This window comes from Gopherus flavomarginatus, chromosome 1 (genome assembly GCF_025201925.1).
Source record: "Gopherus flavomarginatus isolate rGopFla2 chromosome 1, rGopFla2.mat.asm, whole genome shotgun sequence".
NCBI lineage: Eukaryota > Metazoa > Chordata > Testudines > Testudinidae > Gopherus > Gopherus flavomarginatus.
This window is the reverse complement of record NC_066617.1, coordinates 369005261-369077349: the sequence shown is the minus strand read 5'-3', so window position 1 is coordinate 369077349 and position 72089 is coordinate 369005261. Positions and strand designations below refer to the sequence as shown.

The 72089-nt window shown below is 46.4% G+C and overlaps 1 protein-coding gene and 2 pseudogenes across 1 annotated transcript; 2 read left to right on the top strand and 1 right to left on the bottom strand.

The window, feature by feature from the left end:
• The first annotated feature begins 43786 nt into the window (after positions 1-43786).
• LOC127039205 (olfactory receptor 51G2-like) lies at positions 43787-44725 on the top strand. The gene has a single exon (XM_050932560.1). The coding sequence runs from the start codon at positions 43790-43792 to the stop codon at positions 44723-44725; it is 936 nt and encodes a 311-aa protein (XP_050788517.1). The 5' UTR covers positions 43787-43789.
• Positions 44726-50962: 6237 nt separating this feature from the next.
• Positions 50963-61835, bottom strand: LOC127032462 (olfactory receptor 51G2-like; annotated as a pseudogene).
• A 3070-nt stretch (positions 61836-64905) lies between these two features.
• On the top strand, positions 64906-70138 carry LOC127044070 (olfactory receptor 51G2-like; annotated as a pseudogene).
• The last annotated feature ends 1951 nt before the right edge of the window (positions 70139-72089 follow it).

Genomic DNA, 72089 nt, shown 5'->3' with positions numbered 1-72089 from the left:
TTTGGGAAATGACACCTCTGGTTTCCACTTTTGGGTTCTGAAGCGCCGACGGGCATGATCTGGGGTTATCCCCATCCTGTATCTGGCCTTGGTTAGAAAAAGTTTGTAGTCATTCATTTGGTGCTTAGGCATTTCAGCTGCCACCTCTGCTAAAGGTCCACTGAGCTGTGACCTCAATTCTACCATGTACTGGTCTTCGGGAATGCTGTACCCAAGACAGGCTCTTTCAAAATTTTCCAAGAAGGCCTCGGTGTCATCACCTGCCTTGTAGGTGGGAAATTTCCTGTGCTGTGGAGCAATAATTGGCGCCGGGTTGTTAGGGTTGGCTGGCATATGCAGCCCAGCTTTTGCCAACTCCAGTTCATGTTTTCTCTGTTTTTCCTTCTCTTCATTCTCTTTTTGTTGTTTTTCCATTTCTTTTTGGTGCTTTTCCATTTCTCGGCGGTGGGCCAACTCTTCTTCTGCTTGTTTCCTTCGGTAGGCCACCTCTTCTTCTTCTAGTTTTCTTTTGTGTGCTGCCTCCTTGGCTGCCTCTTTGGCTGCCTGTTCTCTTTGGTAGGCTGCCTCTTTGATCTGTTCTTCTCTTTCTTTCATCTCCATCTCTTTTTGTTTTATTTCCAGTTGTCGCCTGTGTTCAGCTTCTTTGATTTGTTCTTCGGCGTCAATTTTTGCCTTAGAAGTCATGGTTCCTGTTTTCTTGTGTTGGGGTGCCCTCCGGTGTTTATCTTCTGAACTGCAGGTTCTCTGTTGCCTCCTGAAGTCTGCCTAGCAACAGTGCCTTTAGCTAATTTTCCTTTTCTCTCTCTAGCTAATGTTCAATGAAGGGAAACCAGAAAAACCACTTTATTTGCATGCCTATAAGTGCTGGTACTTGCCTCCTAATGGGAGGGCTATTGCATGACAAAAGACCCTTAACATGCAAGCCACAAACTGCGAGAGAGAGCAGAAAAAAAAATTCTCTCTGGTTCCCTTTTAAAACCAACTGCTTCTCTCTGCTAAAAAGCCCTTAGCAGAGAAAAGAAAAATATAATATTTCTACTGGCTTCTGGATTCTGTCTATCTCCCACCAGCTGCCACTCATGTAATAACCTTAGTCCCAGATTTGGACCTTAGCGTCCAAGATATGGGGGTTAGCATGAAAACCTCCAAGCTTAGTTACCAGCTTGGACCTGGTACCTGCTGCCACCACCCAAAAAATTAGAGTGTTTTGGGGCACTCTGGTCCCCCTGAAAAACCTTCCCTGGGGACCCCAAGACCCAAATCCCTTGAGTCTCACAACAAAGGGAAATAATCCTTTTTCCCTTCCCCCCTCCAGGTGCTCCTGGAGAGATACACAGACACAAGCTCTGTGAACCCAAACAGAGTGAATCTCCCTCTCTGCTCCCAATCCTGGAAAAAAAAAGTACTTTCCTATTCCCCCAGAGGGAATGCAAAAATCAGGCTAGCAATCCAACACACAGATCTCCCCGATTCCTTCCTCCCACCAATTCCCTGGTGAGTACAGACTCAATTTCCCTGAAGTAAAGAAAAACTCCCACAGGTCTTAAAAGAAAGCTTTATATAAAAAGAAAGAATAATAAGTACAAATGTTCTCTCTGTATTAAGATGATACAACACAGGGTCAATTGCTTAAAAGAATATTGAATAAACAGCCTTATTCCAAAAGAATACAAATCAAAGCACTCCAGCACTTATATTCATGCAAATACCAAAGAAAAGAAACCATAGAACTTACTATCTGATCTCTTTGTCCTTACACTTAGAAACAGAAGACTAGAAAGTAGAACTACTTCTCCAAAGCTCAGAGAAAGCAGGCAGCCAGAAAACAAAGACTTAGACACTCAATTCCCTCCACCCAAAGTTGAGAAAATCCGGTTTCCTGATTGGTCCTCTGGTCAGGTGCTTCAGGTGAAAGAGACATTAACCCTTAGCTATCTGTTTATGACACTAGCTCCCTATTGCAGGGATTCCTCCATCTTTCCCTGCTGCATGCGTAACTGGTTACTAAGTCAGAAGGACTGCAGGTCAGATCCAGTCTGGCAGTGCCTATCTTCCTGTTGGCATATCCTATTGGGGGTGTAAATCCAAATCTATATTTTTTCTGATCTTCCTTGAGCTTCTAGGAATCCTAGATTTGCACTCAGAGCAGAAAGATGTCCCGTTAAATACCATCTACTTTCCTCTTCTCTTTCAAGAAGGAAAGTTCTAAACTTCTTGGACCTGCCCAGTACGGTATGTGAACTGTCAATGTCACCAAATTCACACCTGCAGTGTTCCTTCTCACTGGGATACTTGAGCAGGAAGACATCCATCTCTGGGTCTCTGTCTTCTTCTGCTTCATGTATGCTATTTCCATAGTAGGAAATTCAGTCATTCTGTTCATTATAAAAACAGATCCAATCCTCCATGAGCCCACGTACATTTTCCTTTCCATGTTGGCCATCACAGACCTTGGCTTATAGATAGCCACCATACCGAGGGTACTGGGACTATTCTTGTTTAAACTCTAGAGAGATCAGCCTTGATGCTTGTTTTCCCCAGATGTTCTTCATCCAGTCTCTGCAATCATTGAATCCTCTGTGCTCTTGTTGATGGCATTTGACCGCTTCATCGCAATCTATAACCTGCTGAGATATGCCTCCATGTTAACCCTGCTGAGAATAGCCAAGATGGGATTGGTGTTTGTGCTAAGAGCAGTGGCAGTAATATTTCCACTCCTCTTTCTCCTGAAACGGTCCTAATTCTTTCGAGCCAATGTCCTCTCCCATTCCTACTGCCTGCACCAGGACGTCATGAAGCTGGTTTGTTCGGACATCACAGTCAACAACATCTATGGCTTGTTTTTTACAGTCATAACGGTGAGGTTGGACTCGCTGCTCATTTTCCTCTCTTATGCGATGATCCTCAAAGCAGTGCTGAGCATCACGTCCCCAATAAAATGCCTGAGGGCCCTGAACACCTGTGTCTCCCACCTCTGTGCCATCCTGCTCTTCTACATGCCAGAGTTCAGCCTGACTGTAATGCACGGATTCCGGAAGAGCTCTTCTCCTTTGCTTCAAATTATCTTGGACTACATCTACCTGCTGGTTCCTCCTTTAATGAATCCAATTGTGTACAACATGAAAAGCAACCATCCTCGTGCGAGGATAATCAGGGTGTTTGTCAAGTAAAGAGTCAGTTCATCATCCGGTTCCAGAGCTGGTGACACAGGTCATGACCATCTATTCCACCTTGGACCCGTATATACGAGGAAACAAGAGCTAATGATCTCCACTCTGTCGAGAAAGGCTCATACAGGGTCTAAGACCTGAAGTTTAGGGGGGGCCAACCCCACCCGCAGTTCAGGGAGGATAGCACTCCGGGGAAAAGAGACCAAGCCAGGCAGCAGCATTTATAAAGTCAATCTGTTCGTAGAGAGCCAGGGGAACGGTGTGATGTTGGCCCCTAAAGAGTCATATCTTGGAATCTGGGGTTAAACGTCATACACCAAGGACAGTTTCTTATCATCAGTCTCTGTGTCCTAGGATAACAAGCAATTGTTCTTAGCCAATTTGGCTCATGCTTACAAGGCCCGCTGGTTGCTAGGGAGATGGTGGTATTAGTGGATCCCTTCTGTTAATGGGCATGTCGGCAGGGTGGGATTCAGTAGTATGGAAACCAGAAATAGTATAAGGGACCTACCATCAATCAAACCCTAACCCCTCCTCTTGGCCGCTTAAACTCTGCGACTTGACACCGTAAGCCCTGACCACCTGTCACTGGAAGTCCCACCCATGGGGAATATTACTTCCAGGGTTAAAGAGGACACACAGCCGGAAGGAAAGTGTGCCATGTGACCCCTGTAAGAACTCCTGCCACTGCCCTCTACCAATCAGGAGGGGTTTCTCCCCCATAGGCCCACTCTGAGAGGAGATTTGTCCAATCAGGGGAGTTCCTGGGCATGGTGAGCCCTCCGGCAGTGGTTCGTGTGACCCCTCCAAGAACTCCTCCACTGCCCTCTGTGAATCACGATGGGTTTCTGCCACACAGCACCGCCCTGAGAGCAGATTTGACCAATCAGTGGTGCTTCAGGGTGGGGTGACCTGCCCAGAAGTGGGTCGTGTTACCCCTCTAAGAACTCGTCCCAGCGCCCTCTGCCAATCAGAGCGCAGCACTATCACCCCATAAGTCCCAGCCATCGGGGCAGAAGAGGTCATCTTTTACCAAGAACACGTGCTTTAGAAATCATGGAAACATGGACTCCTTCACCACCCTGGTGAGAACTTCGGACTTTGTGTGAGCCCCGAGGGCCTTTGGACTTGTATGGAGAAAGCGCTACATGAGCGACAGTTCCAGCGAGGGCCCTTTGACTCAGCTGTTGGTGGATACACCAGAACCTGAGACCGAAACGCTCGTGAGGAACCCGATGAGAGTGAAGGCCTCTCGTTGTTCGCTCCCCAGAGGTGGAAGACGAACGCAGCTCAGGGGAGTCAGCAGAGGAAAAGGTGAATGGAAAAGATGTCGCTCAGGTAAATGAATGATTAAAAAGTGATGGTTGATGATGGGGTGCAATTAAATTAGGAACCAGGAGGTTGTGTAAATCTAAAAAGAAGCAGTGGGGTGCTTACGCTGTTGCTTTTGTGAAAATCTCTCAACAGCTCGACGATCTCTTTCTAGAGGTCTTTGAGAACTGACATCAGTAGCCTTGTGGGAGCAGTGATGAGCTGTTAGAAAATTAATAACAGGTTCCCTCCTCCTCACCCCACGAGGGGGTCATGCCCCCTCAGGGGTCATACCTTATCCAACACGTCATGTTCTTGATGCCTCCCGGGACCCCTGCCCTGTCCACCCCCTTCCCTCCCTCCTGACTGTCCCCTGCAACCCCATTCAACTCCTCCTCTCATTCCTGATCACCACCCGGGACCCCTGCCCCATCCAACCACACCTTCTCTTTGTTCCTGCCCCCCCACACTCTATCCAACCCTTGCTATGTCCTGACTGCCCCTCGAATCCTTGCCCCCTTTCAATTGCTCTGTTCCCTGCCCTTTGACCTCCCTGACCCCTATCCACTCCCCGACAACCCACCAAACTCCTCTGCCCTCTTCCAACACCCCATCCCTGCTTCTTGCCCCCTCATGGCGCTGTCTGGAGCCATTTGGCTTCAGCCGGGTCCATTTGGCCGTGACCAGAACGGGCGCTGCAGGGGCCCAAGCCGAGCCGGAAAGAACAGCTCGGCCGGGACCTGGACCAGTGCCGGTGCCGTGAGGTCAGGGCAGGGGCTGCTCAGCCAGTACCGGGACCGGTGCCACGGGGCTCGAGCTACGCTGGACCAGGCTGGAGCTGCTCGGCCGGGACTGGGACCAGCACCGTGGGGCCCAAGCTGGGCTGGGGAGTCGGGGACCATGCTGGGCCGGAGCAGCTCAGCTGTGACCGGCACCACCTGGCCCGGGGTCCGAGCTGAGCCAGAGCTGTTCAGCCGTGACCGGCACCAGCGCTGCGGGGCCGGAGCCGGGCCGGGTCAGAGCCTCTCGGCTGGAACCGGCACTGGTGCTGTGGGACCCGAGCCGGGCCGATGCCACTGAGGCCAGAGCATGGGCGCTCAGCCAGGGCCAGGCAAGGGGCCAGGCCGGAGGGAGACGCTCAGCCTGAGCCGGACTGGACTGCGCCATGCCTCTCTGAAGCCCTCCTCACGCCTGCCCCCCAGCTTACCTGCCTGCTGCTTGTTTCAGGCTTCTCGCAAACATCTGATTCGCCAGAAGCAGGGGAGGAGAAGGAGGCTGGAGTGTTCAGGGGAGGAGAGGGCAGAGAGTTGGGGCCGGGGGCCAGGTAGATAGCTGCCCGAGCTTTAGTTACATTTAAAAGCTGTTTTAGAACCGGTTGTCCTGTAACAACTGGTTCTAAAAGAGTTTCTAAATTTAACAACCGGTTCCTGCAAACTGGTGGGACTGGCTCCAGCTCACCACTACATGGGAGTAAATATATCATGCATCAGCTGTTTTTGCTCATGTCTCAGACACAGACCTCAAGAGGAAAATCCGGAAAAGGACAAAATGGAAGAATGAACCAACTCAGACTCCCTTATGGTAGCGGTCACGGTGTCCATTTTGACAGGTGGCTGTAAAAGGTCGTGTTAAACCAGGTAATGAATAAAACTTATTTATTTAAATGTGTCAATGTGAATGTGTCCCCCTTCATATTTGTGTTAGTAAAAGACGGTACCAGTAAGTCATTTCTACACAGGCAGCTCTCTTAAATAAAATATATTACATCCCCGGGGAAGCTGGGAGCTTCGGCGGGGTGAACCTTCTTTCTCAAGTGGCCAGAAAGCATAGTAAAACTTTAAATAGAAGACAGGTAACAGTTTGGATTTCAGAGAGGGACACTTACACTTTACACATTTCCACCCCACCATCTACTTCAGCCTGGACCATTCCACACAAGAGATCCACTTCCTAGACTCTACAGCACTAATAAACGATGGCCATGTAAACACCACGCTATACCGGAAACCTACTGACCACTATACTTACCTACATGCCTCCAGCTTTCATCCAGACCACACCACTCATCCCATTGTCTACAGCCAAGCTCTACGATACAGTCATATTTGCTCCAACCCCTCAGATAGAGAGAAACACCTACAAGATCTCTATCAAGCATTCTTACAACTACAATATCCACCTGCAGAAGTGAAAAAACAGATTGACAGCACCCGAAGAGTACCCAGAAGTCACCTACTACAGGACAGGCTGAAAAAAGAAAGTAAAAGAACACCACTAGCCATCACCAACCAGCTCCCAACCAGTGGCGTATTACCGCCTAGGCCAACAAGGCCTAGGTTTAGGGTGGCAAATTTCCTCACGTCCCCTCCCCATCTCTGCCCCTTCTCCAAATCCCTGCCCTGCCTCCTCCCCCAGGCACACTGCGCTTCCCTCCTTCCATCTCCCTCCCTAGCTTGCCACGAGAAAATGCTGGGAGGGAGACAGAAGCGAGTAGTGGCGCACTCAGAGGAGGCGGAGCAGAGGTGAGCTGCGACCCACGGGTGCTGGGAGTAACCCAGGAGAGGGGGCAGGAACCGTTTCCCACCCGAGCTCATCTCGGCTCCACAGCCGCCATTCCCTGAGCGCGTCACAAGTCCCTTTCTCCTCCCTCCTTCCCAGGCTTGCCGTGGGGGAGAGGAGGTGAGCTAGCGCGTGGGGGGTGCACGGCAATTTTCTGAGGGCCTAGGGGTGGCAAATTTGTTAATCCACCACAGCACCCAACTAAAACCTCGCCAGCACATCATCAAGGATCTACAACCTATCCTGAAGGACAATCCCTCACTCTCACAGATCTTGGGAGAGAGGCCAGTCCGCTCTTACAAACAGCCCGCAAACCTACAGCAACCACACAACAAAAACACTAACCCAGGAACCTATCTTTGCAGCAAAGCCTCTTGCTAACTCTGTTCACATATCTATTGAGGGGATACCATCATAGGACCTAATCACATCAGCCACACTATCAGAGACTCATTCACCTGCACGTCTACCAATGTGATATATCTCATCATGTGCCAGGAATGCCCCTCTGCCATGTACTTTGGCCAGACTGGACAGTCTCTATGTAAAAGAATAAATGGACACAAATCAGACGTCAAGAATTATAACATTAAAAAACCAGTGGGAGAACAATTCAATCTCCCTGGCCACTTGATTACAGACCTAAAAGTCACAATATTACAACAAAAAAACTTGCAAATTGGACACCATTAAATTAGGCTTCAATAAAGACTGGGAGTGGATGAGCCCCACTACAGTTCCTCACATCTTCTTGTCAATTGCTGGAAATGGGCCATTTTCATTACCACAACAAACAGTTCTTTTTCTCTCTTGCTGATAACAGCTCACCTTAACTGATCACTCTCCTTATAGTGTGTATGGTAACAACCATTGGTTCATGTTCTCTGTGTATCTATCTATCTATCTATCTATCTATCTATCTATCTTCCTACTATATTTTCCACTGCATGCATCTGATGAAGTGGGCTGTAGCCCACCAAAGCTTATGCTCAAATAAATTTGTTACTCTCTAAAGTGCCACAAGTACTCCTGTTCCTCTTTCCCTTTACACAAACCGGCTTGAATACATTTTAAAGAAATAAGACCGTTGTGTTAGATGCGGATGTGCAATGGCAGGCAAATTTGGTGGATATGCACCGGTTCTCCAAATGCAGCAGCGGTTTTAAGTACATCCTAACAATGATAGACATTCTGTCCAAATATGCCTGGGAATTAGGCCTAAAAGACAAGACAAGTGTTGAGGTATCCAAGGCCTTTCAAGCTATTTTTAGCAAAGGTTGCGTGCCTCAAAAATTACAAACCGATCAGGGGAAAGAATTTTTAAACAAACCTTTAAGCAGATTATTAAAGTGGCATGGAGTTCACCATCTTCTTACTAATTATGAAGTCAAAGCAGGGGTTGTAGAGCGATTTAACAGAACTTTAAAACCTAGGATGTGGAGATATTTTACAGCCCATAACACCTTTTGCTACACTGATGTGTTACCTGACTTTAAAGAGTTACAACCAGAGATTCACAGAACTATATGTACCAGACCCGCTGATGTTAGCCCTTCAAATTCTTTGAAGGTAAGGAAAATCATTTATGGAGATGGTTTAAAATAACACTAGTTGTTGCCCCTAATTAAAACCCCAGGGGGGGATTCCACTCAGTCTCCCTTTTCACAAATATGACCCAGACAGTGTCGTGGTACAGGCACCACTCTTGCAACTTCTCTAGGAGGTTGTATAGTTCTAAGCGGGCATAAGCGGTGGTGAAACAGGCTATGAAGACATTGGTATTGCCAGAGACAGAGTACCGGTCTTTTGCGTGCTTCCAAAACACACACATGGTTTCATCGTCGATAAACTCACAGGATGAAACCTTGTAACTGAGGGAAAAGAGGTACTGAAAGAGTGGAGAAATTGGAGAGGGTCCAGAGGAGAGCAACAAGAATGATTAAAGGTCTTGAGAACATGACCTATGAAGGAAGGCTGAAAGAATAGGGTTTGTTTAGTTTAGAAAAGAAAAGACAGAGAGGGGACATGATAGCAGTTTTCAGGTATATAAAAAGGTGTCATAAGGAGGAGGGAGAAAACTTGTACACCTTAGTTAGCCTCTAAGAATAAATAAGAAGCAATGGGCTTAAACTGCAGCAAGAGAGGTTTAGACTGGACATTAGGAAAAAGTTCCTAACTGTCAAGGTGGTTCAACACTGGAATAAATTGCCTAGGGAAGTTGTGAAATCTCCATCTCCAGAGATATTTAAGAGTAGGTTAGATAAATGGCTATCAGGGCTGGTCTAGACAGTATTTGGTTCAGACATGAGGGCAGAGGACTGGACACGATGACCTCTTGAGGTCCCTGCGAGTCCTAGAATCTATGAATCTATGAATTTATAAAATCTAAAGGTTTATTCATAAAAGGAAAAAGATACAGATGAGAGCTAGAATTGGTTCAATGGAATCAATTACATACAGTCATGGCAAAGTTCTTGGTTCAGGCTTGTAGCAGTGAGAGAATAAAGTGCAGGTCTAAATTAAGTCTCTGGAGTACATCCCCAGCTGCGATGGGTCATCAGTTCTTTGTTCAGAGCTTCAGTTTGTTGCAAAGTCCCTCCAGAGGTGAGAAGCAGGATTGAAGACAAGATGGAGATGAGACATCAGCCTTTTATATTTGTATCCAGGTGTAAGAACATCTTTTTGTCCTTACTGTAGAAAATTACAAGCAAAATGGAGTTTGGAGTCATATGGACAAGTTCCTGCATACTTTGCTGACTCACAAGGTGTATCTGCCTTCTCTCAATGGGTCAGTTGTGTAGCTGATGGTCCTTAATGGGCCATCAAGCAGGCTAGGCAGAGCTGACACCAACTCGCCTGGGATGTCACCCAGAAGCATAGCATAAGTTTGAAATACAGACAGGATAGAGCTGTCATAAACAGATAGCTAAGGGTTAATGTCTCTTTCACCTGAAGCACCTGACCAGAGGACCAATCAGGAAACTGGATTTTTTCAACTTTGGGTGGAGGGAATTGAGTGTCTGTGTCTTTGTCTTTTTTCTTTTGTCTGCCTGCCTGCTTGCTCTGAGCTTTGGAGAAGTAGCTCTACTTTCTTATTTTCTGTTTCTAAGTGTAAGGACAAAGAGATCAGATAGTAAGTTATATGGTTTCTTTTCTTTGGTATTTGCATGAATATAAGTGCTGGAGTGCTTTGATTTATATTCTTTTTGAATAAGGCTGTTTATTCAATATTCTTTTAAGCAATTGACCCTGTGCTGTATCATCTAATACAGAGAGAACATTCTTTTTATATAAAGCTTTCTTTTAAGACCTGTTGGAGTTTTTCTTTACTTCAGAGAAATTGAGTCTGTACTCACCAGGGAATTGGTGGGAGGAAAAAAGTCAAGGGGAGATCTGTGTGTTGGATTGCTAGCCTAATTTTGCATTCCCTCTGGGGGAATAGGAAAGTTCTTTTTGTTTCCAGGATTGGGAACAGAGAGGGGGATCACTCTGTGTAGTTTCACAGAGCTTGTGTCTGTGTATCTCTCCAGGAGCACCTGGAGGGGGGAAGGGAAAAAGGATTATTTCCCTTTGTTGTAAGACTCAAGGGATTTGGGTCTTGGGGTCCCCAGGAAAGGTTTTTCAGGGGGACCAGAGTGCCCCAAAACACTCTAATTTTTTGGGTGGTGGCAGCAGGTACCAGGTCCAAGCTGGTAACTAAGCTTGGAGGTTTTCATGCTAACCCCCATATTTTGGACGCTAAGGTCCAAATCTGGGACTAAGGTTATTACATGGTGTGCAGCTGGTGGGACTAGAATCCAGAAGCCAGTAGGAATATTATATTTTTCTTTTCTCTGCTAAGGGCTTTTTAGCAGAGAGAAACAGTTGGTTTTAAAAGGGAACCAGAGAGAAATTTTTTTTTCTGCTCTCTCTGGCAGTTTGTGGCTTGCATGTTAAGCAGAAGTCATTAAGGACTATTAACAGTCTTTTGTCACACAATAGCACTCCCATTGAGAGTCATACCAGCACTATATGAATGCAAATAAAGTGGTTTTTCTGGTTTCCCTTCATTGAACATTAGCTAGAGAGAGAAAAGGAACATTAGCTAAAAGCACTGTTGCTAGGCAGACTTCAGGAGGTAACAGAGAACCTGCAGTTCAGAAGATAAACACCGGAGGGCACCCCAACACAAGAAAACAGGAATCATGACTTCTAAGGCAAAAATTAAGGCCGAAGAGCAATTCAAAGAAGCTGAACACAGGCGACAAATGGAGATGAAAGAAAGAGAAGAACAAATCAAAGAGGCAGCACACAAAAGAAAAATAGAAGAAGAAGAGGTGGCCCACCGAAGGAAGCAAGCAGAAGAAGAGGCAGCCCACAGAAGACAGATAGAACTCCAGAGGGAAGCCCACCAACAGGCCATGGAATTAGAAAAGGCTAAGCAACAGACTCCAGCCAACCCTAACAACCCGGCGCCAAATATTGCTCCACAGCACAGGAAATGACCCACCTACAAGGCAGGTGATGACACCGAGGCCTTCTTGGAAAATTTTGAAAGAGCCTGTCTTGGGTACAGCATTCCCGAAGACCAGTACATGGTAGAATTGAGGTCACAGCTCAGTGGACCTTTAGCAGAGGTGGCAGCTGAAATGCCTAAGCACCAAATGAATGACTATAAACTTTTTCAAACCAAGGCCAGATACAGGATGGGGATAACCCCAGATCATGCCCGTCGGCGCTTCAGAACCCAAAAGTGGAAACCAGAGGTGTCATTTCCCAAACACGCCTACTACATTGCAAAAAACTATGAGGCCTGGCTAACAGGAAACAACATTCAAACCTTGGAAGAACTGAACCTCCTCATACAAATGGAGCAGTTCTTGGATGGTGTTCCTGAAGACATCACACGGTACATACAAGATGGAAATCCCAAAGATATCGCTGAGGCGGGGGAGATTGGAGCCAAATGGATGGAACTGGCAGAAAGCAAGAAAGCTACTGTCAAGGGGAACGATTACCCCAGGGGGCACACAGACCATAAACCCTACAACCGAGGACAGCCAAAGACCCCACATACCACCCAAGTAAAGCCACAGATACCCTACCCTTCAACCTCACCAGTCTCCAGTAACTCACCTCGGCCCAGTGACCCATCAGATGGAAGATGCTTTAAGTGTAATGAACTGGGACATATCAAGGCCAAGTGTCCCAAGAACACCATGCGAGTGCAATTCATTACACCACCATCACACCAAAGATCCCCAGGCCCGGATGCCTCTCAAATACCCTTGGAGCGAAGGGAAAATTTGAGAGTGGGCGGAAAGAAGGTTACTGCGTGGAGAGACACGGGAGCACAAGTGTCAGCTATCCACCAATCCTTCGTTGACCCCAAATTCATCAACCCAAAGGCCAAAGTTACAATTTACCCCTTCATGTCACAAGCTGTAGACTTGCCTACAGCTCAACTGCCTGTCCAGTACAAAGGCTGGTCAGGAATGTGGACTTTTGCAGTCTATGACAATTATCCTATCCCCATGCTACTGGGGGAAGACTTGGCCAACCAGGTGAGGCGGGCCAAGAGAGTGGGAATGGTTACACGTAGCCAAACCAGGCAAGCTTCCAGACCCATTCCTGTTCCTGAGCCGTCCACAGAGGCCCCGTCTGTGTTACCAGAGACCCAGACAGAGGTAGTGGACCCGGATTCCATGCCAACCACTGAAACAGCCACAGCAACTCCAGTCCCAGGCCCGGAACTGGAACAGCAACCAGCACCAGCAAGTGCAACCCCATCTTCAAACTCAACGCCAGAGGGCGCCAGCAAGCCAGAACTGGCAGAAGCACAAGACAGCCATACCCAAAAGGCTCAGCCAGAGCCTGAAATACCCTCAGGTGCACCAGCGGAGAGCGGTACACCAGCAACGGAAACAACCCCATCACCTACATCGCTTCCAGAGGGACCAAGCCCAAGTCCACAGTCTGAGGAAGAACTGGTGACCCCAGACTCAAGGGAACAGTTCCAGACTGAGCAGGAAGCAGATGACAGCCTTCAGAAAGCTTGGGCGGCGGCACGGAGCACCCCACCGCCTCTCAGCTCTTCTAATCGATCCCGGTTTGTTATAGACCAAGGACTTTTATACAAGGAAATTCTTTCTGGTGGACACCGGGAAGAATGGCAGCCGCAAAAACAGTTGGTGGTTCCAACTAAGTACCGGGAGAAGCTCTTAAGCTTAGCCCATGATCATCCCAGTGGCCATGCTGGGGTGAACAGAACCAAGGACCGGTTGGGGAAGTCCTTCCACTGGGAGGGGATGGGCAAGGACGTTGCCAAGTATGTCCGGTCTTGTGAGGTATGCCAAAGAGTGGGAAAGCCTCAAGACCAGGTCAAGGCCCCTCTCCAGTCACTCCCCATAATTGAGGTCCCATTTCAGCGAGTAGCTGTGGATATTCTGGGCCCTTTCCCAAAAAAGACGCCCAGAGGAAAGCAGTACGTACTGACTTTAGTGGACTTTGCTACCCGATGGCCAGAAGCAGTCGCTCTAGGCAACACCAGGGCTAACACTGTGTGCCTGGCCCTAACAGACATCTTTGCCAGGGTGGGTTGGCCCTCTGACATCCTTACAGATTCAGGGTCTAATTTCCTGGCAGGGACCATGGAAAAACTGTGGGAAACTCATGGGGTGAATCACTTGGTTGCCACCCCATACCACCATCAAACCAATGGCCTGGTGGAAAGGTTCAATGGAACTTTGGGGGCCATGATACGAAAATTCATCAACGAATTCTCCAATAATTGGGACCTAGTGTTGCAGCAGTTGCTGTTTGCCTACAGGGCTGTACCACATCCCAGTTTAGGGTTTTCACCATTTGAACTTGTGTATGGTCACGAGGTTAAGGGGCCATTACAGTTGGTGAAGCAGCAATGGGAGGGGTTTACGCCTTCTCCAGGAACTAACATTCTGGACTTTGTAAGCAACCTACAAAGCACCCTCCGACACTCTTTAGCCCTTGCTAGAGAGAACCTAAAGGATGCTCAAGAAGAGCAAAAGGCCTGGTATGACAGACATGCCAGAGAACGTTCCTTCAAGGTAGGAGACCAGGTTATGGTCTTGAAGGCGCAACAGGCCCATAAGATGGAAGCATCATGGGAAGGGCCCTTCACGGTCCAAGAGCGCCTGGGAGCTGTAAACTACCTCATAGCATTTCCCAATTCCTCACTAAAGCCTAAAGTGTACCATGTTAATTCTCTCAAGCCTTTCTATTCCAGAGACTTACAGGTTTGTCAGTTTACAGTCCAGGGAGATGATGCTGAGTGGCCTGACGGTGTCTACTACGACGGGAAAAAAGACGGTGGCGTGGAAGAGGTGAACCTCTCAACCACCCTGGAACGTCTGCAGCGGCAACAAATCAAGGAGCTGTGCACTAGCTTCGCCCCATTGTTCTCAGCCACACCAGGATGGACTGAACGGGCATACCACTCCATTGATACAGGTAATGCTCACCCAATCAGAACCCCACCTTACCGAGTGTCTCCTCATGCCCAAGCTGCTATAGAACGGGAGATCCAGAACATGCTACAGATGGGTATAATCCGCCCATCTACCAGTGCATGGGCATCTCCAGTGGTTCTGGTACCCAAACCAGATGGGGAAATACGCTTTTGCGTGGACTACCGTAAGCTAAATGCTGTAACTCGTCTGGACAACTATCCAATGCCACGTACCGATGAGCTATTGGAGAAGTTGGGACGGGCCCAGTTCATCTCTACAATAGACTTAACCAAGGGGTACTGGCAAGTACCGCTAGATGAACCTGCCAAGGAGAGGTCAGCATTCGTCACCCATGCAGGGGTGTATGAATTCAATGTCCTTCCTTTCGGCCTTCGAAATGCACCCGCCACCTTCCAGAGGCTGGTAGATGGTCTACTAGCTGGACTGGGAGAATTTGCAGTTGCCTACCTCGATGATGTGGCCATTTTTTCAGACTCCTGGCCCGAACACCTACTACACCTGGAAAAGGTCTTTGAGCGCATCAGGCAGGCAGGACTAACTGTTAAGGCCAAAAAGTGTCAAATAGGCCAAAACAGAGTGACTTATCTGGGGCACCAGGTGGGTCGAGGAACCATAAACCCCCTACAGGCCAAGGTGGAGGCTATCCAAAAGTGGCCTGTCCCACGGTCCAAGAAGCAGGTCCAATCCTTCTTAGGCTTGGCCGGATACTACAGGCGATTTGTACCACACTACAGCCAAATCGCTGCCCCACTGACCGACCTGACCAAAAGACCCAGCCAAATGCAGTTAAGTGGACTGATGAGTGTCAAAAGGCCTTTACCCAACTTAAGGCAACGCTCATGTCGGACCCTGTGCTCAGGGCCCCGGACTTTGACAAGCCATTCCTAGTAACCACGGATGCATCTGAGCGTGGTATAGGAGCAGTGCTCATGCAGGAAGCAACAGATCACAACTTCCATCCTGTCGTGTTTCTCAGCAAGAAACTGTCTGAAAGGGAAAGTCACTGGTCAGTCAGTGAAAAGGAATGCTATGCCATTGTGTACGCCCTGGAAAAGCTACGCCCATATGTTTGGGGACGGCGGTTCCAACTACAAACTGACCATGCTGCACTAAAGTGGCTTCATACTGCCAAGGGGAACAACAAGAAACTTCTTCGTTGGAGTTTAGCTCTCCAAGATTTTGATTTTGAAATTCAACACATCACAGGAGCTTCTAATAAAGTTGCTGATGCACTCTCCCGTGAGAGTTTCCCATAATTCAGTAGTTAAAAAGTGTTCTTAAAATGTAGAAGTCTGTTAGTTATATACTTAGGAGTATATGTAAAGGTGTATGTGTTGTATTAATCTGTTTATTTTCAAGTTCTAGAAGGAAATCACCGCCAGTGAGCTTCCCCACTGTCTGCAATTTGGGGGGCGTGTCATAAACAGATAGCTAAGGGTTAATGTCTCTTTCACCTGAAGCACCTGACCAGAGGACCAATCAGGAAACTGGATTTTTTCAACTTTGGGTGGAGGGAATTGAGTGTCTGTGTCTTTGTCTTTTTTCTTTTGTCTGCCTGCCTGCTTGCTCTGAGCTTTGGAGAAGTAGCTCTACTTTCTTATTTTCTGTTTCTAAGTGTAAGGACAAAGAGATCAGATAGTAAGTTATATGGTTTCTTTTCTTTGGTATTTGCATGAATATAAGTGCTGGAGTGCTTTGATTTGTATTCTTTTTGAATAAGGCTGTTTATTCAATATTTTTTTAAGCAATTGACCCTGTGCTGTATCATCTAATACAGAGAGAACATTCTTTTTATATAAAGCTTTCTTTTAAGACCTGTTGGAGTTTTTCTTTACTTCAGGGAAATTGAGTCTGTACTCACCAGGGAATTGGTGGGAGGAAAAAAGTCAAGGGGAGATCTGTGTGTTGGATTGCTAGCCTAATTTTGCATTCCCTCTGGGGGAATAGGAAAGTTCTTTTTGTTTCCAGGATTGGGAACAGAGAGGGGGATCACTCTGTGTAGTTTCACAGAGCTTGTGTCTGTGTATCTCTCCAGGAGCACCTGGAGGGGGGAAGGGAAAAAGGATTATTTCCCTTTGTTGTAAGACTCAAGGGATTTGGGTCTTGGGGTCCCCAGGAAAGGTTTTTCAGGGGGACCAGAGTGCCCCAAAACACTCTAATTTTTTGGGTGGTGGCAGCAGGTACCAGGTCCAAGCTGGTAACTAAGCTTGGAGGTTTTCATGCTAACCCCCATATTTTGGACGCTAAGGTCCAAATCTGGGACTAAGGTTATTACAAGAGCCAATATGCATAACTTCAATTACAAAATGACACATGCATACAGACAGCATAATCATAACAAACAACCCATAACCTGGTTTTAGACCCCTTCTATGACCCCCTTCACATAAAATTTGGTGCCACTACAGGACCTTGGTTGTAGCCATGTCGTATACGGTCCCAGTTCAAGTCAATAAGGTGACATACACATCTTCCGGTTTGGTCATTTTCTTTAAAACATGGTCACGGTCAGAGTCTGCGCTAAATTGCACAGCATTTATCAAGGTCACCCCTTACGCTAAATTTTCTTGAGTTAGGCACAGACATTGCATAGCATACCCTATAGCAAGAACAGTGTTAAATAAGCTTTCCAAATACCGCTCAGCACACAGGCCCCGGAACTTGCAGTTTATATCGACTGAAGTCCAAGTCACACAGTCATGGCGCCGTTGGGCTGGCACATCTAGGACACAGCCCTCACAATCTTCAAAAAGCTTTTCCTAAGGCAGTTATTAAGGACAGCATAAACAGCAACACGTACAATAGTCTGCATGACTTTTTTACGCTCACGATGTGGCACTGGCTCAGTTAGTTCCATGCCAAGCCTCCTAACCTCCTCATAGCCGTCCTCGGAGTCCTCTTCAACAATTTGTATCGGCATTGAGCAAAAACAAGGAGAACCCGGTTCATCTTCGGTGCTTGATGTAATGCTGTCCAGGGCCTCCGAGTCTTCTAGAAAAGCATCGTCAAGCTGTCGAGAGATTTACAGAAAAGAAACAGTGTAAGTTCTCCCTGCTTGTTTCTAAATAGACACAACCCAACCCCCACCCACTGGTTCCTAAGCCCATTACACCCCATCATCAACGGTCACTTTTTAATCATTCATTTACCTGAGCATGTCTTTTCCATTCACCTTCTCCTCCGATGACTCCCCCAAGCTGTGTTTGCCTTCCACCTTTAGGGGGGTGGAAAATGAGAGGCCATCACACTCATCAGGGTGCCTCAAGAGAGTTTGAGTTTCAGGTTCTGGCGTATCCATCAACGGCTGAGTCAAAGAGCCCTAGTGTGGGAACTGTCGCTAATGTAGCGCTTTCTCCACACAAGTTCAAAGGCCTTCGGGGCTAAAACAAAGTCCAAAGTGCTCACAGAGGTGGTGAAAAAAGAGTCCATGTTTCCACGATTTCTAAGGTATGCGTCCTTGGTAAAAGATGGCCTCTTTTGTCCCAATTGCTGGGACTTATGGGGTGATAGTGCTGCGCTCTGATTGGCAGATGGTGCTGGGAGGAGCTCTCAGAAGGGTCACACGACCCTCATCTGGGTGGGTCACCCTGCCCCGCAACACCACTGATTGGTCGAATCTGCTCTCGGGGTGGTTCTATGCAGCTGAAACCCATCGCGATTGGTAGAGTGCAGTGGGAGGAGATCTTAGGGGGGTCACACGAGCCACATCTGGATGAGTCACCCCACCCTGGAACACCCCTGGTTGGTCAAATGACCTCTCGGCTTAGGCCTATGGAGATGAAACCATTCCTGATTGGTAGAGGACAGTGGGAAGAGTTCTTAGAGGGGTCACATGACACACTTTGCTTTCGGTCATGTGTGCGCCTTGACTCTGGAAGTAATGTCCCTGTGGGTGGGGCTTCTCGTGATAGGTGGGCGGGGTTTAAGGGTGGAGGGGCAGGGTTTTAGGGGACAAAGAGCCGATTTGGGTTTAATTGATGGTAGGCCCCTAATAGTACTACTGGACAGACTTAGGATCCCTTGCCTTTCAAAAGGGTGACTTTGTCAATTTAGTATCAGCTCTTCTTGAAGGAAGGATTGATTCTTGAACCATATCAGGTAAAGTAACAAATCCAGTGAGCTAGCCACACCCTCAGTCTCATCCAAGCCCCCAGGTCCCCCTTCATCTTGGAATCTGAATTTAGATGTCATACCCCAAGGAGAGTCTCTAATACATCAGTCTCTGTGTCCCAGGACAACAAGCCATTCTTCTCAGCCACTTTAGCCCATGCTTAGCAGACCCGCTGGATGATAGGGAGATGTTGGAATTTGTTGGCCCCTTCTGTTAGTGGGCATGCTGGCAGGGTGGGATTCAGTAGTGTGGTAAACGGACACCCTTGGAGGCCCTTGCCTTCCAAAAGGGTGGCTTTGTAAATTTAGTGTCAGGTGTTCTGGAACGAGAGTCCTCGGACATTCGGGACTTCACTTTCTTTTGAAGCTTGCTGAAGGTTTGTTTGAAGCACATTAACATCTGTTTGAGCACTGTAACTTTGCTCCTTGGAGGGGATGGTGTCCTAGCTCTGGAGGCCTTTGGTGATTTGGGGGGAGAACTGTCAGGATTCCCAGTTGCTTTCTCCCCAGCTTGCCAAAGCCCTGTTGTACTCGTCGCAATGGACACCATCTTTGGTTGCTTGGTGGGAGCCATTTTCCCCATTCCATCCTGCTTCTTGCTCTTGCCTGCTGGAAGGAACCACATCTCTGGCATCTTGTTGTGGCTGGATGATGCTGAGGAGTCTCCTGGAGTCCATCGCTTTGGAATTCCATGGGATCTTCTGGGCAAGTCAGCAACGGCAGAGCCAGCTGGTCTCTTCCATCGAAGCTTACTGCACTTCTTGCAGATTTTGATTGGTGGCTGGTCCCTGGGGAGCTTTGAATTCACAGTTCCATTGAACCCCTGTGAATCCACGATGTCTTGAAGACCATGTAGCTCAGCAGATGTCTCCTTCTCAGTTTTCTTACCCTTCATCTTTCCTGGATATGCCTTGCGGCACTGCTGGCAAACTGAGACCTGGCCCACCATGAGGCAGGAGCTGCTCAACATTTCTGTCAGCTGCTTGATCTGCAGGTCTTGTGCAGCCTGCCCAGCAAGGAGAGAGTCAAGGGTGGATCTTGTGAGCTGTTCAGAGCCTGGTGCCTCTGGGGCAACCTGGTGGCATTGGGTCCTGGGAAGATCTGCCCTGCTCTCACCTGCCTGTGCCCCTGGCCCCAGGCAGGAGCCTTCTCCCAAGATCACCTTCCTCTCCATGTGCAGCTCCAGCTTTTCTTCAGTCCCTTTGGTGCCGCTCACACTGGTAAGGGGCTTTCTCAATTCGCTCCTACAAATCTGGAGTGTGGCTTCGAGGGTCTTCTCTGCTATTGTGGTTCCTGGAGGAGGCAATGCCAGACCCACCATTGCTGGCAGAGTGCAGTGATCTGGGTTAATCTGGTTTCCTGACACGCCATCATTCCTGCCCATCTCCACGGTGGTATCTTCCACTGGCGTTGGAGGACGTGTGGAAGAAGAGGAGCTTGTGCTTTGCCTCCCTGTCTGCAGGAAATCGGTCTCCATCTCACTGAACTCCACATTGGCTCCCTTGGCTTGGACGGCATGAGGCAGCTTTGCCGGGGGCTCTGGGTCCAGGGTGAGCAGCCCCCTCTGCATGACAAGATGCTCACGCCTTATGTGGAGTTCGAAGGGGTGGGCAGGCTGTTGTCCCATTGTTGGGAATGCCACTGTCCTGTGCTTGCCTGGATCCCTGGGGGGGCGGAGTGACCCAGGCAGGGCAGTCTCTTTCAGGAAGGGAGCATCTCTGTGCGACTCTCTCACGATCTTAGGAAACGCCTTCATTTGGATCTCTGAGCATTTGTGAGCCACATGATCCTGCAGCTTGACCCTGGCCGTTGGCACAAGCCTGGCCAGGATGGCATCAGGGGATGCCATGATCCTGTGGGCCTTTTGGGGCAGGGGTCCCCAGGGGCAGACACATGGCTCCTGGATCTCCTGTGCATGCTAAGGGCTGGTGTCAGATCTCAGGGGCTTTGAGATCTTTTCTGGAAATCCACAAATGGGCCAATCTGTGTTGAATGCCCGTTGCTGCTTGGTGTCCTGCTCACTCAGCAATGGCTCCCTCGGGATGGGGGTTTGTGGAGCCCCCAGTTGGCTCTGCAGATGCTTCTGTCGGATGTTGAAATCTGAACCATGCTCTGACATCTGGTCCAGACCTATGTTCTGCTCTCGCCGGTCTCGTCTGCTGTGGGCAGGAGGACTGGGAAGAGGCTGGGCTTGGATGGGATGAGTGGATCCTTCCCAGCTTGCGACAGTCATGAGATCCCTTGTGTGGCAGAGAGGCTCTGACCAAGTCACAGAGGCTTCTCTCAGGGGAAAGGAGCTGGGACTCCAGAGGGAAGATGTGGTGGATTCCATAGGGGAATAGGAGAACTGGCTCATGGCAGATGTCGACACACCCGGCCTGTGGGAGAGAGCAGACAGGAACAGATGGGACATAGCCCTGCTGAGCAAAGGCAGGGCTTGGACACAGCCTTCCAACAGTAGTGCAATGGGGCAGTGCCTAGGCATGCATTGCACACCACAGCCTGACACATGGACATCAACTGGGTAATGAAGGACTGAGAGGGGAGCTGGCACTCATTTTATCTAGAACGATAACCCCTTTGTTACATGCACATGTGCAGCACCTAGCACAATGAGGCCTTGAGCATGATAAGGGATCTACTGCTATATTAATAGAAAGATTAGCTAAGAACAATTGGTTTAGGGGAGGAAGATGTGAGCATGTGTGTGTAACCCTTGCCAGAGGATGTTGTGAAGGCCAAGACTATAAACTATAAAAGGAACTAGATAACTTCCTCAATGGCTATGAGGTACCTGGGTGTGAACCCAGCTGATGACTAGTGTTTGGCGTGTATCATGTGGTGTCCCCTCACTACTTGTCTGCTGCCTACTCTGGGGATTAGCTCTCGAGGTCAATGCACCTTCCAATTGTCACATGTGGTCACTGTCACTTCTACAATGACCCAGACAGTTTTCCTGTTCATTGCCCCGCTGGTTTATGCCATGCCCTTGGTGGCTGGTAAGGAAACCGGGGCCCACACTTCACACCGGGCTCCAGGCCATGAACCCTCAACCCAGCAGTTCTGAGCTTTCCTCTCCAAGCCTGGACTGCTTCCTACTACTCCTGGTTCCCCTCCTTGTTCTGGGTGCACCAGCACCTAACATTCCCCCCTCTTCCTGGGGAGGGGCTGCCTTTTCCCAGCAACAGCCCCTCTCTGTTGCCAGCTTCCTGGCTTTATAGGCCCTGCCTATTCCTGCCCAGCTGAGCCTGCTTGAAATCAATTCCCTGCTCCCTGGGTCTTACTCCACGTGCATCCTGTGGAGTTAATGGGCCTGCCTGGCCACCTGAGCCCCTTCCAGTGCTATGTGGGATGGACACCCCCTCACGGAGTGTCATTTGATTGCTTTTTCTCTCAAACACAGCAAGGGCAGGTGCTAGATAGTCGCCTGCTGGCAGATATTGCCGTACAGAAGGATTTGATCCTACTCACGACCCCAATTTGTAATCTCTGCATTTAATTTCTGATAATCCCTCACCTCACTTTCACTGGTCTCTCACCTTGGAAGCTAAAGCCTTTTAGTGCCTTTTTCCCTGTTATTTTAGGATCCTGGAGTGTCTGTTGTCTCTGCTCCCTCCTCTCTACATTCACTATCCCCTCCCACCCAGCCCCCGTCTGGTGCCCCCGGTAAGTTGCCTTACGGTATCAGAATTTCATCCAGGTGTCTGGCCACGTACTGTAGCCTCCTCTCAAAGAGCCTGAGGCTGTGAGCCAAGGGGAGCTTCTCCAGGGGCACAGGGCAGCTGTGGAACAGAGAGAGCAGATAGCTGAGTGCAGGCCCTGCCCTCAGGCCCTCTTTTACCCAGAGGTGCAGCACCGAAAGGCTCCCTGTCCCATTCTCCACTGAGGCAGCCTCCTCCTCTGCAATACCCGGGCCTTGGATGTTCTGGTTTGGGGTTAACTGGATTGTTAGGTGAGCCCTGTCTAGTGCTGAGCAAGTGAGAATGTATCCTGCTGGCAGCATGTGTGTCATGTCCCACCCACAGAAGCGAATCAACATATAGGATAACAGCCTACTAGAGCTGCCAACTAATACAGCTACTCTTTAGCTCTAAGGGGTACTTTATGCTGCAGAGCTGAAGGTCCAGGGTTCAAATGCTACTGGGAACCTATCCTGGGAGACTGGAGGAGGGGCCATTACCCAAATGCTGGTGGATCCTTTTCACCCTACTCACCGTACCAGAAAGGCCAGCCTTCCTCCTGACCTCTCCACCTCACCTCCTTAGTGTGCACGGGGTTGCTCCCAGAAAACATTTTCTCCCCCTCTTGGGAGGGGATGATGGTCCAGTCCAGTAGACACAATGTACCCCCCCACACACTGCTCCAGGTTAAACGAACCGTATGATGCTCAAGGAAGGGAATGACCCACTGTATGAGGTGTGGGGGTGTATTAGAGATGGCAAATTCCGCTGGGTGGGAATGAATTGCATGAGTCTAAAGGAGAAGAGTTGCTTGCCTGGTACACAGGTCGGGTCAGGGGAGGGATTACTCAGGCTTTTGCCCCTGGGTGGGGATGAATTGCATGATGCTATAGGATAGGACTGACTCACTGCAGATTTATGGAGGGAAGCATTGCTTACCATGTCTCTAGAGATGCACAAGCCTCCTCCAACTCTTCCTCACAGCGTCCAAAAGCTGCCAGAAGTGAGACATGAAGGAGACATTAAGCTGCTTGGGCACCCTCTGCTTCCTAGCACTCTAGAGCCCCAGATTTCACAGGCAGCCTGTGAACGGAGCCCCAGCCAGTGCCTCTGCATGACTCTGGGCACGACTGTACCTTTGCAGGAATAGGGGAGGCAGGTGAGGGAATAGACCCTATTTCTCTGCTTTGCATGGGGCCTGAGTCTGCCACCGCACCTTGGGGTTAGGGGCTGCTTACCTTTCGATTTCTTCTTTTTCTTTCTGTGCCTCCTCTTCCTCGGAGAAGCCTGCCGCACACAGAGAAAGCAGCAGGGTTATAGGAGAACTCCTCAATAAACCTGGGAGAACAATGAGCCAGAGGTGACTGCCACGTGGGGCCAGAGGGCAGCTTTTCCTTGTGGGAGAGTATTGCACTATAAGGCTTTATGGGTAGACATTGTGCTTTCCTGTGATGCAGACAATATAGTGTACACATCACAACCCATAACAGAGGGCACTGGAAGAATCCAAGGGTTGGAGAATCAGGGATTGCTGGTACCAGGAGCCTGCAGAGTTTATAAGCATTGAAGGAGAGAGCCTGCAAAGTTCTCTCTCCTGCAGAGATGATAAAACTCGGCAGGTTTTAGGATTGCAGGGTATGCAATTAACCTCAGATACCATGCATGGAATTCAGACCTTGGGGTAGAAATCTGAGCTCTGGAAAACAGTGTTTCCTACATACATATTTAGGGAATGCATGCTATTGGGGTTTTATCTGCATGCATTTGGGATGGCCATGCTACTCCTGAGTGGTGAAACCATGAATGGGTTATGCAAATCCTACCAAACAAGTGCTGATATAACCTCAATATCATCCTTAAACGGAAGCTCTTTTACACCAAAAAACAACAACAGTTTGGAATGAGTTCAGCCAACTTGCCTGGGAGCTGCAAAGTTTCTTGAAGGTAAATTGCACTGCTTGCAGCTTAACTCTCCAGGTATTCCTTTCACAGGCTAGATCTTTCTTGCCTCGGCTCAGCCCTTGCCCTCCTCCCCAACAGATTAGTTCCTTTATTTCTCCAGGTGTTTTCAGCTGTCTTCCTTTTTTGGGCAGGGAGGTGGTGGAGAAGAACCTAGATTAACTCCCTTTGAATCCTTAAATAGGATTTGGCTATGACAGGAATCCTTTGTCTCCTATTTTGACCCCCCCCCCTCCTTCCTTTTGGAAAATCTACCACCAGTCCAAAATGCTGTCCATCTGAGGGAAGTGGGATTGTTTAGTCTGCAAAAGAGACAAATGGGGGGGATTTGATAGCCTCTTTCAACTACCTGAAAGGGGTTTCCAGAGAGGATGAATCTAGACTGTTCTCAGTGGTAGCAGATGACAGAACAAGGAGCAATGGTCTCAAGTTGCAGTGGGGGAAGTTTAGGTTGGATATTAGGAAAAACATTTTCAGTAGGAGGGTGGTGAAGCTCTGGAATGGGTTAGCTAGGGTGGTGGTGGAACCTCCTTCCTTAGAGGTTTTTAAGGACAGACCTGACAAAGCCCTGGCTGGGATGATTTAGTTGGGAATTGATCTTCTTTTGAGCAGGGGCTTGGACTAGATGACCTCCTGAGGTCCCTTCCAACCCTGAGATTCTATGGATTGCATGATTCTGTGAGGTGACATGATCACATGACCCTGCAGTGTCAAAGCAGCATCCCAGAAAACTTCTCAGGAAGGAGGAAGATTAGTATCTTCAAAGTCGTACTGTACTTCCTAATATCCCATCCAGTCTGATTGCCTACTGTTTGGGGGCATTCCCCTGGTGCAAGTACTTTTGTAATTGATACAGAGCCCATATTCCTAACTTTAGATACAGAAATGATACATCCATACAAATAGAGTAATCCCATTCAGTAAATCATAACCTTTCCAATGATATGTCACATGACCCATCTTGCATTAAACATACCTTATTTATGCCACATTCATAGAAAAATATTTCTATGAAGAATATGGGGCGTAATGTCACAGGGGTGAAGAAGCATGTGGACAAGGGTGATCCAGTGGATATAGTGTACCTGAACTTTCAGAAAACCTTGAACAAGATCCCTCATGAAAGGTTCTTAAGCAAAGTAAGTTGTCATGGGATAAGATGGAAGGTCCTCTCATGGACCAGTAACTGTTTTAAAGATAGGAAACAAAAAATAGGAATAAATGATGAGTTTATGAAGAGAGATAAATAGCAAGGTCACCCAAAGATCTGTACTGGGACCAGAGTTGTTCAACATATTCATAAATGATCTAGAAAAGTGGGGAAAAAGTAGTGCCCAGATTTGCAGATGATACAAAACTAAAGATGGTTAAATCCAAAGCTGAATGTGCCCTCCTTGTTCCCAGATGTATAACTCTGTGCTGGGCTGTGTGAAAATGCATTTTGTTTGAATGGGCCCCATTTGCCAAACAAACTCTCCAAAACTCTCTAGATGATTGCCCTGTCCTCATCGTTGTTTACCATTCCGCCAATCTTCGTGTCATCAGCACATTTTGATCAGCAGCAATTTTATATTTACTTCCAAGTCATTGAAAAAATATTGACTAGCATCAGACCTAGTACTGATCCCTGCAAAGCCTCATTAGAAACACCCACATTCGATGAGCCCTTTGACAATTACTTTTTGAGATCTGTCAGTTCACCATTAGCTTGTTCTCAATCCATTTAATCTGTGCTCCATTGATATTGCATAGTGCTAATTTTTAATTCAAATGTCCTGCGGTACTTGGATGCAGAAACAGGGGAATCTCAAGTTGGAGAAGAGAGGTTATTTTACCTCTGTATTTGGCACTGGTGCAACCACTGCTGGAATCCTGTGTCCAGTTCTGGTGTCTAACATTCAGGAAAGATGTTGATAAATTGCAGAGGGTTCAGAGAAGAGCCATAAGAATGATGAAAGGATTAGAAAACATGCCTTGTAGTGATAGACTTAAGGAGCTCAGTCAGTATCGCTAAAAGAGATTAAGGGTGGTTTGAGGAAAAGTCTATAAATCCCTACATGGGGAAGAAATAATTACAAATGGGCTCTTCAATTTAGCAGAGAAATGTCTAACATAGTCTAATGGCTGGAAGTTGAAATTAGACAAATTCAGACTGGAAATAATGCGTCCATTTTTAACAGTTAGAGGAACTAACCATTGGAACAATTTACCAAGGTCATGGTGGATTGATTCTCCATCATGGCAGTTTTTAAAATCAAGATTGGACATTTTAATAAAAGGCATGCACTAGGCATTATTGTGTGGAAGTTCTTTGGCCTGTGTTAGACAGAAGGGTCAGACTAGAAGATCAGAATGGGCTCATCTAGCCTTGGAATCTATGAAAAACAACACCTTACAAAACTCTAAATTTGTCACATCTATGTTTGACCTGACTCATTTTCTGTAAAACATTTTTAACCTGCTTTAAATATATTCCTCTCCTTTAATTCTTTATTGATTCATTCCCGTATCAGTTTGTCCATTATTTCAGGCTAACTGGGCTATAAGAAGCCGGGTCAACCTCCCGTACCTTTTTGAATATTGACAAAACATTAGCACACTTCCAGTCTTCTGGAATTCCCTCAGGAATCCTACATTGGTTAAAAAATTAATGTCAGTGGGCCAATAACCTCCTGAGCCAGCTCTTTGAAGACTCTTGGGTGAAGATGATCCGAGCCTGCTGATTTAAAAATACTTATATTTGGTTTCTGCATTCAGCTGGCATCAATCCAGCCTTTCCATCTCTCTAGGAGTCTCACTTACCTCAGATCTGGTGAGCCTTATCACAGCAAAATAGACAAGAAAGAGCAGCGTGAATTTCAGGATCTCTAGGCAGGAGGCAGAGTTGAGATAGAGGAGGAGTGAACTCATTTCCCCTGGCTCAAACACTAAGACACTCTCAACATAGACACTCTCAAACCAGCTACAAGTACCCAGGCTACACCTGAGGATAGGTTGCTGCTCTGGCATCAGGCAGGCGCTGATGTCATGTCTAGGTCACAATGATGCTGCCCTCCTGCAATCTCCCTCTAGTCTGTGAGGTGTCAATGCTGTACTTAGATCAGGAGATGAGATGGGGCAACCACTAAAGTGAGCTGAGCTGCTGAGCTCAGAATAAGGCAGGAGAGAGGGCATCAGCTTTCCCAGGAAAATCCTTGGTCTTTTCCAAGCTCTGACTCTCAAGCCCTTAGGCAAGGGACACGTTTTCCCTACTTGTGGGAACTCCTAAGACTCCTGTGACTGAGGCAGAATTTCCCAGCCTGAAGTGAGAAGCAGCCCTGATGTGATTATCTAGTGCTACTAGTGCAGAAAAGCTTTCACGGTATGGCCAGCCCAAGCATTCCAACACCATGAGCTGGGCCCCACCAAAATCATGAGATTGGCTTCAAGATAATGAGATCTTCAAAAAACATTCATCTGGGGAACTTTTCATTTGCCTTCTTTTGTCTGAGCTGCTAAGTTGCACTCAATTCACGTTCTCCAGCTTCTCCTTGCAACTACGAGGGCTTCAAATTGGCTAACAAATAAAATAAAAGAAAGAGCAGAGATTCTCAAATAAAGTACTTGACTCCAGTAGAGGGCGCTTTAAGAAAAGCACCCTATATCATAAGATAATAAAGAGCCCTACCTCTTATCTAACATGTTCAATCAGTAGACCTCAAAGCACTTTACAAAGGAAGTCTGTAGCATTAGCCCACCTTTCGAGATGGGAAACTGAGGCACAGAGAAGAGCAGTGACTTGCACAAGGTCACTCAGCACGACAGTAGCAGAGTCAGGACTAGCACTTAAGTCTTCTGAGTTTCATCTAGTGCTTTATCCACTAGGCCACAGTGCATTTGAAGTAAGGGGTTGTCATGGTATAATTCCCCACCCTGAACCTTAGCGTCCAAAAGATGGGGTACCAGCATGAATTCCTTTAAGCTCAATTACCAGCTTAGGACCTGTAGCACTGCCACCAACCAGGAATTCCAGTGCCTGGTACACTCTGGTCCCCGCAAAACCTTGCCCGGGGACCCCCAAGACCCAGACCCTCTGGATCTTGACACAAGGAAAGTAAACCCTTTCCCTCACCGTTGCCTCTCCCAGGCTTCCCCTCCCTGGGTTACCTTGGAAGATCACTGTGATTCAAACTCCTTGAATCTTGAAACAGAGAGGAAAATCCACCTTCCCTTCTCTTTCTCTCTCCCTCTCCCAGATTTTCCCTGAGAGAGAGAAAGTAATCCTAACACTGAGAGAAATTAACCTTTCTCTACCCCTTCCCTCCTTTCTCCCCACCAATTCCCTGGTGATTCCAGACCCAGTTCCCTGGGGTCTCACCAGAATAAAAAAAACAATCAGGTTCTTAAACAAGAAAAGCTTTTAATTAAAGAAAGAAAAACAGTAAAAATTATCTTTGTAAATTTAATATGGAATAGGTACAGGGTTTTTCAGCTATAGACACTGGGAACACCCTCCCAGCCTAAGTATACAAGTACAAATTAAAATCCTTCCAGCCAAATATACATTTGAACTCCTCCCAGCCAAATACACATTTGCAAATAAAGAAAACAAACATAAGCCTAACTCGCCTTATCTACCTAGTACTTACTATTCTGGACATATAAGAGACTGTATGAAGGAGACTGGAGAGAAACCTGGTTGCACGTCTGGTCACTCTCAGAACCCAGAGAGAACAACAACCAAACACTAACAGCGCACACAAAAACTTCCCTCCCTCAAGATTTGAAAGTATCCTGTCCCCTGATTGGTCCTCCGGTCAGGTGACAGCCAGGCTCACTGAACTTGTTAACCCTTTACAGGGAAAAGAGACATGAACTACTACTGTTCTATTAACCCTTAACTATCTGTTTATGACAGGGGTCATAGTCAATACATTCCTATAGTGGTTCTTTTGGGCTCTTCCAATACCAATGTTATTGAAGTTACACATTTTGACCTGTGGCTTGTGCTGGCACAGGGGCATCCTTGTTAAAACGAGTTTCTCACAGCAGGTTGCATCTGAGTTCTTGTTAGGCCTGAACACAAGTTCACTGGCCCATGTCTCCGATGTCCCCATGGGAAAGTTTAAAAGCCATTGAAGGCCTTGCAGTGCACTGACATACTGGGATTTTCAGAAAGCCTTTGAGAAGGTCCCTCAGCAAAGGCTCTTAAGCAAAGTAAGCTGTCATGGGATAAGAGGAAGGATCCTCTCATGGGTCAGTAACTGGCTGAACCATAGGAAACAAAGCGTAGGAATACTGCATGCAGATGTGGTTTCCCCATCTCAAAAAAGATATCTTGGAACTGGAAAAGGTTCAGAAAAGGGCAACAAAAATGATTAGGGGTGTGGAACAACTTGCATAGGGGGAGCGATTAATAAGACTGGGACTTTTCATCTTAGAAAAGACAACTACAGGGGTGATATGATAGAGGTCTATAAAATCATGATTTGTGTGGAAAAAATAAATAAGGAAGTGTTATTTACTCCTTCTCAGAACAAAAGAACTAGCGGTCACCACATGAAATGAATAGGCAGCAGGTCGAAAAGAAATAAAAAGAAGTATTTCTTCACACAATGCACAGTCAACCCAGGGAACTCCTTGCCAGAGAATGTTCGGAAGGCCAAGACTATAAGAGGGTTCAAAAAAGAACTAAATAATTTCATGAAACGTAGGTCATCAATGGCTCTTAGCCAAGATGGGCAGGGCTGCCACACCATGTTCTGAGTGTCCCTAGGTTCTGTTTACCAGAAACTGGAAATTGATGACAGGGAATGGATCATTTGATGATTCCCTGTTCTAGTCATTCCCTCTGAAACACCTGGCATTGGCCACTGTCGGAAGACAGGATACTGGGCTAGATGGACCTTTGGTTTGACCCAATGTGGGCATTCTTATGTTACAGCTGTTCAGCCTCCTTGATACCTGTGATGTCTTAATCCTGCTCAGTTCTCCAGTCCTCCTTGGAGTGTGGATGGAAAGACAGGGTAGATGTCACCTAATGAACTGGGCCTTTAAAAGTAACCCATGTTCAGGCAGAAAGGGGCTCCAGGGAGAGCAGAGTCAGTGCTCTGTTAAAGAGCCGGAGACAAGGGCCTGGCCTGAGTGTAACCCACCAAACTTCGGTTACACCCGTACCCGTAATAATTCCATTTTATTGCAGGGATAGTGAGAAGGTTCAGTCTGTTCTGACAGCGGAACTGCCACCTGTGGAGAACAACACAAATAGGCAAACTGGGACAGTTGGGGATGCCAGTACCCTGAGCTGCTCCGATTTGGAGGAAAGACACCACAGTGTGGTAGAGCTGCTCAGACTAAACCAAAAAATCCTTCCATTGATAAGATGACAATCTGTAGGTTAACTAAGATGCCTCATAAATCGAAACATGCTCTTATTACAGCAATACAGCACATACGGTCAAAGAAAAATAACAGTATCCAACATACAGATTTCTTCAGTACGGTTTTTGTTTAATCCTGAGCTGATGGTGTCAAATTTGTAAATGAACTGAAGCTCAGCAGTTTCTCTTTGGAGTCTGGTCCTGAAGTTTTTTAGCTGCAGGATGGCTACCTTTAAATCTGCTATTGTGTGGCCAGGGAGGTTGAAGCGTTCTCCTATAGGTTTTTGTATATTGCTATTCCTAATATCTGACTTGTGTCCATTTATCCTTTTACGTAAGGATTATCCAATTTGACCGATGTACATAGCAGAGAGGCATTGCTGGCACATGATGGTGTATATTACATTGGTGGATGTGCAGGTGAATGAACCGGTGATGGTGTGGCTGATCTGGTTAGGTCCTGTGATAGTGTCGCTGGTGTAGAGGAACTGGGGGTTTAGATGGGTTACCAGAAAATCTAATTACAGTAGTAAGGATTGTTTTTAATAAAGAATTGGAAGGGCTCTAAACTTTCCTGATTTACACCACAAAATATGTGTAGGTGCTGGGTGTCAGGAGGAAACTTTCCCTGGAAGCAGGTTATCTCATAGCTGCCTATTGAAGGGATTCTTCCCCCTTTCTCTCCAGCATTGGAAACAGGCTACTGGGCTACCCAGTCTGGCAGTGCCTATCTTCCCATCAGTGGTGTAAATCCAAGAGTGTGTTTTTGATGATCTTCCTTGAGATCCTGGTAGTCTCTAGACTTGCACTGAGAGCAGAAAGATGTCTTGTTAAATATAATCTAGTTTCCTGTTCTTTTTCCTTTCAGGAAGGGAAGTTGAAAACTCCTGGGACCTGCCCAGTACATTATGTCAACTGTCAATGACACCAACCTGCCCAGTACATTATGTCAACTGTCAATGACACAAATCCAACTCTGCAGTGTTACTTCTCACCGGAATACCTGGGCTGGAAGACGTCCATCTCTGGATCTCTATCCTTTTTTGCTTAATGTATGTTATTTTGATAGAAGGAAATTCAGTCATTCTGTTCATTATAAAAACAGATCCAAGCCTCCATGAGCCCATGTACATTTTTCTTTCCATGATGGCCGTCACAGACCACCATGCCGACAATACTGGGCGTATTCTTGTTTAAATCTAGGGAGATCAGCCTCTGTGCCTGTTTTGCTCAGCTGTTTTTCATCCACTCGCTTTCATACATTGAATCTTCTGTGCTCTTGTTGATGGCCTTAGACCTCTTTGTCAAGATCTGCAATCCTTTAAGATACGCGTCCCTCTTAACCCCCGCCATAAATATCCAAGATGGGACTGGGAGGTGTGCTAAGGGCAGCAGCCGTAATATTCCCACTCCCCTTTCTCCTGAAACGGTTCCAATACAGTTGAGCTAATGTCCTCTCCCATTCCTTCTGTGTTCACCAAGAAGTCATGAAGTTAGCTTGTTCAGATATCACAGTCAACACAAGAACATAAGAACATAAGGAGGAGACATTAAATGAGGAGACATTAAAAAGCCTGGAATATTTCAGCTTGGAAAAAGAGATTACTAAGTGGAGATATAATAAGAGTTCTATAAAATCATGAGTGCTGTGGAGAAAGTGAATCAGGAAGTGTTATTTACCTCTCCATGAGAACCAGGGGTCACCCAAGGAAGTTAATAGGCAACAGGTTTAAAACAAACAAAATAAAGTACTTTTTACACAATGTACAGTCAACTGTGGAACTTTTTGCCAGAGGATCTTCTGGAAGCCAAATGAATATCTGGTCCAGTACAGAACTAGCTAAGTTGACTGAGGACATGTCCAACAATGGCTATTAGCCAGTGTAATCAGGGATGAAGCTCCATGTTCTGGCTGTCTCTAAACCTCCTACAGTCAGAAGCTGGGAGCAGATGCCAGGGATGGAACACTAGATAATTGCACTCATCTGTTAGTTTCCTCTGAACCATCAGCACTAACCACTGTCAGAAGACAGGACACTGGGCTAGATGGGCCATTGGGATGACCCAATAAGGCCCTTCTTATGTTCTTAAATTGTTCCAGGGGTGCCTGTATTATAAACCTGGCATGTCCACCCTAGCCGACATCCAGGGGTTGTTAAGTGTGGGATGCTGATGGGGCTTAGTGCTGAAAGAGGGTAGATAAAAGAGATTTTCTCCACATTTAAATTTTGACCGGAAATGAAATGTTTCCTTTTCATCCATATTTTAGGGGGAGTTTTCATAGAAAATAGATAATTTTTCTTGAAATCTCAGCTGCCATGATATTGCCCAGCTGCAGCATCTTGATTCTACAATGAAAATTGGAGGGTTATCATCTGCTGCTTCCACCCAACATAAATGAAGTTTGCACTGACTGAGTCTAAGGCTGGACTCAGGGTATGGAAAGGTCAAAATCTCCTGTCCAGTCTATGGATGGGGTATTGTGCCCATCGGCTACTCTAACCAGCCTTCCCATCTTTGTGCAGCCCCTTCCACCCTTCAGCAGATTCTATGGGCAGTGGCTACTGAGACAGGCCCTGGTAGCAAATGTCTGATGAACCTGTGCTAGCCGGGAGTTGGAGGGGGTCGTAGAGCAGTTGTGGAGGAACAGAGATTGTGGGTGAGTGGGCCCAGCTACCAGTGGATCACTGAGATCTGTGCATAACCTTGGGGATCCTTAGATCCTGGATCTCACCTTTCATTCCTCAGGGAGAAGGGAAGGGATCTTGCCTCCTGGAATGATCTGATGGAAATTTCCATGTACAGAGTTTTGTGGAATTTTCCTTTCCTGGCCTGCACCCTGAATCTGTAATGTAGGAAAGGGGGCTGCCAATGAGAAATTTGGTCTTTTATTATTATTATTACTATTATTTTATTTCGAGAAGATCACAGCTGTGAAAGCATCCTCATTACCACTTGCAACTCCTGAGGTAGCCATGAGGCTAATTGGAAGCATACGAACGGTGATGAGAAGCTCGGATTCCAGGAATAGAGCCTGCATCCGGGCTGGCGCTGCAGTCCAGTTGTGTAGCATTACCAGGCATCCCCTGTGATTTGCCCTCCTGCAGTTTGCCATTGGCTGTGACAGGGGTTAGAGCTGGTGCACACTAAGCCAAGCAGCTGAGGTTCCCTGATGGCCAAGTGGCCCCCACGGGAATGTGCAGACATGCTTCATAAAGACAGTTGCCTCCCTGTCTGAACAGATACTGCCTGATGCCCATGCAACGTCCCCAATGACTCCTTGTCCTTTTGGGTGAAGACCTCTGGTGTCAGTGGCTCCCCTTCTATCAGGAATTGGGTACGTTGGCAGGTTTCACTATCTTTACAATGCAGAGTGATGTGTAAAGGCTGAAAGCTGTTTACACTGGCATATGCTCTGTGCAGCGGCAGAGGACTCAGCTGGGCTGTCGGGTGACTCAGTAATGGGGCTGGGGGGCAGGCAGTGCTAGGTAGCTTGGGAACCCCTCGCATATATCTGCCCATGCTCCACAATGGGTTATTCAAGCTACACAGAAATCTGGTTTTTAAAGCGAGCTTGGACTGTTAAATCCCCAATGCCCCAAGACAGGATTTCTCCAGGGGTCCCATTTCCAGAGGTGCCGTGTGCTCTGGGCCCAATGCCACCAGGGCTGAGGGAGAAGAGACTCCACGGAAATCACTGGCTAGTTCACAAATTGCCTCAGGTTTATTTAATCCTGGAAATTTAATCAGCAAATGGATTTTCAATAATTTTATTCTCTGGCTTGATTGTGAACGCAGGAATTCAGAGCTGCCTTGGTCTGCGGTAACAGGTCTGACTTGGCATATGCTAATTGGCTGACTGGCTTAGGGGGTCTAGAATCTCCTCAGAGCTACAGGTCTTCCGACATGTCTACTTCTTCTCTGGTCTCCAAGTGCCAGATGTCAGGACTCAGACTCTGCCCTCTCATGGGGTGGAATCCCGTGATCCTCCCACCCTCAGAATGGGCCCTGGGCTACTGCACAGTGTGAGTCTACTGTGCTTGCCCAGGAGCTCACAGTGGGTTTGGCACCTGTGGTTCTTTTCTTTGGGACTCTGTGACTAGTGGCGAGATGAGAGACCAGTCAGTCTTCTTGAACCAAAATAGTCTTAATCTGAACAGTAGAAATAATGTGTAACATGGGAGAATAAGAGAGTTTTCAAAGGAGGATCTGTACATGTCTCTGAGACCCAAACCCTCCCACTCTGGTGGGGACCCAGGCAGGCTAGGGACCTTCAGACATACCTAGTGGTGTCTGTGCATGTCAGTCTGAAGAGCTTCTCAGCAACAGCTGCCCCACTTCTGCACAGGCTCCCAACACTGGCAAAACAAGCTGTGTAATGTGGCTGGAGCCCGAAAATAGGATCTTCCCAGTTTGTAGCTCCAGTGTTATCTCTCGACCTTCCTGAAGTGCTGACTGAGCGATGGCTTTTCTTGAGCTGTTGCTTCCCTTCCTGCTTGTTTCCCAGGATCCTGCTACTAAACTAAGATGAGCCGTGCAGGTTTCGCCCAATACAGCCGTTACATAAGCATCCCAATAGTAAACCCAATGTAGCTCTACAGCAAACATCCCAAGAACTGGCTTTAACAGACACATTCATTATAGCAGCTCAGCTCCATGTCTGTCACAATGCCATTTCTGGGTACTAAGGATTTTATAAATACAGGGGAGAGACATTCAAAGAGAGAAAGAGAGCAAGAGAGCATAATAGACAACTTTCCTGTGCGAAATGAAGTTCCAGTTCCATGAATGCTCATGCATTTGACCTATACTTTAAGAATTTAGGTGTATTCTTATCACATAGCTAGTTATAGAATTATAAAATAAAGAATCAAAAATCACTCTCTGTCTGTGTAATGGCCTTCTCTTATTGTGACAGTCTGAGGCCCTGTTTAGTCATATTGAAATCAGGCAATCTGGGGCTGTAAGGAAGGGAATCTGATCTATAACCTCCAGAGAAAGGGAAGAGCCTAAAAGATGTAAAAGAAAACTTAGTTTAATAGCATCCTGTCAGGCAAGAACTCACTTATCAATAGACACAGCTGGAAAACCCTTATGTCTGTATAGATGTAGTTGTGAAATCCTCACTTCTGTATTATTTTGTGTGTTTATTTGCATGGTGTCTGTCTGGTTCTGTGATTGTTTCTGTCTGCTGTATAATTAATGTTGTTGGGTGTAAATCAATTAAGGTGGTGGGATATAATTGGTTAAATAACCATGTTACGATGTGTTAGGATTGGTTAGTTAAATGTCAGTAAAATGATTGGTTAAGGTATAACTAAGCAGAATTCAAGTTTTACTATACAGTCTGCAGTCAGTCAGGAAGTGTGTGTGTGGAGGGGGTTGGGAACAGGGACTGGGGATGGGGGTGGGGGAATTGTAACCATGTTTTACTAAAGGGGGAAATGGGAACAGGGGATGGGAACAGAAATAGGGACACAGACAAGGCTCTGTGGTGTCAGAGCTGGGAAGGGGACACTAAGGAAGGAAACTGGAATAATTGATTGCTGGAAGTTCACCCCAATAAACATCAAATTGTTTGCGCCTTTGGACTTCGGGTATTGTTGCTCTCTGTTCATGCGAGAAGGACAATGGAAGTAAGAAGGTGAAGAAATAAGCCCCCTAACAACTTTATCTTCTGGATCAACCTTGCCCACATTTGTTTTGACCCATTCAAAGAATTCTTATAGATTAGTAAGGTATGATTTCCCTTTACAAAAGCAACGTTGACTCTTCCCCAACAAGTCACGTTTATGTATGTGTCTGTTAATTCTGTTCTTTATTTTACTTTCAAACAATTTGCGAGGTACTGACATTAGGATTAGTGGCCTGTAATTTCTGGGATCACCTCTGAAGCCTTTTTAAAAAAAACAGTATCACATTAGCTATTTTCGTCATCCAGTATAGAGGCCAATTTAAATGACAGGTTTCATACCACATTTAGTAGTTCTGCAATTTGATATATGAGTTCCTTCTGGTCCTGGTGACATTTACTGTTTAATTTATCAGTTTGTACTAATATCTCTGTGGCCAGTTATGACTGGTGCAGTCTGGGAGCCGGTGACACTGCTAAGCCCCCAACAATTCAGGTAGGCTGGCCTCTCTCACGCTGCTTTGGTGGGGACACAGCCAGCCTCTCCAGGCCCTGTTATCACCCAACACAGCAGCAAGTGGCACTACCCACCTACCTGAGATAACTGAGTGCTTTACCTAAGCCACTCACTCACAAATAGGAGACAACAGCCAATTTACCAGCTCCCCAGCCTTGCACCCTGCCTGGAGTATAAATCCAGAATACTGTTTTACACTGCACAGGTATCTGTACAATGCAAACTCGTTAATAGAGGTCACTTTCCCCTCAATTAATCATAGAATCATATAGAAAATTAAAAACCTCTAAAGATGGAGATTGAACCACCTCCCTAGGTAACCCGTTCCAGTGCTTCACCACCCTCCTACTGAAATAATGTTTCCTAATATCCAGCCTAGGCCTCCCCACTGCAACCTGAGACCATTGCTCCTTGTTCTGTTATCTGCCACCACTGAGGACAGCCGAGCTCCATCCTCTTTGGAACCCTCCTTCAGGTAATTTAAGGCTGCTATCAAATCCTCCCTCACTCTTCTCTTCTGCAAACTAAATAAGCCCAGTTCCCTCAGCCTCTCCTCATTAGTTTGTCCCTGCCTACAGGTATATGGGATCTTGGGGAGCAATTACCACACAGGTGGGGTGCAAAATAAACTTTATTAAGAAAATGCAAAAACAGGGAAAATTTAATAGTGAGGGGTATGGGGTTTGTTAAGGTAGGCAATTGGGGAGGGAGTTCTTTTAGTATAGTATAGGGGGTTTCAATAGTGGGGTACAATACAGTGGGGTACAATACAGTTGGTAACCAACTAACACTGAAGTATAAATGTAACAGGTAGCTAACAATTTCTAGGTAAAGGGTGTGTCACAGCAGCATATAACCAACTAACAGTTATGGGTAAAATGTGTTAAATAACCAACAACTCTAGGTAAAAATGTGTCACAGTGGTGTAAATATAAAATGTGAGGTGTGTGAGAGAGAAAAAGGGTAACCAATGGGGTTTTATGCTAGACTTCAGTAATACAATTGAGGTTTGGCAGCAGTAGGAGCGGGGTGAACACGTGGGGGAAGGGATTAAAAGAGAGAGAGAGAGAGAGAAAGGCAGTGGTAGAGGAATGAGGTTAGGGGATGGGGGAAGAGGAGCACATGGTGGAGCAGAAACCAAAGATAGAGGTGCTACAGAGGGAGATTTAAACTCAGGGAGACACAGAGAGCAGACAGGCTGCAAGTTTAAACAGCAGAGAGACTGCAATGAGTGACTGGGGAGCTCGGGGGGTGGGGATTGGGGCAGTGGGAAGACAAATTCAAATAGTAAAAACCTTATCTATCCCCTAACTTAATCAAACTTATATAAAATGACAAGCAGCTACAGAATACAACCAGGCAATGATTTTCTAAACTTATCTTAACCAACAATTAGGCAACACAACAAATATCACAGAAACTTACAAGCTCTACAATCTTAACAAACTATGACTTATTAAATTAAAAAAAAACAAGACCTATGGTGCACCTTATGCTATGGGGAGGTTACAGAGGGCAGAGTGGTATGTATCCAGGACCCAGCTCCCAAGGAAGCCAAGGGATGGTGGCTACAGCGGTGGATACAGCTGAAAGCAGAGAGCCCCAAGGCAAAGCCCACAGGAGCAGAGCTTAGCAGTGGCAAAGAGCCCTGTAGTTTAAGAGAGGTTTTAAGACACAGACCAAGGTTTAGCTTGAGTCTGTGTGCTGGGGAAACAGAGCCAGCAGCTAAAATAATAAAATAAAAGTATAGAAAGTTTTACAGAGGGATTCTTACCAGTCCCCAAGGCAGCAGCAAAGGCAGAAGCAGCAGCAACATCAGAAGAGGCAAGGAGGGTTCGGTACAGTCTCAATAATCAGGAGATCTCTCAGGTAGCAATTCGTTCTTCGTGAAGGGGGTTTCAAAAACGGGGGTATGCTCAAAAATAAAACGAGAGCGGAGAAAGGACCCCCCAGAACCCCTGGCTGATCAGACCAGGCAGCAATGCAGGAACCTTTCCGAGGTGTGTTTCAAAAATGTCTGGTTTTAAAGGCAAACTTGGGCAGTTTCCCACCAGTAATCCTGATAGGCTCCCTCTGTCACAGGGGAGGGGGCACAGGGGAAAAACTGAAGGTAAGCCCAGAGACATGCCTGGACATAGTCCTGTGCAATAGGTGACTCAAGAGCACATGAGACTATGACTCATGCCCAGGATCTTAAAACCACAATAGGCCTTGCAGCTCTGGACATTGCCTACCCTACACCAAGCCCAGGTTCAACGAGGTGATAACAGGACTAACCCTTTGAAAAGGGCAGTGGTCCCACTTAGCATGCAGCACAAGTGGCCATCCCTTTGAGAAGGGCAATGGCTCTTGTTAAACAACTTAAGGGGCCCTCCCTTTGAGAAGGGCAGTGGCCCTGGTAAACAACTTAACAGCCAGGGAAGGGCGGCCACAGGAGAACAGAAAACAAAATGGAGTCTGGGGAAACAAAATGGAATAGGGGAATAGCTGTAACGGACAAAGTTAAGTGCCCCAAACCTGTAATCATTTCCTTTGCTCTGTGCTAGGCTCTCTCCAATTTGTCCACATCATTTCTGTAGTGAGGGGCTCAAAACTGGATACAATAGTCCAGATGTGGCCTCGCCAGTGATGAATAGAGTGGAATAGTCGCTTCCCTCGGTCTGCTGGCAATGCTCTTACTAATGCACCCCAAAATACTCCTTTTAACCATCTTGGCAACAAATGCACACTGCTGACTCATATCCAGCTTCTCATCCTTTGTAAGTCTCAAGTCCTTTTCTGCAGAACTGTTGCTTAGCCAGTTGGTCCCTAGTCTGTAGCTGTGCATGGGATTCTTCCATCCTAAGTGCAGGACTCTGCACTTCACCTTGTTTAATCTCATCAGATTTCTTTTGGCCTAATCCTCCAATTTATCTAGGTCACTCTGGATCTGTAACAGTGTGAGAGTCACTGCCACGGTGCCCCCGACTGGCTTTCCAGGGAATTAAATTTCCAGCCTCCAGAGCACCCCCTGTTGGACAGTGTCTTGCCTTTCACTGGCCCCCATGTCCCTCCCGGACCCCAGTGCCCCTTTCTCTTGGGGGATGCCCCCTGGCAGTACCCCCACGGTTTCTGGGTCTTCTCTCCCAGGGGATCCCCCCCTCCCACTATCCCCACCTCTCCTCAGCGTAAGGCTACTGCCAGTCATCATCTAGCCCTCGTTCACTGGGGCAGACTGCAGTGTACAAGCCACTCATCACAGGTGAAGGGAGTTTGGACCTGCTGCCTCCGCCTACCCTTGTGCTGCCCCCTGCAACCGCAGTACCTATTTGGCCTTGCACAAGGCTGGCAGCCTGGGGAGTTGCCAGGCACGAGATCCCCAGCTCCTCTCGCCTGTCCCCAGCCCTGTTCCACCTCAGGTACCCTGGTACACTCCCCAGCAGCCAGGTCTGTCTCCCCCCACAGCTAGAGAAGACTCACTGAGTGCCTGGCTCACAGCCCTTTTATAAGGGTTAGATGAGGTCTATTTGGGCCATGGCCCCCAGTGGTGCTGCTTCCCCAATCAGCCTGGGAGCTGCTTGCCCCAGCCACAGTCCTCCCCTGGTCTGTTTTAAGCCTCCCAGGGCAGGAGCAGGTGACCACCCCACTACAGGCCTGTCAAGGTTCCTCCCCTACTCTGAACTTTAGGGTACAGATGTGGGGACCTGGATAAAGACTTCTAAGCTTAACTACCAGCTTAGATCTGGGTTCGCTGCCACCATCGAGATTCCTCAGTGTCTGGAAGACCCCCTTTCCCCCTATACCCTCCCCCTCCCTGGGCAGCCTTGAGAGACTTTTTCACCAAGTTCCTGGTGAACACCGATCCAACCCCTTGGATCTTAACACAAGGAGAATTTAACCATCCCCCCCTCCTTTCCCCCACCAATCCCTGGTGAGTCCAGATCCAATCCCCTTGGATCTTATAACAAGGAAAAATCAATCAGGTTCTTAAAAAGAAAGCTTTTAATTAAAGAAAGAAAGGTAAAAATCATCTCTGTAAGATCAGGATCGAAAATACTTTACAGGGTAATTAGATTCATATAGCCCAGAAGAACCCCCTCTAGCCTTAGGTTCAAAGTACATCAAACAGAGGTAAAATCATCTCAGCAAAAAGGAACATTTACAAGTTGAGAAAACAAAAATAAAATTAACACGCCTTGCCTGGCTGTTACTTACAAGTTTGAAACATAAGACACTGGTTCAGAAAGATTTGGAGAGCCTGTATTGATGTCTGGTCCCTCTTAGTCCCAAGAGCGAACAACCCCCAAAACAAAAAGCACAAACAAAAGACTTCCCCCCACCAAGATTTGAAATTATCTTGTGCCCTTATTGGTCCTCTGGTCAGGTATCAGCTAGGCTAGGTGAACTTCTTAACCCTTTACAGGTAAAAGAGGCATTAACCCTTAACTATCTGTTTATGACAGGACCCTATCCCTACTTTTCAGTTTATCTACCTCTCCCCACAACTTAGTATCATCTGCAAGCTTGCTGAGGGTGCAGTACACCCCAATGTGGGATAGATAGGCAGGAGCTTTTGTTTACAGAGCTGACATTTTGGATCCCCAAGAGAAATTGGAGGCTTTTCATCTTCCTCTCCCTTTCAACACGAGGGTTGCGCTGACTGAGTGTATGGCTTCACTCTGTATATGGAAAGGTAGAAACCTCCCAACCAGACTATGGCTAAGGTATTGTGCTTCTCTAACCAGCCCCCTCCACCCTGTACAATGCCCCTTCAGCAGATCCTGTGAGTAGTGGCTACTGTGACAGGCCCTGGTAGCACATCTCTGATTAACCTGTGCTAGCAGGGAGCTGGAGAGAGTCCTAGAGCAGTTGTGGAGGCACAGAGATTGGGGGTTGGAGGGGCGAACTACCAGTGGATCACTGAGATCTGAGCATAACTTTGGAGATCCCTGGATTCTGGGTCCCATTTTTCATTCCTCAGGGACAAGGGAAGGGACCTCCCCTTCTGGAACAATCCAAGGGAAATTTCCATATATGGGGCCTTTTCCAGTCTCTCTTCCCTGGACTGCACCCTGGGTTTACAATGCAGAAAAGAGGTTGATGAGAGAAATACGGTCCTACGTTATTATTATTATTATTACTATTATTTATTATTCTATTATTCCTTTTTATTTTAGCAAGACAACAGCTGTGACATCATGACTGTTAGCACTTGGCCGCCTCAAGGTAGCCATGTGACTAATCAGAACCACACGAACATTGCTGACTGGCCTGGATTCCAAGAATAGATCCTGCAGCAAGGCTTGCACTGCAGTCCAGTTGGGTAGGATCACCACCCATCCCCCGTTAATTGGCCTCCTAAAGTTTGCATTGGCCACGATGGGGTTAAAGCTGCTGCACAGGAAGCCAAGCAGCTGAAGTTCCCTGATGGCCAAGTGGCCCCCAAGGGAATGTGCAAACATGCTTCATAAAGCCACTTCCCTCTGTGTCTGAACAGATACTGCCTGCTGCTCATGCAGCCTCTCTGATGACTCCTTGTCCTTTAGGGTGAAGACTCGTGGTATCAGCAGCTCCCCTTCTAGCAGGAATTGGGTAAGTTGGCAAGTTTCACTATCTTTAAAATGAGTAGAGGAAAGGTTCTAAGCTGTTCATATTTGCAGATGATCTGTGCAGCAACAGAAGACTCAGCTGGGCTCCCTGAGTGAGTCAGTGATGGGATTGGAGGGCAGGCAGCACTAGGTAGCTTGCGAACCCCTCCTATCCATCTTCCTAGGGTCAATGGTCGGTTATTCAAGCTACACAGAAATCTGAGATAAAGCGAGGTTGGAGTGTGAAAACCCTGATGCTCCAAGTCAGGATTTTTCAAGGGCTCCCATTTCTAGAAATGCTGAAAGTTCTGGCCCGATCCTGCCAGAGGCTGAGCGATAGGAGACCCCATGGGATAACAGTGACTAGTTCCCAAATTGCCTCAGGTTTATTTGCTTCTGCAAATTTAATCAGCAAATAATTTTCAGAGGTTTTATTCTCTGCCTTTATTGTGAAAGCAGGAATTCAGAGCTGTGTTGCTCTGTGATAACAAGTCCGATAGGATATATTTCTGTTTCCTGACTGGCTGAGGGCTCTATAATTTCTTCCCTGTGGAGGCCCCTCAGAGTTACAGGGCAACCAGCATCTCTGCCTCCTCTCTGCTCTCTGAATTTCAGATGTCAGGTCTTGTATCTTGCCCTCTTCTGGGGTGGAATCCCATGATCCTCCCACCCTGGGCTACAGCACAGTATGTGTCCGAGAGGCTTTGGTGCACGTGGTCCTTCTCTCTGGGAGGCTCTGAGCAGTGGTGAGATGAGTGACCAGCCAGCCTTCTTGAACCAAAGTACTGTTTAATCTGAACAGCAGGAATAAAGTGTAACATGGGAGAATAAGAGGGTTTTCAGACAACTGCCTGTACATGTATCTGACCCCAAGCTCTCCCAATCTGACGGGGACCCAGGCTGGCCGAGGGCCTTCAGACATTCCCAGGGGTGTCTGTGTCTGTCAGTCTGAAGAGCTTCTCAGCAATAGTTGCTCCATCTCTGGACAGGCCCCCAGTCCTGGCAAAACAATTTCTTAATGTGGCTGTAGCCTGAGTTGTTTTTTTTTAAGTCTTGGAAGGGCTCAAAGCCTCCCTGATTTAGAACACAAAATATGTCTAATTATTGTGTCTTGAGGGGGAGGGGAATTTTTCCCTGGAAGCAGGTTATCTCATAGCTGCCTATTGCAGGGCTTCTTCCACCTCCCTGCAGCATCTGGTACTGGTCACTCGATACTGGGCTAGATGGACTACAGGTCTAATCCAGCCTGGCAGTGCCTATCTTTCTCTCAGTGTTGTAAATCCAAGACTATATTTTTGCTGATCTTCCTAAAGCTCCTTGGCATCTCTAGACGTGCACTGAGAGCAGAATGATGTTTCACTAAATATCATCTAGTCTCCTCTTCTTTTTTCTTTTCAGTAAGAAAAGTTAAAAATTCATTGGATCTGCCCAGTACATTATGTCAGCTGCCAATGACACCAAATTCAACTCTGCAGTGTTCCTTCTCACTGGGATATCTGGGCAGGAAGACGTCAATCTCTGGATCTCTATCCTCTTCTGCTTAATGTATGTTATTTCAATATTCGGAAATTCAGTCATTCTCTTCATTATAAAAACAGATTCAAGCCTCCATGAGCCCATGTACATTTTCCTTTCCATGTTGGCCATCACAGACCTTGGCATATCGATATCCACCATGCCGACAATACTGGGCATATACTTGTTTAACTCCAGGGAGATCAGCTTCGAAGCCTGTTTTGCCCAGTTGTTCTTCATCCATTCGCTTCAATTCATTGAATCCTCCGTGCTCTTGCTGATGGCCTTTGACCGCTTCCTCGCGATCCGTGACCCGCTGAGATATGCCTCCATCTTAACCCTGCCAAGAATAGCCACTATGGGACTGGTGTTTGCACTAAGAGGTGTAGCTGTAATATTCCCACTCCCATTTCTACTGAAAAGGTTCCAATACTGTGGAGCCAATGTCCTCTCCCACTCCTACTGCTTGCACCAAGAGGTCATGAAGTTGGCTTGTTCAGATATCACAGTCAACAGCATCTATGGCTTGTTTGTTACACTCTTAACAGTGGGACTGGACTCGCTGTTCATATTTCTCTCTTATGTGGTGATCCTCAAAACAGCGCTCAGCTTTGCTTCCAATGCAGAGTGCCACAGGGCACTGAACACCTGCATCTCCCACCTCTGTGCTGTCCTGCTATTCTATTCACCAGAGATTGGCTTGTCTGTGTTACACAGATTTGGAAAGGGATCATCTTCCTTGCTTCAGATTTTCCTGGGATACATCTCCTTGCTGGTCCCACCCCTGATTAATCCAGTTGTGTACAGCATGAAAAGCAGACACCTGTGTGCAAGGATAATCAGGGCATTCGTGAAATGACCATTCAGTTCAAGACCCAGCTGCAGCCCTGCTGACACAGGAGATGATAAACACAGACCACCTATTCCATCCTGGAGCCTTACATCCAAGACTACATGAGCTACTGATCTCTACTCTGTAGGGCGAGGTTCAGATGGGGTCTAATACCTGGAGCAATGGGAGCGGGGCTGGTGAGGGAGGACAGGGCACTGGGGGAAGGAGACCAAGGCTGGCAGCAGCATTTTCAAAGTGACGTGTTTGTTGGGAGACAGGGCACAGGAGGGATGTTGGCCCATAAATTGCCTTGTGGGTGGCTGCTCTGACCTCAGAATTCCTCTCTATACTCTCAATAAAGGGATGGGATGTGGATGTTGTTTCCCGTTACACCTGGTCTGTCACTGTCCAGTCTCTGGTTAAACATCCAGGGGCCATGAAAAAAGCTGCAGAGCTGTTCTGCAGTCACAGTCCTGGCCCTTCCTGAGCGCTCTGTGCGCTGTGTGATCCGTGGGGGCTGCTCCAACTGTGGACAGGGGCTATTCATGGGGCACAGTCACACATCCTTCCCCAGCGTCCTCAGGAAAGGGCTTGTGTCTGAGTCATGTCAGAGACATGATTAACACAGGAACCCCAGGAGAAGCCATTCAGGCAGCCCAGCCACTCCACGCCTGTTGATGGCTCTGCATTCAGCATTCAGCACAGAGTGCCCCCCATCTAGCCGCAATACCCCGGATGTGGAGCACAGCTGTGTCTGTGAGTGAGGGTCTGACACACAGGAGTCCTGGCAAGAGACTCTGGCCCATTTTCTGGCCATCTTCCCCCTTTGTTGGTGCTGCCCCAGCAATGCAAAGGGGTGGAAACAGGCCTTAGCTCCCTGACAGAGGCACTGCCAGCTCCTATCCCAGCCCAGCCCATTCAGTGCAGGATGGCCCCCCTTTCTAAAGGGAAAAGTGGGACACAGGCAGGAGCTCCATCCCCTCTGCAACCCCACCCTTCCCCCTCATCTTCCCCCAAAACCCGTCCACTAGAGAGGCCAGAAGCCAGAGCCAAGCCATGGTAAGTGCCGCCCAGAGAGAAAGGGTCACTTTGGGGAACCTGGAACCTCCAGCTGCCCTGGAAGGGTTGTGGGGACTTGGGGGAAAGAGGAATAGGGCCTCGTAGTGAGGGGGGCTAGGGCTTTCTCATCCCCCTCCCCACTGAGCAGGGGTGGCTCTAGATATTTTGCTGTCCCAAGCACAGCAGGCAGACTTCCTTGCTGGCTTGCTTGCAGGAGGTCCGCTGAAGCCGCGGGACCAGCGAACCCTCCGCAGGCATGCCACCAAAGGCAACCTGCCTGCCGTCCTTGTGGTGACCAGCAGAGCGCCCCCAGTGGCTTGCCACCTCAGGCACGTGCTTGGTGTGCTGGTGCCTGGAGCCGCCCCTGCCACTGAGAAGAGGCTTGCGCCACCCATGAGCTTCAGGTATTCACAGAATGGCACAGCTGGGAATTCAGACTTGGCTGGAGTGATCTGTGCTCCTGGAAGCTGTTACCAATGGGCAGAGGTCAGCCCAGCCCCCAGGCTGCTCTAAACTCAACTGAGGAAGACAGAGAAAAGGCCAGAGAATCAAACCACTTTAACTGACCCTTTGTCATCCCCACTCTCTGCAGCACATGGTGGAGCTCTGCTGGCACAGCACAGAATCCAGCCGGGCCTGTGAAAACTGAAAGGTGAGATTGCCAAGCAGTGTCTTGATTCCAGAAGTTGGGGCTTTAAGAAAGACAGGAAATGGTGCAAGACTCCTCATGAAATCCCAGGAGTTGGTGCAACTGGCCATATCTCAAGCGGAGCACCCACAAATGCAGGCACTGAGGGTTAGTTAATGGTCACAGAGTCCATCAGTTGAAGAGATACTGTTTCCCTCTGCACTTGGCTGCAGAGCTTCGTGTTGTAAGGAACAGGATTACACCACAGACAACTGGACACAACAGTGATGGGCTTGCAGAGCCGCTGGGTTCCTGAGGCACAGCTCAGAGGATCTCCTCCCCTAGTCAGGCATGAGATGCACACACTGGGTAAGCAAGGCCATGCACATTCTTAATAGACATGGGAGTGACCCAAGCCAAGCTCACATGCCTGCTGCTAGCTCTCTGTTGGACCCCCACAACTCCTCCCCCAATCTAGGTACCCCCAACTTGGTGATGATAATAATTTGGATGCAGGGTATGAGGTCTATCTCCAGTTTTAGAAAGGGTCTCACTGCTCATGGAGTGAGTCGGAGCCAGGATCAGCCCGAGGGGCTGTCCAGCAGGGCTCTGTTCAGCCAGGCAACTCTCTCCAGATCCTTCTGTCTCTGAAAGCACTTCCTGATTCCTACTCTTACTTCCGAGCTGCAGGAGGGGCCAAGAACTCCCTCGTCAAAGGGAGCTGGGCTGATGACAGGTCTCATCACCAAGGGGTGTTGGGAAGGGTTCAGATTCTCCACCCAGTACCCCAAATTGTCCTTATGAGTCACACAAAGCTGAAATCTCTCTAAGGAATATAGCTCTGACCCCAATTATTGTAGCGTCCGAGCACCTCACAATCACTAACATATTTACCAGTACAACCCCCTGTGCGGCAGGGCCGTGCTACTAACACCAGTGGGCGGATCCCAAGACCAGAAGACACCATTGTGATCACCTAGTCTGACCCCCTGTATAGAACAGGCCAGAGACCTGCCCTGAAATACTCCTAGAGCAGAGCTGTGAGAACAACATCTAGACTAGATTTAACAATTGTCAGTGATAGAGAATCTGCCATTGCCCTTGGTAAATTGTTCCTATGGTTAATTACCCTCATAGTTAAAAAAATTACGCCTTAGTTCCAGTCTCAATTTGTCTAGCTTCAGCTTCCAGCCATTGGATCCTGTTATAATGTTCTCTAGCTGATTGAACGGCCCATTGTAAAATATTTGTTCCTCATGCTGGTATTTACAGACTGTGATCAAGTCGCATCATAACCTTCTCTTTGTTATGCTAAATAGATTGAGTGCCTTGAGTCCATCACTATAAGGCAGGTTTTCTAATCCTTTATTCATTCCCATAGCTATTCTCTGACCCCCCTCCAATTTAACAACTTCCTTCTTGAACTGTAGACACCAGAACTGGATCCCGTCAGTGGTTACACTGGGGCCAAATACAGAGGGAAAATTACCTCTCTATTCCTACTTGAGATGTCCCTAGTTGTACATCCCAGATTGCACTCACTTTTTGAGCCCTAGAACCGAACTAGGAGTTGACGTTCAGCTGATTATGACTCCCAAGTCGTTTTCAGAGTCACTGTGTCCCTGGATTGGGTCCCCCATCTGGTAAGGATGGCTGGCATCCCTTGTTCCTAGATTTATACCTCTATATTGAGCCGTATTAAAACACTCATTTTTGTGGCACAAAGGAACTAAGTGAGTTGCCCAAGGTCACAGGAGAAGTCTGTGGAAGAGCCCGGAATTAAGCCAGATCCCAGGGTAGCACTTTAACCATGAACCATCCTTCCTCACTGGGGCTAGTGGCTGGGGAGGGGGCAGCTGTCAGCTCAGCATGCTGAGATTAGCAGAAACAGAGGGAATTAAAGCCTGTGACGTCACAAAACAGGAACTCAAGAAGAATTCCTTTGCCAGATTATAATGCAGAGTCATGCTTTCTCCTGAATCAAATTCTTTTTTTTTTTGGACCCAATTAACTTTTGGCCTTTACAACATCCCTTGGCAATGAGTTCTGCAGGCTGGCTGCACGTTGTGTGAAGAAATACGTCCTTTAATTTGTTTTAAATCTGCTGCCTATTAATTTCATTTGGTGACCCCAGTTCTTGTGTTATCATAGAATATCAGGGTTGGAAGGGATCTCAGGAGGTCATCTATCCACCCCCCTGCTCAAAGCTTATGAGGAGGATTAAATAGCACTTCTTTATTTACTTTCTCCACACCAGTCATATCCCCACTAAGTTGTCTCTTTTCCAAGATGAAAAGTCCAAGTCTTATGGGTCTGTTAATCTCTCCTCATATGGAAGCTGTTCCATATCCCTAAACAATTTTGTTGTCCTTCTCTGTACTTGTACAGTTCAGATGTATCTTTTTTGAGATGGGGCAACCGGAAGTGCAGGCAGTATTCAAGATGGGGGCGTGCCAGGGATTTGTACTGAGGCAATCTGATATTTTCTGTTTATTATCTATCCCTTTCCTAATGGTACCTCACATTCTGTTCAATCTTCTTTGACTGCTGCTTCACCATAAATGGAGGATTTCAGAGAACTATCCCCAGTAATACCAAGATCTCTTTCTTGAGTGGTAACAGCTAATTTCAATCCCATCATTTTGTATGTATCATTGGTATTATGTTTTCCACTGCACATTACTTTGCACTTATCAACAGTGAATTTCATCTGCCCTTTTCTTGCCCAATCCCCCAGTTTTGTGACTTTGTAAGCTGAGTTACTGGGTGGACATCTGAATATCTGAGTTCTCATGTGTTGACAGAAACCACTGTCCTTGGGGCTCTAAAGCATTCCTGCCTGATCTGAGGTTTCTGCCTTAGCTGTTAGCTAAACTTTAACTATTGCTTGACATACGCTAGTCAATAAAAATCAGGATTGTCACAGTAGAATCACAGAAGATGAGGGTTGGAAGAGAATCCCAGACTCTTACCTTCCTTGGGGAGTGCCTCCTGGGGCTGCTCTTGGGCCCTCCAACCCCCTGCCCAGTGCAGGTGGAAGATCTGGGGTCCTCACAGAGCTCGCTGTGTAGCTCTTATGATCCTTGGGCTCTGGCTTCCAGCCTGGCCTGTGAGCAGAGCCTTGGAGGAAGTCGATGAGCAGGGGACAGAGCCATGGGGAGAAAAGATGGGGCAGGAGCCTCAGGAGCAGAGGGGGAGCAGGGGTGGAGCCTTAGGAGATGAGGGGGAGCAGGGAGGAGCCTGAGGAGAAGAGGGGGAGCAGAGGTGGGGTTCACAGAGGGGGCTCCTGCCTCTGACTCGCTTTTGCCGTGTGAAATGGTGGTCACCTGACACTGCATGGGCTGGGTGGGGCTAGGAACTAGCTGTGCCTCTGTGAGGAAGCTGAGGCCTGTTTCTACCCCTTTGCGAGCAACTGGTGCCGGAGAGGGAACCCAGGCCTGAGTCTCCTGCCAGGACTCCTGTGTGTCACTCTCATTCACACATCCAGCTCTGCTCTGCCTCGGGGGCATTGCAGTTGGCTGGGGCTGGGCTCCGTAGGTGTGTGGTGTACAGAGCCATCAACGGGGGAGGGGCTGCCTGAGTGGATTCTCCTGGACTCCTGTCTCTGATACGACTCAGTCACAAGCACTTGGCTCAGGGGGTAGGGAAAGGGTGGGTGGTCCGTGCCCCTTGAATAGCCCCTGTCCACAGCTGGTGCTAGGGGCTATTCAAAGCACCAGCGCACCAAGCGCCTGCCTGGGGTGGAAAGCTGCAGGGGGGCAGCCTGCTGGTCGCCATGAGGGCTGCAGTCAGGCTGCCTTCAGTGTCATGCCTGCGGGAGGTCCGCCGGTCCCGCGGCTTTGGCAGCAATTCAGCAGTAGGTACTCTGAATCCGCGTTACCAGTGGACCTCCCTCAGGAAAGCTGCTGAAAACTGCCTGACTGCCATGCTTGGAGTGGCAAAATACACAGAGCCGCCCCTGGCTGGTGCAGTCCCCATGGGTCACTGAGAACCCAGAGCCCTCAGGAAGGGCCAGAACTCTGGCTGCAGAACAGCTCTGAAGCTTTTTCGTAGCCCTGGGATATTTCACCACAGATGGGACAGAGACAGGCCAGGTGTAATGGTGAACAACATCCACGAACCTTCTCTTTATTGACTGCATCAACAGGAATTCTAAGGTCAGAACAAACACCGACATGGATCATTGTGGGTGAACATCCCACCAGTCCCTGGGATCTCCACAATCACAGTCGCTCTGTAAATGCTGCTGCCTGATTTGGCCTCCTTCCCCAAATGCACTGTCCTCACTCACCATCCCCTCTCATTCCACTAGGTCTTAGACCCCTTCTGAATCTCTCTCAACAGAGTGAAAATCAGTAGCTCATGTTGTCTCAGATGTAAGCATCCAGGATGGAATATGACAGGTTTCAGAGTAGTAGCCGTGTTAGTCTGTGTCCGCAAAAAGAACAGGAGTACTTGTGGCACCTTAGAGACTAAGGTGCCACAAGTACTCCTGTTCTTTTTTCAGGATGGAATAGTGGTCTGTGTTTTTCATCTCCCATGTCAACGGTACTAGAGCTGGGTGACAAAATTACACTTCACTTGATGAACACCCTGATTACCCTTGCACGAAGGTGTTTGCTTTTCACTCTGTACACAATTGGGTTCATCAGAGGTGGGACCAGCAGGTAGACATAGCCCAGGAGAATCTGAAGCAAGGGAGGAGAGCTCTTCCCAAACCTGTGTAACACAGAAAGACCGATCATTGGTGTGTAGAAGAGCAGGACAGCGCAAACGTGGGAGACACAGGTGTTCAGGGCTCTGACACGCTCCACGTGAGATACAATGCTCAGAACTGTTTTGAGGATCATCACATAAGATAGGAGGATGAGCAATAAGTCCAACCCTACCGTGGAGACTATTATGAACAAGCCATAGATGCTGTTGACTGTGATGCCGGAACAAGCCATTGTCATGACCTCTTGGTGCAGGCAGTAGCAATGGGAGAGGACATTGGCTTGACAGTATTGGAACCATTTCAGGAGAAAGAGGAGAGGGAATATTAAGGCCACCCCTCTTATCACACACACCAGTCCCATCTTGGCTATTCTTGGCAATGTTAAGATAGAAGCTTATCTCAGTGGGTCACGGATCGCAACAAAGCGGTCAAAGACCATCAACAAAAGCACAGAGGATTCAATGAACGAAAGTGAGTGGATGAAGAAGAGCTGGGCAAAACAGGCATTGAGGCTGATCTTCCTAGAGTTAAACCAGAATATGCCCAGTATTGTGGATATGGTGGCTATCGATAAGCCAAGGTCTGTGACGGCCAGCATGGAAAGGAAAACGTACATGGGCTCATGGAGGCTTGGATCTGTTTTTGTAATGAAGAGAATGACTGAATTTCCTACTATTGAAATAACATACATTAAGCAGAAGGGGACAGAGATCCAGAGATGGACGTCTTCCTGCCCAGGTATCCCGGTGAGAAGGAACACTGCAGGTGTGAATTTGGTGTCATTGGCAGCTGATATAATGGACTGGGCAGATGCCGAGAGTTTAGAACTTTCCTTCCTGAAAAAAAAAAGAACAGGAGACTAGATGGTATAGAATCATAGAATCATAGAACTTTATGGTTGGAAGAGACCTCAAGAGGTCATCTAGTCCAACCCCTGCTCAAAGCAGGACTAACACCAACTAAATCATCCCTACCAGGACTTTGTCAAGCCAGGCCTTAGAAACCTCTAAAGATGGAGATTCCACCACCTCCCTAGGTATCCCATTCCAGTGCTTCACCACCCTCCTAGTGAAATAGTGTTTCCTAATATCCAAACTAGATATCCCCCACTGCAACTTGAGACCATTAGTTCTTGTTCTGTCATCTGCCAGCACTGAGAACAGCCAAACTCTATTCTCTTTGGAACTCCCCTTCAGGTAGTTGAAGGCTGATATCAGATCCCCCCTCATTCCTCTCTTCTGCAAACTAAACAAGTCCAATTCACTCAGCTTCTCCTCGTAAGACATATGCCCCAGCCCCTTGATCATTTTCGTTGCCCTCCACAGGACTGTCTCCAATTTGTCCACATCCTTTCTTTAGCGGGGGCCAAAAACTGGATGCAATACTTCAGGTGTGGCCTCACCAGCACCGAATACAAGGGAATAATCAGTTCCCTTGATCTGCAAACAACGCTCCTACTAATGCACCCCAGTATGCCGTTAGCCTTCTTGGCAACATGTGCATGCTGCTGACTCATAAAAAGCTTTTCATCCACTCTAATCTGCAGGTCCTTTTCTGCAGTACTACTGCTTAGCTAGTCGGTCCCCAGCCTGTAGCAGTGCAAGGGATTTTTCCCTCCTAAGTGCCGGACTCTGCACTTGTCCTTGTTGAACTTCATCATATTAGTTTTGGCCCAATCCTCCAATTTGTCTTGGTCACTCTGGACCCTATCCCTACCCTGCTGCATATCTGCCTCTCCCTCCAGCTTACTGTCATCCATTAACTTGCTGAGGGTTTAATCTATCCCATCGTCCAGATCATTAATAAATATTTAACTAGACATCTTTCTGCTCTCAGTGCAAGTCTAGAAAGTCCCAGGGGCTCAAAGTACATCAGCAAAAACATAGTCTTGGATTAACAGCATTGATGGGAAGATGAGCACTGCTAGAATTTATCAAACCTGTACTCCATCTATCCCAGTATCCGATGGAAAGTTCCTAATGCTTCAGTGGAAAGTAAAAGATGTCCTGCAATAGGCATCTATGAGTTAAGCTTTTCCCAGGGAAAGTTTCCCCCTGACACCCACTAGTTGGACATATTCTGTGGTATAAAACAGGAAGGTTTATAGCACTTCCAATACTTTTTTAAAGTAATCCTCACTTCTGTAGTTTCTGGTTACTCATATAAACATCCAGTTCCTCTTTGAATCCTACTAAACTGTTGGCCCCACTGATGTCTTGTGGCTGTGAGTCCCACAGCCTACTTAAGCACTGTGTGATTTTACAATTATGGCCTTCTCACAGACTCCCTTTCTGGCCCTGCACTTCTATGCATGGCAAATGCATAGTGGAAACAGTCATATTTATCTTTGCAGCACATAGGATACATACTTACTAGCAGGTTCTGAATTCAATAACAGTGACTTCAAAGGTGTAGCTCCAGTATTACATGTGTACATTCAGTGAGAACCTGTCTCTGTTAATTTACCGTTAACAAATGCTCCTGGTGTTACACTCTTACCCCCAAGAATCCCTCCAAGAGAAACTGAAGTGGTTTACCTGCTCAGCGTTGGCTGAATCCAGAGAGTTTGATCATCCTATAGGTGTCTCTTCATCCTCACAGGACCTGCATCCTCTCCCCATGCAAGGGTCTGTAGGTATCTGGTAAGATACAAGCTCACACAGACAGTTGCTTCAGCTGGGCAGGGGAAGGGTTGGTGTCACAAAAGGGTGAATAGTGCAAACATTAGTTTTGCACTTATATACAATTGAGTGTGCCAGTTACTTCAGCCATGTTTGTGTAACAGGGGTTTGGATTAAATTATTTATAACCATTATTACACTCCCCTTTCCTGCACGTCGGCTCTACTCTTTCCCAAAACAAAGACCACTGGTTCTGTTCTTGCAGGAGCAAATAAACCTGAGGTGATTTGGAAAGTATTTACTGATATTTTGTGGGGTCTTGTCTCCCTCAGCCCCTGACCGGCTCGGGCTCAGAGCAGACGGCTCCTCTAGAAATGGGATCTCTGTGAAATCCTGACTTGGGGCATCGGGTTTTAACACTCCAACCTGACTTTGAATCTCAGATTTCTGTGTTGCTTGAGTAATCCAAGGACAATGGGGACATATAGCGGAGGGTTTCCCAAACTACCTAATGCTGCCTGACCTCTACCCCCGTCACTCCAACAGCCCAGATCTGTCACGGCGCAGAACATTTGCAAATGTAAATAACTTTCAGGTTTACCGTTCACTTTGCGTTTAAAATATAGTGAATCCTACCAACGTACCCAATGCCTGCTATTTGGGAAACCGCTGACTCCAGAGGTCTTCAACCTAAAGGACAAGGAGTCATTGGAGAGGTTTCTCAGGTAACAGGCAGTATCTGTTCAGATAGGGAGGGAACTGTCTTTATGAAGCACGCCTGCACATTTCCTTGTGGACCACTTGGCCATTAGGGAACCTCAGCTGCTTCTTTTAGTATGCACCATGTTTAACGCCCCTCACAGCCAATGGCAAACTGCAGACGGCCAAATCACAGGGGATGGCTGGTCATTCTTCCCAACTGGAGTGCAATGCCAGCCCTGCTGCAGGGTCTATTCCTGGAATCCAGGCTTGTCATCACTGTTCCTATGGTTCCGAATAGCCACATGGTTACCTTAGGGGCAGCTGAGTGGTAACAATGATCACAACTGTGATCTTGTTGAAATAAAATAAAATAGAATAATAATAATAATATAGGATAAGATTTCTCCCCGACATCCCCCTTTCTGCATTACAAACCCAGGGTGCAAGCCATTGAAGGGAGAATCTTCAAGGCTTCGTAGACTGAAATTTCTCTTCTCTTTTCAGTATGGGAGGTCCCTTCCCTTCTCTCTGAGGAGTAAACAAATGGCCACAGGTTCCCTGGGGAGATATTTTTGGAGATTTTTAAGAGCAGGTTAGACAAACACCTGTCAGGGATGGTCTAGATAATACATAGTCCTGCCATGAGTGCAGGGGTCTGGACTAGAGAACCACTTGAGGTCCTGTCCAGTCCTACAATTCTCCCTGAGGAATAACAGGGAGACCCAGGATCCAAGGGGCCCCAAAGTTATGCACAGATCTCAGTGATCCAATTGAAGCTAAGCGCACCAACGCATAATTTCTGTGCCTCCACAACTGTTCTAGTACCCTCTCCAATTCCTGGGCTAGCACAGGTTCATCAGAGATGAGCTACCAGGGCCTGTCACAGTAGCAAATGTCTGCAGGATCTGCTGAAGGGGGCATTAGATTTGCTGGTGGCCATAATACCCCAGCCATAGACTGGGCAGAAGGTCTCAACCTTTACATTGCCAGAGTGAAACCATAGACTCAGTCAGTGCAACCTTTTTTTGTTATGAGGAAGAGGCGGAAGTAAAGCCTTCAATTTCTTTTGGGGATGCAGGCAGCTGCAGCTGAGCAACATCATGGCAACTGAGCTTTCAGAGAAAAATAATCAATTTTCTATCAAAACTCACACCAAAAATAATGGATGAAAAAGGAAACATTTTATTTTGGGTCAAAATTTGTATGGGGGGGAAAAAAAATGTTTTCCAGACCAGCTCTAGCTCAAACCATGAGATGGCAGCACTAGCCCCCCATTAGCCTCTCACATTGAGCAACTCCTGGAAGTCTGCTAGGGTGGGGCTATGCCAGCTCTGAAACAGAGGGAGTTTCTAGCCATCAGTGCTTTAGAGACACCCAGAGCATGGGGCTGTATCCCTGACCATCCCATCTTGGCTAATAGCTATTGATGGACCTATCCTCCATGAACTTATCTAGTTTTTTTTTGATCAGTAATACTTCTGAATTTCACAACATCCATTGACAATGAGTTCCACAGGTTGACTGTGTGTCATGTGAAAAAGTGCTTTCTTTTTTTTTTTAAACCTACTACCTGTTGACTTCATTGGGTGACCCCTGGTTCTTGTTATGGAGTAAATAACACTTCCTTGTTTACTTCCTCCACATCACTCATGACTTTATAGACCTCTGTCATATCCACCATTTGTCCTCTCTTTACCCAGATGAACAGTCCCAGTCTTTTAAAGCATTCATCACCTGGAAGCTGTTCCATACACCTTAAACATTTTTGTCGCCCTTCTCTGAATGTTTTCTAATTCAAATATATATTTTGTGAAATGGGGCAACCAAACTGCAAACTGTATTCAAGGTGTGGGTATACCATGGGTTTATATAGAGGCAATATATTTTCTGTCTTTTTATCTATGCCTTCCTTAATGGTTTCCAACATTTTGTTGGCGTTTTTGATCTCTGTGGCACATTGAGTTGATATTTTCAGAGAACTATCCACAAGATCTTTCTTGAGTGGTAACAACTGATTTAGACCTTATAATTTTTTCTGTATAGTTGGGATTATGTTTTCCAATGGCATTACTTTGCACTTATCAACACTGAATTTCATCAACAATTTAATTGCCCAGTCACCCAGCTTTGTAAGATCCCTTTGTAACTCTTAATAATCAGCTTTGAACTTAACTATCTTGAACAGATTTTTTTTTAATCATCTGGATATTTTGCCACTTCACTGTTTACCCACTTTTGCAGATCATTTATGATTATGTTGAACAGCACTAGTCCCAGTACAGACCTCTGTGGGACATCACTATTTACCTCTCTCCATTCTGAAAACTGACCATTTATTCCTACCCTTTGTTTACTATCTCTTAACCAGTTACTGATCTAGGAGAGGATATTCCTTTTAATCCCATGACTGCTTACTTTTCTTAAGAGCCTTTGGTGAGGGACCATGTCTAAGACTTTCCGAAAACCCATTGCAATATATGCCCTGGATAACCCTTGCTCATATGTCTGTTGACCCGCCAAAAGAATTCTAATAGATTGTTCAGGCATGATTTCCCTTTGAAAAGTCATGCTGATTCTTCCCCAACAAAGTGTGTTCATCTATGTGTCTGATAATTCTATTCTTTCCTATAGTTTCAACCAATTTGCCTGGTACTGAAGTTAGGCTTACTGGCCTGTATTGCCAGGATCACCTCTGGAACCTTTATTTAAAAATCAGCAAATCACTCAGTCCTTTCCTCTTCAGTGGCACTTTGGGGGAGCCCAATCATTTTTCCCCTTTTTTTTTTGCCACTTAGGATGGCAAATAGCTGGAACTGGCCCTCAGCACAGCACCATTTCACAAGAGAGATCTGGGTCCCTCCTGAAGCTTGGCAGTAAGAACGAGCATTTGGATGTGCTCTCAGAGAGTGAAGGATCTGAAGAGCATTGCCTGAATGGACAGAGCCCTGCAGCGATGCCTGTCTCTCAGCTCTTGATGCTCACTCTCTCCATAAGCAATGATAGCCGCTTTAGCGCTGCAGATAGACCTCAAATCCTGCATTCCAGTTTCCATCAATACCAAGTTTGGGTTCACTGGATCTGGGTAGGGGATGGTGTGAGTCCAACAGAGAGCGAGCCGCAGGCACTTGGAGCTGGGCTTGCGTCACTCCCCTTTCTATTAAGAGTGTGCATGGCCTTGATTACTGCTTATGTGCATATCTCATGCCTCAACAATGGGAGAGAACATATGAGCTCGTACCACAGAATCCAGTGACTCTTCAAAACCATCACTGTTATGTCCAGCTGCCTGTGGCATAACTCTGTTCCTTACCACAGAGGACTCAGTACCCTTGTACAGAGGGAAAAATCATCTGTGTCAGTTTGTGATGAGAAATATCCACTAACTAAACCTCAGTGCCGGCCTTCTGCAGGAGCTCTGCTTGAGATACGGCATCAGTGCCAGCAACGGGGATTTTACTGGGATTCTCACACTAGTTCCTCTCTTCTTAGAGCCCCAACTTCTGGAATCCACACACTGTGCAGGAATCTCAGCTTTCAGTTTTCTTACAAATTCTTAAAAAATGAGTTGTAGAAAAGCTAGAAATCCTGAATCAATTGCATCCCAAAAGGCTGAGAAATCAAAGACACATGAAAACAAACCCCACATTAGTGTATTTTTAAATCTCATTATTTTTAATCCAATCTCATTATTTTTTAGAGGTGTGACTCATAATTGTTGAAGGGGGCTTGGCGATACTGCGTACTTAGTTCAAAAGATCTGAACAGCAAGCAGCAAAAGACACAAAAATCAACATGATTTTTTTTATAAAGTACATCAGAAGCAGTAAGCCTGACAAGCAATCAATGGGGCCACTGGACGATTGAGGTGGTAAAGGAGCAGTCAAGGAAGATGAGGCTGTTGCCAAGAGGCTAAATGAATTCTTTGCATTGCTCCTCGCTTTAGAGAATGTGAGGGAGATTCCCACACCTGAGCCATTCTTTTTAGGTGATACATCAGGGCCTCAGATGTATGGAGAAAACCCACATGTCAGGTGAGTTGGTGGCCTTGGGGGCAATAGGTGGTAAGTGGGAGGAGACTGTGGGGTGAGAAGAGGGAGTGGGGGGAATTTGGGATGTTCAGGACTGTGGTGATCAGAGAAAGAGGTGACTTCCCTCAGCTCCAGAGCTGCAGCTTCTGGGGAGAGATGGCCCTCCTTCCCAGCCTCAGCTGGGTGGAGGAATGAGGGCACATCCACTGCATTAGAAAGGTAACAGTACTGATATTAAAATATGAGTTGTGTGCTCTTATTTGTAGCACAAAAAAAACATTAATTTTTTTTTATAGAGAGCTTTTATCCAAGTATTGGTCTCAAGTGGCAGTGGGAGAGGTCTAGGTTGAATATTAGGAAAAACTTTTTCACTAGTAGGGTAGTAAAGCACTGGAATGGGTTCCCTAGGGAGGTGGTGGAATCTCCTTCCTTAGAGGTTTTTTAGATCTGGCTTGACAAAGCCCTGGCTGGGGTGATTTAGTTGGGGAATTTGTCCTGCTTTGAGAAGAGGGTTGGACAAGATGACCTCCTGAGGTCCCTTCCAACCCTGATATTCTATGACTGTATGATTCACAAGATTATCTCTTTGTGTCATATAGTAGAGAGGCATTTTACTGTTTAATTTATCAGTTTTTACTAAAACCTCTGTGGCCAGTTATGACCGCGGTACAGTCTCGGAGCTGGTTTAACTGATGAGCCCTGAACAATTCAACTGGGCAAGCTGCTGTTCTAGGGGTGACACAGCCAGCGTTTCCAGGCCCTGTTATCATCCAACATGACAGCAGGTGGTTCCAACCACCCAAATGAGTTACCTGAGTGCTTTACCTAAGCCATTTATGCACAAAGAGGAGACAACAGCCAATTTACCAGCTCCCCAGCCTTACACCTTTGCTGCAGAATAATCCCAGGATTATACCATTTTGCACTGCACAGGTATCTGTACAATCTGAACTCGTTAATAGAGGTCACTTTCCCCTCAATGAATCATAGAATCTTAGTGGATAAGAGTTTGAGGAGACCTCAGGAGGTCATCTAGTCCAATTCCCTGCTCAAAGCAGGACCAACCCCAACAAAATTATCCCAGCCAGGGCTTTGTCAACGTGGGCATTAAAAACCTCTAAGGAAGGAGATTCCACCATCTCCCTAGGGAACCCATTCCAGTGCTTCACCACCCTTCTAGTGAAACAGTATTTCCTAATATCCAGCCTAGGCCTCCCCCACTGCAACTTGAGACCATTGCTTCTTGTTCTGTCATCTGCCACCACTGAGAACAGCCGGACCCCCTTCAGGTGGTTGAAAGTAGCTATCAAATCCCACGTCACTCTTCTCTTCTGCAGACTAAACAATTCCAGTTCCCTCAGCCTCTCCTCATACGTCATGTGCCATAGACCTCTAATCATTTTCTTTGTCTTGCACTAGACTCTCTCCAGTTTCTCCACATCCTTTCTCTAGTGGGGAGCACAAAACTGGATGCAATAGTCCAGATGAGGCCTTACCAATGTTCACTTCCCTCAATCTGCTGACAATGCTGCTACTTATACAGCCCAAAATGCCATTAGCCTTCTTGGCAACAAGGGGACACTGTTGACTCATATCCAGCTTCTCATCCACTGTAACCCTTAGGTCTTTTCTACAGAACTGTCGCTTAGCCAGTTGATCCGCAGACTGTAGCAGTGCATGGGATTCTTCCGTCATAAATGCAGGACTCTGCACTTCTCCTTGTTGAACCTCATCAGATTTATTTTGGCCCAATCCTCCAATTTCTCTAGGTCACTCTGGACCCATCCTGACCCTTCAGTGCATCTACCTCTCTCCACAGCTTAATATCATTCGCAAGTTTGCTGAGGGTGCAGTACACCCCAATGTGGGATAGATAGGCAGGAGCATTTGTTTACAGAGCTGACATTTTGGATCCCTAAGAGAAACTGGAGGCTTTTTATTCAGGGCCACCCAGAGGATTCAGGGGCCAGGGGCAAAGCAGGGACACGGACATAAAAAAAAAGGCACCATCTGCTGCGGTGCTCCGAGTCTTCGGTGGCTGCGGGTCCTTCACTCGCTCTGCGTCTTCAGTAGCATTGAAGGACCCGCTGCCAAAGTGCCGCCGAAAACCCAGAGCGAGTGAAGGGCCAGCCAACAAAGTGCCGCTGAAGACCCAGACTGCCGGCAGGTGAGTAAAAATTAAAATGGTGCCTCTAGCCAGGGAAGGGATTCTCGGCCATGACTCACGGGGCCTGTATATGGAAAGGTAGAAACCTCCCAACCAGACTATGGCTAAGCTATTGTGCACATCAGATCCTCTACCCAGCCTTCTTATCTCTGTACAACCTCATCCGTGTAGTAAAACATCCCTTCACAGGATCCTCCGGGCAGTTCCTACTGTGACAGGCCCTGGTAGCACATTTCTGATGAACCTGTGCTAGCAGGGAGATGGGGAGTATCCTATTGCAGTTGTAGACGCACAGAGATTGGGGGGTTGATGGGCCTAGCTAGCAGTGGATCACTGAGATCTGTGCATAACTTTGGGGATCCCAGGATCCTGTGTCCCCCTTTTCATTCCTCGGGGAGAAGGGAAGGGAACCTCCCTCCTGGAATGCTCTAAGAGAAATTTCTTTGTATGGAGCCTTGTGGAATCTCCCTTCCCTGGCTGTTCCCTGGGTTTGTAATGCAGAAAAGAAGCTGCCTAGAAAAATCTGGTCCTATATAATTATTTTTTATTATTATTATTATTATTTATTATTTATTTTATTTCAGCAAGATCAAAGCTGTGATATCATGACCATTACCACTTGGCCACCCTCGAGGTAGCCCTGTGACTAATCAGAACCACGTGTACAGTGAAGACAAGCCCGGATTCCAGCAATAGAGCCTGCAGCAGGCTGGCACTGCAGTCCACTTGGGTAGGATCACCACACATCCCTTTTTAATTGGCCTTCGGAAGTTTGCATTGGTTGTCAAAGGGTTAAAGCTGATGCACACTAAGCCAAGCAGCTGAGGTTCCCTAATGGCCAAGTGGCCCCCAGGGGAATGTTCAAACATGCTTCATAAAGAAACCTGCCTCCTTGTCTTAACAGATACTGCCTGCTGCCTGTGCAACCTCTCTGACGACTCCTTGTCCTTACGGTGAAGACTAGTACTGTCAGCGGTTCCCCTTCTAGCCGGATTTGGGTAAGTTGGCAGGTTTCACTTTAAAATGCAATATGAAGGGGAGAAGCTGAAAGCTGTTTCATTTGCAGAGATTCTGTGTAGCAGCAGAGGACTCAACTTTCTGAGTCACTCAGTGACAGGGCTGGAGGACAAGCAACACTAGGTAGCTTGGGAACTCCTCCCCTACATCTGCACATGCTCCATGGTGGGTTATTCAAGCTACATTGAAAACTGACATTCTAAGCAAGGTCAGAGTGCTACAGCCCCGATGCCCCCAAGTCAGGGTTTCTCAAGGGGTGCCATTTCTAGAGGTGCCGTGTGCTCTGGGCCCAATCCTGCGCAGGGCTGAGCGAGAGGAAACCTCAAGGAATATCATTGACTACTTCCCCAATGGCCTCAGGTTTATTTTTTCCTGGAAATATAATCAGCAAATAATTTTCAAAGGTTTTATTCTCTGGTTCGATTGTGAACGCAGGAATTCAGAGTTGCGTTGCTTTGTGATAACAGGTCTGATGAGGTATATCTCTATTTCCTGACTAGCTGAAAGCTCTAGCACTTCTACACAGTAGATACCCTTCACAGTTACAGGGATACCTGCATCTCTGCCCCGTCTCTAGTCTCTGAGTGAAAGACATCAGGTTTTGTACCCTGCCCATTCATGGGGTGGAATCACACCATTCTCCCACCCTCAGACTGGGCTCTGGGCTACAGCCCACTGTGGTTCCACTGTGCTTATCCAGCAGGTCAGAGTGGGTTTGGCACCTGCGGTTCTTCCCTTTGGGAGGCTGTGAGCAGTGGTGAGACAAGTGACCAGCCTGCCATGAACCAAAATTCAAAATAATCTGAACAGTAGGAATAAAGCATAACATGGGGGTATAAGAAGGTTTTCCAACAGTCAGCATTTGTCTATGACCCCAAGCCCCCCTCATCCTGACAGGGGCACAGGGAATCAGAGAGGCTTCATATTTTCCCTGCAGTATCTGTGCATGTCAGTCTGAATAGCCTCTCAGCAACAGCCGCCTCACATCTGTACAGACTCCCAGCGCTGGCAATACACACTGTGTAATGTGGCTGGAGCCCAGACGTAGGCTATTCCCAGCTTGTAGTTCTGAAGTGCTTATTGAGTTTTTTTCTTGAGCTGTTGCTTTGTTTCCTGCTTGTTTTCCAGTAGCCTGCTCTTAAACTAAGAAAAACCATACTCATTTCACCAAATATAGCCAAAATGTAAGCATATCGCTAGTTAAATCGATATAGTTGTACAGCAAACATTCCAAGAACCGGCCTTAATATGCACATTCTTTATGGCAGCTCCGCTCCATGTCTGTCCCAATACTGTTCCTGGGTGCTACAGATTTTATGAATACAGGACAGAGACAGTCAGAGAGAGAGAGAGAAAGAGCAATAGACTACTTTACTGTGTGAAATGAAATTCCATTTCCATGAATACTCAAGCATTGACTTTGAAATCCACTTCCTGAAAACCCTCCTTATGCCTGAATAACAGGTGCTGTAGTTACTATGTTCTACAGAGTGAGATGTATACTGATTCCAGTGCCTGTTTCTACTCCGGACAGAGGCTACAGACTGACAGAAAAGAACCTGAGGAGAACCAATCAGCTATTAACCCAGGAACAGAGGAGCTACTAGGCTTCCGTTTGCAGACAAGTAACTGAATGAGGGCAGAGATGCTGGGATCTTCTCAGGTTGTGAAGAAATCCAGATGAGAGTTTTAAGTTCCACTCTAACCTGAGAAATCATCTCCGAGAGAAGATCAGAGAGGAAAGGATGGGTTGACGTGTGTACGAAAGTACAGATGTGTATCTGTTATGCCAAAGCTTGTCATAGTAATACAAATATTAGAAACCAAACTTTCATGACATGCCTGTATATCGAAAGCCAGCAGCAGAGTTGGTGGAAGGACCAATGGTAACTTTACTACTTAATGGCTTTCACTTTAGAAAGTATTTCAGAAGTGCTCCACATACTGTTTGCAATGGGTTTGTGCTATTAACCCTTTTTTCAGTGAACAGCTGTATGATTTCGTCACCTGGTAACTGACCAGGAGTTGTTTCTAACACTTACATTCAAGGTCAAGAACACAATCCTTCCTCAGGACCTAGGCAAGACTTTCCAAAAAGTCATGAGAGAACAGAATTGTTGGTCTGTGTTTCAGCAGAGTGGAACTGAGGTGCAGGAAAGGGGAGTGAAATAGTGGTTATATGTAATTTACTCCCATCACCGCCTACATGAGCATGGCTGAAGGAACTTGCACATTCAACCGGATATTAGTGCTTTCACTATTCACCCATATGTGACGCTAACCCCACATCCTTGCAACTGAAGTATTTATCTGTGTTAGCTTTTAACTTGCCAAATATCTACAGATCATTGCATGGGGAGAGGATGCATGTCCTGTGAGGATGAAGAGAAGCTTTTAGGATAATCGAACTCTCTGGATTCAGTCTACATAGGCCAGGCAAAGCACTTCAGCTTCTCTTGGATGGATTTTTGGGAGTCAGAGGGTATCACCAGGAGCATTTGGTAAGGGATAGTTAACAAACCCCTGTTCTGACTGAATTTATATATGTAAATCTGGAGAGATGCCATTCAAGTCAATTTTATTGAATTCAGAACTTATTCCTAAGTATGTATTTCATGTACTGCAAACAATGAGGAAATGAAACATGTTTATAAATAGCTTCAGTGCAGCACAAATAAATACAATTACAATTTTCCCCATGCACTTGCCAAGTATTTACACACGTTAGGATACAATGGGCCACACTCAGAAGTGGAGGGCCAGAAAGAGCGTCTGTGGGAAAGTCACTATTGTAAAATCACACCGTGCTCAAGTAGACGATGGAACTCCCAGACATGACATATCAATGGGGCCAAGAGTTTAGCAGGATTCAAAGACAGACAGGATGTTTATATAGGTAACCTGGAAATCCAATTAGAATAGTGAGGATTGTTACAAAAACGCTTTCATAAATTCTAAATCTTCTTGTTTTGCACCATAAAATTTGTCTAACTAGTGGATGCAGGTTATTTCAAAACTCCATATTGCAGGGTGTCTTCCACTTCCTCTGAAACATGTGGAACTGGTCACTGGATACTAGGCTAGATAGACTATGGGTCTGATCCACTCTGGCAATGCCTATCTTTCTATTAGTCGTGTAAATCTAAGACTATGTTTTTGCTGATCTTCCTTGAGCTCCTGGGAGTCTCTAGGCTTGCACTGAGAGCAGAAAGACATGTCATTAATTATCATCTAGTCTCCTGTCCTTTTTCCTTTTAGGAAGGAAAGCTCAGAACTCTTCAGACCTGGCCAGTTCATTATGTCAGCTGTCAATGACATCAAATTCAACTCTGCAGTGTTCCTTCTCACCAGGATACCTAGGCAGGAAGATGTACATCTCTGGATTTCTATTCCCTTCTGCTTAGTGTATGTTATTTCAGTATTAGGAAATTCAGTCATTCTCTTCATTATAAAAACAGATCCAAGCCTCCATGAACCCATGTACATTTTCCTTTCCATGTTGGCCATCACAGACCTTGCCTTATCGATATCAACCATGCCGACGACACTGGGTATATTCTTGTTTAATTCTAGAGAGATCAGCCTCGATGCCTGTTTTGCCCAGCTGTTTTTCATCCACTTGCTTAAATGCATTGAATCCTCCTTGATCTCGTTGATGCCCTTTGACCGCTATATCGCTATCCATGACCCACTGACATATGCTTCTACCTTAACCCTGCCAAGAATAATCAAAATGGGACTGGTATTTGCACTAAGAGGAGTGGCTGTGATACTCCCACTCCCTTTTCTCCTTCAGTGGTTACAATACTGTTGATCCAATGTCCTCTCCCATTGCTATTGCATAAACCAGGACGTCATGAAGATGGCTTGTTCGGATATCAGAGTAAACAGCATCTATGGCTTGTCTCTTTCACTTTTGACTGTGGGACTGGATTCACTGCTCATCTTCCTCTCTTATGTGGTGATCCTCAAAACAGTGCTGAGCATCACGTCCCACGTGAAGTGCCTCAGGGCCCTGGATACCTGTGTGTCCCACCTCTGCGCCGTCCTGCTCTTCTACATGCCAATGACCAGTCTGTCTGTGATACACAGATTGGGGGAAGACTCTTCTCCCTTGCTTAAGATTCTCCTGGGTTATATCTACATGCTCGTCCCACCCCTGATGAACCCAATTGTGTACAGCGTGAAAAGCAAACACCTTTGTGCAAAGATAATCAGGGTGTTCTGTGACGGGTTAGATCATAGAAACCCCCTTGGGGTTGCCAACTGATGTGCCAAGACTACTTCTGCCCCTGCCTTCCCTGCCAGTTTGGGACTCCAGCACCCTGTGTTGTTGAGCCAGACACACCCATGTGCTCCAATACAGACCCAAGTTCTGAATCATGTGCCCAAAGCTGCAGACTTAACTTATAGCTGCTTAAGAAGTGTTCTTGTCTTTAACACTCAAATGCCCAATGCCCAATGGGGTCTAAACCCAAATAAATCTGTTTTACCCTGTATAACGCTTGTGCAGGGTAAACTCATAAATTGTTCGCCTTCTATAACACTGATAGAGAGATACGCACAGCTGTTTGCTCCCTTGGGTATAAATACATACTCAGGGTTAATTAATAAGTAAAAAGTGATTTTATTAAATACAAAAAGTAGGACTTAAGTGGTTCCAAGTAGTGACGGAGAGAACAAAGTGAATTACCAAGTAAAATAAAATAAAACCTGTAAGTCTATGCCTAATACAGTAATAAAATGGAGTACAGATAAAATTTCACCCTCAGAGATGTTTCAATAAGTTTCTTTCACAGACTGGATGCCTTCCTAGTCTGAGCACACAGGCTAGGGCTCCCCACAGCAGCCTGAGCTCCTGCTTACCATGGCCCGACAGGGGGGGCAGAGGCTCAGCGGAAGTGAAGGAGCAGGGAGCAGGGTCTAATGGAAGAGATGGGACAGAGGGCGGGGCCCCTGGGGAAAATGAGCAGGGGTTGTGGCAAGACTGCACCAATGCTTATCCCAAAAAGGAGTTTGGTGGATGGGGCCATAAGGTGGGAGACTTTGTGTTTTAGAGAAGACTGAAATAATGTGAATTCTCAAAGAAGACTCTTGTTTTAAGTACTTCAGGTGAGAGTAAGTCATTGCAGCTCATTTGCAAGTTCAGTTTTTTACAGTTCATTTGCAAGAGTTATATATCCTCACTGAATTCATACGAGCATTCAGAGTAGCAACTTGTTCAAGTTGCATCCAAGATGATTATCCATTAAAGACAACGACTCATAGAGTCACAGAATTTAAGGCCAGGAGGAACCATTAGAACATGTAGTCCAGAGGTTCTGAAGCTGAGGGGCCAGCCACCCTGGTAGTGCAGAATGTATTCGGGGGTGTGTGGGGGTGAGAGAGAGAGAGAGAAGCTTTAGAAAAAAAACCTTTCAGTACAAATTTTACCTGCAGCAATGAATAACTAGCAAAGCCGATTCCCCCAGACAGATCAGGTTCTCAGGCAGCGCTGTTCATTTCACTCTAGGTATCGCTGTGCATTTTGATGGATTTCTGTTAAGCTTAAATAGAATTACACAGTCATTGACATCTGCACAAGAATCCGTTTGCAAAGACATTTTGTTGGAAGCAGGGACACAATTTTGTTTTTGTGCTTATTCCAAAGGACCATTGGCTCATTCATGCAACAACAACAAACATCAAGTGAAAAACAAAAAAGCCAAAGTGATTTTTTTGAAGCCCTGCCCCACATATATCAGTATATGTATTTGTGTGGCAGGGGCATAAACTCTTCCTGACGCAAGGAGGGGGGTGGGGAGGGCGTGATCAAATATGTTTGAGATCCATTGATCTAGCTGGACTTCCTGTATCGCACAGGTGTTTACTTTCACCCAGTTACCCCTGTACTGAGCCCAATGACTTGTGTTTGACTAACACATCACTTTTGTTCCTCTAGAGCGGACCTTCCAGGAAGGCAGCCAGTCTTTGTCTGGAGGTATCAGGAGAATCCCACACCTCCCTTGGGAGTCTGTTCCATTGGTTAAGCACCCTCGCTGTTAAAAATGTGTACCTCATTTCCAATTTTTTTTGGTCTGGCTTCAGTTTCCTGTCATTCATTCAAGTTATACATTTACCTGTAAGATTAAAGAACCCGTTAATAGCTGGTATTTTGCCTGTGTGAAAGTGATTGCACACTGTCATCAAGTCAGCTCTCAATCTGCCCTGCATCTATGCACTATGCCCCTGTTTATACAGCCGAGGGTAAGTTGGAAATAATAGAGGAGGAGAAAGACCTGGACCTATTAGTTATGCCCAGGATAACTGTGAGCCACCGATGTGATGCGACTGTAAACAAGGCAAATGAGATCCTAGAATGTGTCTGGTGAGACAGGGAGGTATTAACATCCTTACACAAGGCACTGTTGAGACCGCCGGTGACAATCTATATAAAATTCTGGTAACTTGTATTCAAGAAAGATGAATTCAAACTGGAATAGTGTGGAGAAGGACTCCTAGGATGGTGAGGGAAATGGAGAGACTGTCTTATATGAAGACTGAAAAAGCTTAACTGGTTTAGTCTAACAAAATGCAGGCTGAGCAGGGATCAGATTGCTCTATAAAGACATTGTGGGGGCGGGGGTGGAAACACCAAGGAGGGTGAAGAAGTAAAGGACAGTGTTGGCACAAGAACAAACTGACCTGGAGCAAAGTGAGGCTGGAAAGGAGAAGGAGGTTTGGGTCACTTTTGATTGCAGGGGCCTGGGCTCTGGAAACCAGGAGGTCACTTCCAGATCTGTGGCCGGACAGGGGGTTGTCTGGACCCAATAGAGAGCTAGGCGCAGGCAATTGGAGCTTGGCTTTGGTCACACTCCTTTCTATTAAGAATGTGCATGGCCTTGCTTATTCAGCATGTGCATGTCTCATGTCTGAACGAGAGGAAGAGACCCTCTGAGCTGTGCTGCAGGAACCAGTGATTCTCCAAGACAGCCACTGCTATATCCGGCTGGTATAACCCCGTTTCTTACAACAGGAGGCTTTCTAGCCCACTGCAGATGAACACAGCATCTCTGCCACTGATGGACTGTGTGACCAGAAATATTGACTAACTAACCCTCAGTACTTCTGTTTGTGGGTGCGCCGCTTGAGAAACGGCCAGCAGTGACAGCTCCTGGGATTTCATTGGGAGTCTTGCTCTGTTTCCTGTCTTTCTTAATGCCCCAAGTTCTGGAACCAAGACACTGCATGGAGAATCTCAGCTTTCAATTTTCTTTAAAAAATGTTTCATTTTCAAAGTGAATTGCAGAAAAGCTAGAAAACTAGGGCTGTTGATTAATCACAGTCAACACACGCAATTAACTCAAAAAATTAATTGGGTATAAAAAAAAATCACAATTAATCACTGTTTTAATTGTACTGTTAAACAATAGAACATCAAATGAAATTTAGTAAATATATTGGATGTTTTTCTACTTTTTAAATATACTGTATTCTGTGTTGTAATTGAAATCAAAGTGCGTGTTATTTTTGATTGCCAACATTTGCACTGTAAAAATGATAAACCAAAAAACCTGTATATTTCAATTCACTTCATACAAGTGCTGTAATATGATCTCTTTGTTGTGAAAGTGCAACTTACAAATGTAGATTTTATTTGTTAAATAACTGCTTTCAAAAACAAAACAACATAAAACTTCAGAGCCTACAAGTTCACTCAGTCCCAGTTCTTGTTCAAGTTTCTTTACATTTACAGGCAATAATGCTGCCTGCTTCTCAATTACAATGTCTCCAGAAAGTGAGAAGAGGAATTTGCATGGCACTTTTGTAGCTCGCATTGCAAGATACTTATATACCAGATGAGCTAAACATTTGTATGCCCCTTGATGCTGCAGCCACCATTGTGGAGGACGTGCTTCTATGCTGATGACGCTAGTGAAAAAAATAATGTGTTAACTAAATTTGTGACTGAACTCCCTGGGGGGAGAATTGTAAGTCCCCTGCTCTGTTTTACTCACATTCTGCCATATATTTCATCTTATAGCAGTCTTGGACGATGACCCAGCACATGTGGTTCATTTTAAGAACACTTTCACGGCTGATTTCAAAAAATGCAAAGAAGGCGCTAATATGAAATTTCTAAAGATAACTACAGCATGCAGCCCAAGGTTTAAGAATCTGAAGTTCCTTCCAAAATCTGAGAGGGAAGAGGTGAGGAGCATGCTTTCACAAGTCTTAAAAGAGCAACACTCCAATGTGAAACCTACAGAACCCGAACCACCAAAGAAGAAAATCAACCTGCTGGTGGCATCTGACTCAGATCATGGAAATGAACATGCGTTCATCTGCAATGCTTTGGATTATTATTCAGCAGAACACATCATCAGCATGGATGCATGTCCCCTGGAATGGTCGTTGAAGGATGAAGGGAAATAAGAATCTTTATAGCATCTGGCATGTAAATATATTGTGATGCCAGCTATAACAGTGGCATGTGAACACCTCTTCTCACTTGCAGGTGACATTGTAAACAAGCAGCGAGCAGGTTTATCTCCTGCAAATGTAAACAAACTTGTTTGTCTGAGCTATTGGCAGAACAAGTAGACGGAGTAAACTTGCAGGCTATAAAATTTTACATTGTTTTATTTTTGAATGAAAGTTTTTACTTATAATTCTACATTTGTAAGTTCAGCTTTCATGATAAAGAGATTGCACTACAGTACTGGTATTAGGTGAATTTAAAAATATTATTTCTTTTGTTCTTTTATGGTGCAGTACTTGTAATCAAAAATACATATAAAGTGACCACTGTACACTTTGTATTTTGTGTTGTAATTCAAATCAATATATTTGAAAATGTAGAAAACATGCAAAATATTTAAATAAATGATTGTTTATTATTGTTTAATAGTGCAATTAGCTGTGCAATTAATCACAATTATTTTTAATTACATGATTAAATCACGATTATTTTTTTTATCACTTGACATCCCTTTAAAAAAATCTAAAGCAGCTGACTCCAAAGACTCGTAAACCAAAGCAAATAAAAATAAACCCCACATTAATGTATCTCATTACTTCTAAACCAATCTCATGGTTTTTGGGGGAGTGACTTATACTTGTTGAATGAGGCTTCGCGATACTGCGTAATGAGATCAAAAGGTTTGAAAAGCAACTAGCAAATGAAACAAAAAATAGCAATTTTTTTGGAAGTATGTGAGAAGCAGTAAGACTGTAAAACAATCAGTGGGACCATTGGACTATGAGGTGATAAAGGAGCTGTCAAGGAAGATTAGGCTGTTACAGAGAGGTTAAATGAAGAATTTGAACTGGTCTTCACTGCAGAGGATGTGAGGAAGATTCTCAAATTGAGCCATTCTTTTTAGGTGACATATATGAGGAACTGTTCCACTTTCAGGTGTCAAGAGAGGAAGTTATGATGCTGAATCCATATTCATCATAGTGGTATAATTATGACATAATTATGAAGCATCTGGTACAATATATGGCTTGTGAGGTATCATTTGAAAAGTTATGATTTCCTGAATATCATTATCCTATGTGTGTGCTGTCATAAACAGATAGCTAAGGGTTAATGTCTCTTTCACCTGAAGCACCTGACCAGAGGACCAATTAGGAAACCGGATTTTTTCAACTTTGGGTGGAGGGAATTTAGTGTCTGAGTCTTTTGGCTGTCTGCCTGCTTTCTCTGAGTTTTGGAGAAGTAGTTTCTACTTTCTAGTCTTCTGTTTCTAAGTGTAAGGACAAAGAGATCAGATAGTAAGTTATATGGTTTCTTTTCTTTGGTATTTGCATGAATATAAGTGCTGGAGTGCTTTGATTTGTATTCTTTTTGAATAAGGCTGTTTATTCAATATTCTTTTAAGCAATTGACCCTGTATTGTATCATCTTAATACAGAGAGACCATTTGTATGTATTTTTCTTTCTTTTTATATAAAGCTTTCTTTTAAGACCTGTTGGAGTTTTTCTTTACTTCAGGAAAATTGAGTCTGTACTCAACAGGGGATTGGTGGGAGGAAGAAAGCGGGGAGATCTGTGTGTTGGATTTGCTAGCCTGATTTTGCATTCCCTCTGGGGGAATAGGAAAGTACTTTTTGTTTCCAGGATTGGGAACAGAGAGGGGGAATCACTCTGTTTGGATTCACAGAGCTTGTGTCTGTGTATCTCTCCAGGAGCACCTGGAGGGGGGAAGGGAAAAGGGATTATTTCCCTCTGTTTTGAGACTCAAGGGATTTGGGTCTTGGGGTCCCCAGGGAAGGTTTTTCAGAGGGACCAGAGTGCCCCAAAACACTCTAATTTTTTGGGTGGTGGCAGCAGGTACCAGGTCCAAGCTGGTAACTAAGCTTGGAGGTTTTCATGCTAACCCCCATATTTTGGACGCTAAGGTCCAAATCTGGGACTAAGGTTATGATATGGTGTAGCAGCGGTGGGATATAGACAGAATCCAGAAG

Coding starts and splice junctions, on each gene's coding strand:
- LOC127039205 (XM_050932560.1), top strand. CDS start 43,790: ATGTCAGCTGCCAATGACACCAAATTCAACTCTGCAGTGTTCCTTCTC.